Source organism: Panthera onca, chromosome B2, assembly GCF_046562875.1.
Source record: "Panthera onca isolate mPanOnc1 chromosome B2, mPanOnc1 haplotype 2, whole genome shotgun sequence".
Lineage (NCBI taxonomy): Eukaryota > Metazoa > Chordata > Mammalia > Carnivora > Felidae > Panthera > Panthera onca.
In genome coordinates this window covers 25,322,130-25,383,526 of record NC_138343.1, presented here as the reverse complement: position 1 = coordinate 25,383,526, position 61,397 = coordinate 25,322,130, and the positions used below count along the sequence as shown (strand labels likewise).

Here is a 61,397-nt window from a genome sequence, read left to right as displayed (position 1 = left end):
CTGCCCCTCCCCTGTTTATGCTCTCTCTCTCTCTCTCTCTCAAAAATGAATAAACATGAAAAAAAAAAAAGTGGGCTGTGACACTACAGTGGAAAACAAGCTCAAGCTGACTTTATGAATGGTAAAAATTTCCTTGCCACAATGTGCAAAAGTAGATGATATTAATTCTAATTTCTCTCGATACAAGGGTAACCATGTCAATGAGATCAATTCTTTTTTGTCACATCTGTTGTAGGATAAAAAATATCTACTAACCGCCAAAACTGAATTTAATACAAAATCATGGTTTAATTTTTAAATTTACTTTATTTAGCCCATTGGGTTTTAATTTTTTAGGAGGAGTAAGAAGTGAAATATTGATGGTTTTTGCCCATTGCAATCAGCCAGGGTTAATGTGCAGTTTCACTAAAAAGGACTAAAGTGAAACAAAACTAAACAAAACAGAACAAAATGAGGAGTAAGAAGTGAAATACTGATGGTTTTGCCCATTGCAATCAGCTAGGGTTAAAGTGCAATTTCACTGAAAAGGACTGAAGTGAAACAAAACAAAACAAAACACTAGGTATTTATATGTTCAAGATCTTAGAAGCATCTGAAAATGTTTTTATATTTTATTTTTCCTTTTTGTATTATTATTTTTAAAGTAATCCAACCTGGGTCTTGAACTCCTGACTCCTAGATCAAGAGACCAAGAGTCTCAGGCTCTACCCACTGAGCTAGCCAGGCACCCCCAAAGAAGCATCTGGTTACAAAGAAATCATTGAAGTCCTAATGCTGTTACAGTGAATTCCACAACACATAACAATCCAAATACAGGTTCTGAAACCAAGCAGGCTTAAATTCTCCTCTGTACTGTAGCTATGTACTCAGGGCCTGCTTTCTAACCTCTCTTAATCTCAGTTTCCTCATTTTATAAATAGGCCAATAAGGTTGATGTGAGGATTAAAATAATGCATCATAAGGTGCCTGGCACAAAGTTACTCTTTAATCAAAACTGCACAATAGTGTTATACATAAAGGACTAGTTCTCAAGTGTACACTTAAAAACAAATTGTAACCAATAACTTAAATCTACCATTTTTCACAGTGCTACCATTTTTGCTGATTTATCAGTGGGATAACGTATTAAAAATTGTACAGACAACTATTTTTAACTCTCATGATCTCTGATAAATCCCAGTCAACCTCTCAGGAAAAAATAAGGAAACGTTGACCCACCAAAGATTTCTGAAAGTCAGATGATAACAGCTGAACTGTATTTCTCGTTCCTTCTATGCAGGAAATTGATGTAGTAGATTTATGTTGAGAGAAAATTTTTGCCCAAGAAACTCAAATGGGCCAGTGAGGATACTGCAGGTATCCGAACCCCCATGGCTGTAACATGTTACATAATGGTCTCAAAGTTCATATTATGGCATGTGTCAGAATTTTCATCTTTTTTTTTTTTAATCTTTGAACGTTTATTTTTGAAAGGGGGAGGGGAGGGCAGAGAGGGAAGGAGACAGAATCTGAAGCAGGCTCCAGGTTCTGACGTAACAGCACAGAGCCCATGTGGGGCTGGAACTCACAAACCCTGAGATCGGGACCTGAGCCACAGTTGGTGGCTTACCCAACTGAGCCACCCAGGCGTCCCTCCATCTTCTTTAAAGAACAACATTCCATTACATGTATACACAGGTATAATAAACCTTCATCCCTCCATTGACATATGGGTTGCTTTCCAATTTTCCACTTTGGCTATTGTGAATAATGCTATGACCATAAATAGCTTTGAGACACTTATCAATTCTTTGGGGGTATATACCCACAGGTGGAATTGCTAGATCATATAATTGTACCTTTAATTTTTTTGAGCACCCGCCACGCTATTTTCCACCACCACTGCACTATTTTGTATTCCCACCAGCAGCACACAGGGTTCCAATTTCTCCACATACTCACCAACACTATTTTTTTTTTTTTTACAATAGCCATACCAAACAATGAGTATGAGGTAATATGAAGGAAAAAAAAAATAATGCCATCATTCCTAGAAGCAAAGGCATTTCACTCCACCGACGGCAGCCAGTCTTGAAGCCTCCTTCTCCGTCCACAGGTCCGTCCACAGGTCCGTCCACAGGTCCCTCCTCACCACCCACTCCCTGAGAAGGGCGGGATGGGGGAGGGGTGCAGCCTCGCCTCTCTGGAGGGACTGGTCACCGCGGCGGTGGGAGGGCAAAGCCGACTGGGACGTACCCCTCGTGAGCCAGAGCTGGCAGCAGACGATCTGTGTTGCGGTACCACTGGGACTTCGAGCCCCGTTTCTGAAAAGGGTCACAAAGAGCCCGGCGGGCTCTTAGCGGGTCCTAGCATCCCGGCGTGACAAGCCGAAGCGGGCAAGGCTGTGGCCGGAAGTTCAGGAGCAGCGGGGTTCTGTCGGGGCAAGGCGGAGGGTGTTGAGGGCGGCCGCTAGACCTAGGCTCTTGCATGTTTCCTGGCGACGGGGCTTAGCGGGACGTAGTGGGGCGGGGCGCAGTCTTGTTCTCAGACGGTGCTGGCGGTGGGGTGTGCGGGGAGGGGGGGGGCGCGGGGTGGACGCGGGGCGGTCGGTGGAGCCGGCGCATGCGCGCTCCGGGGCTCAGCGGAGCCTGTGACCATGGCGGAAGTGCTGGGCGGCCGCGCAGTGCGGCAGGTGCGGCTACTCCTGTCGGTGCTGAAGCCAGGGAACCACGTCCCGTATGCTGGGCCTGCAGCCGCATTCGGGTAATGATGTCCTCTTCCCTCCGGGGGCCCCTGCGGCCAGGGTTGCGTGCTGGGGGGCAGTGGGAGGGCAACGCGCCAGCCAGGAGGCGGGCGGGCAGGGCGGTGCGGGCTGCTGCCGTGGGCGCAGCCTCGCTGCCCTCTCGCCCTTTGCTCCAAGACCCGAGCCTGTCCCACGTGGGTGCGCGGGAGGCGGTGGAAGTAACCACTTATGCTGCTCCTGGCCTTGGCACTGCAGCCGTGCGTCAGCTTCAGTTCTGTGACTCGAGAGCCCTAAAGGACTTGGGTGATGGAGTCCAAGCCCCTCGTTGTGTGGACGAGAGACCCAGGGAGGTAACGTAATTTGCCCATAGTCACAGACACACTCATGACCGAGATTAGAATCTCAAACCCTTCATTCTTGGCTGCTCTGCCCTGTGTCTTCACACCCTCAGGGCTCCAGTGTCTCCTGCTTCTTATATCAAAAACCAGCCTGAGAATCTCCTTAAGCTATGAGCTGTTGTAGTCAGGCCCAAGCCCCTGAGTCATCGTTATCACCTTCTTGTTCTTCTTTTTTCTTTTTCTTTTTTTCTTTTTTCCCCCTTATTTTGAACTGTAATGTGCAAAAAAACCACCTTGGGAACCTGGGAAAATTCACAATCCTTGGCCTGACTCTCAGAGCTTATGGTGTAGGTGGAGAAAGCCAAGAATCTGCCTTTTTCTTTTCTGACCCTCCCTATCCCTCATGCATATTTCGAGATAAAACAACAAAAACAACTAGATTAAGCTCTGACCTACCGTCTTTTTTAAAAATGTTTATTTATTTATTTTATTTATTTATTTTAAGGGAGAGAGGGAATCCCAAGCAGGCTCCACGCTCAGTGCAGAGCCCCACTTGGGGCTGGACCCCACAACCATGAGATCATGACCTGAGCCAAAACCAAGAGCCCCAGGCTTAATGAACTGAGCTATCCAGGCGCCCTCCCCCTTTTTTAAATGTCTGACCTACTGTCTTAAAAATGGGTGCCCTTGGCCCCAAGAGATACTAAGAAGAAAATGTAGTTAGAGCAGCATGAAACTTGCTTTACTTTATTCTCTCTACCTGTACACAAATGTACACAGGATATGTATGCAATTAACTGCTGATGGATCAGTTCCATTTATAGGAAAAGTCAAATGCTAGATGGGTACCTGGCATTCAGAATTTGAGTTGATCTGGGGCGCCTGGGTGGTTCAGACGGTTAAGCAACTGACTTAGGCTCAGGTTATGATCTCACGGTTTGTGAGTTCGAGCCCCACATTGGGCTCTGTGCTGACAGCTCAGAGCCTGGAGCCTGCTTTGGATTCTGTGTCTCCATCTGTCTCTGCCCCACCCCTGCTTGCACCCTGTCTCTCAAAAATGAATAAACGTTAAAAAAAAATTTAGAATTTGAGTTGATCTAATGTGGAAACTTCTCATTTGAAAGTTTGATTTGGAAGGAGAAGGGAAAAATCTGACCAGCTTTAAATTTTTATGTTGTGATTAACTAGTTCTTGAATTTCATATTTGATTTATTTAAATTCTTTTTAAATATTTTAGAACTTTTAGAAGACTTTTGGGACTATTTTAATACAGATGGAAAAATATGTCAATGTTCACAGCTGTATAAATCTACATGGAAAAATGGAAATTTATCCAGTTTCCAATTTGCAGAAAGAGATTGAAATAAGGTTACTATGTGCCAGTACCCAAGTTAAGATAGGTTATTTCATGGTTGCAGGAAGGCCCCATCCATTTAATGTTAATCGTTCTTCCTAAAACATCTCTGAAAAACCGGTTTCTCTGGATTTCAAACTGCCATTTCATAAATGCACTTGCAAGTTGATATTACATGTAATCAGAGAAAACCAGCAGTGGTATTCGTTAATCCTGAAATGAGGCTGCAGCCCAATGTAAGCAGGTGAAAGCTCTGCTTTTAAAACCTTTGCCTCAGAACAGCCGGTGCCCAACCTACACTTGAGTTGTGTTCCAAAAGCTTGTTTTTGTAAGTCTGTTGTTTGGAACTCTCTTTTTTATTTTGTAGTCTGTAAAGTGGTTTGTTCCAGGACTGGGTAAGAAGGCTTTTCTACCTGCAGTTGTATGTTACGTACAGTTACAGTATTAGTAATTTATAGAACCTAATAACCTGTCGGAAGAAAACTGTTTTCTGAGTTCAACCTTGGGATGATCTGCCTGAGAATCAAAGACCCTCCTTTCCCTGGCACTGCCTTGTTCCTTCTGTCTGGCAGTCCGGGTGAGTGGCCCCAGGGCTAGAGCCCTGTTGGGGACTTTGTTCAGCTTCCAGGTCACAGAAAAAACAAGGCCTCTGGTGTTTACAAGGCTGCATTGCTACTTCCTAGCTGCACAAATGTAAGCAAGTTACTTAACCTCTCTGAGCCAAGTGCCTTGCACTTCTGAGGATTTGAGACAATAAATGTAAAAGTCCTGGGATATAATAATAATTCACTAATTAGTTGCTACAATTAATAATGATACAGATAAGAATATCTAATAATGCAGTGTGTAAAAGATGCAAAATAAGTCCTCAAAATTCATTTAATTCCAAGCCCTAGGGGGTAGCTAATTATTAGAGTTAATAGTTACTTTGGAAAAAATATACAACAGAAATAGCCGAACATAAGAGATACAGAGAACGTGTAGGACTTTCAAAGTGAGGATGTGTTTTATTAATTGACCCCATTTTTCTTTTTTTTTTTTTTAAATTTTTATAACATTTATTTATTTTTTTTGAGAGACGGAAGGCGGGGGCAGAGAGAGAGGGAGACACAGAATCCGAAGTAAGCTCCAGGCTCCAAGCTGTCAGCACAGAGCCTGATGTGGGGCTCAGACTCACAAACTGTGAGATCATGACTTGAGCTGAAGTCAGATGTTTAGCCGATTGAGCCACCCATGTCTCCCTACCCCATTTTTGTTTCTAAGCAAAGGGCAAAATGCCAAAGGCTCTGATGTCATACACTCAGGTATAAATAACTAGTAATGTGACTGGGGCAAGTTGCCTAAACACTCCAATCTTCAGGTTCCTCAAAGGTAAAATTAGGGTAAATATAATGTAAGCTCTTAGTAGAGTTCATTATTTAGCTTAATAATGAAACTAAATGTGAGTTTTAGTTTATTTTCCGCAAGCTGTTAAATTCTTGCTTTCCACCACAGTAAACTTTCCTTCTTTGAAGGGAGCAGCTCAAGCCCCCTCAGTCCAGAAGATATTGTGTTGTATTGCTCCTGACCTCCTTCTAACCCTTTCACAAAATTGCCTATCCAGCCACCCAGAAAAAGAGAGTCAAGGACAAATATGAGGTAAGATATAGGCTATTCTAGGTGAGCGTGCCTTCCTATATAGGCTGTTTTCAATAGGGAGATAGGATTTTTTTTTTTCCTTCTACAAGAAATTAACTCAGTATAGTTGTTCTCAACCTTGGTTGCTTATTGGAATCTCTTGGGAAATTAAAAAAAAACACAGATGCTTGTATCCCACCACAGAGATTTTGATTTAGTACAGTCTGGGCATCTGGAGATTTAAATTTGCCAGATGATGCAAATCTAAGTTTGACCCTCACTGATGTAGTGGGAAGTTGGAAATATTCTCATAAAAAGGGGCTGATTAGCAGCTGTGTAGATGTTGGTTAAGGTGTGGGGAACTTAGTGTCTGATGTCTGCACCCTCAGAATCTCCTGTATCCCCCAACTTCTCTGTCATAATACTAGGCAAACTGCATAGTACCTGCTAGTTGCAGATTTAATTATCTGTCTTTCCTGCCAGCCTCTAAACTACATGGAGGGCCCAGAGCAATAGGAGTTTAGGAAGTACATGAATGAATGAATAAATAGTACAGTAGAGTTTTGGTGTTATTGACAGCACATGTCAGTGTGCTCACTGCAGCAGCACACATACTAAAATTGGACTGATACACAGAAGATTAGCATGGCCCCTGTGCAATGATGACACGCAAATTTGTGAAACCTCTCATATTTAAAAAAATAATAGAGGGGCACCTGGGTGGCTCAGTCGGTTAAGCGTCCGATGTCGGCTCAGGTCATGATCTCACGGTCCGTGAGTTCGAGCCCCGCGTCGGGCTCTGTGCTGACAGCTCAGAGCCTGGAGCCTGCTTTGGATTCTGTGTCTCCCTCTCTCTCTGACCTTCCCCCGTTCATGCTCTGTCTCTCTCTGTCTCAAAAATAAATAAACATTAAAAAAAAAATAAAAAAATAATAGAAAAAGGAAGCACCTGTCAGGGTTCTGCCCCAGTCATTGAGTGATAGTCTCTCCCAGGATTGTCCTAGGCAGTTTATATATATATATATTTTAAATGTTTTATTTATTTTTTTGAGAGAGTGCAAGCAGGCGAGGGGCAGAGAGGATCCAGAGTGGGCTCTGCATTGACAGCAGCGAGCCTGATGTGCGGCTTGAATTCCTGAACTGTGAGACCATGACCTGAGCCTAAGTCAGAGGTTCAGCCGACTGAGCCACCCAAGACACCCACTAGACAGTTAATGGTTTTAACTCTCCACAGGTGATTCCAATGAGCACACCTGCTTAAGAACACCTGGGTTAGAGAAGCAACGTGATTATTAGGGAGAAAGTGGTGGTAAAGATGGATTGACACCTGAAAGATTCATTTTTGGTCTTTATAAATTTTCTGAAGTTTTGTATCCTTTTTCCTATGTGAGAGTTTGATTGTGGTTCAAGTAATAAGCACATTTCAGGGCCATCAAAGGCCTGGTCTCTGCAGCCTGATTTTTCTTTTAACACACATAACGTGAGGCCTGAATTACTGTCCAAGAGCCCCTTGATAAGCTGGAGAAAAAATGCTTTACTCATTTCATTGGTCTTATATTTATGTGAAAATAAATCATTCAATAATTCTGTTTTTTAATAAAATGCTTTTTCTTGTATTTGTAATTGATTTGCTTTGATTTACTTTCATTCATAAACAGTTCTCTGCCCTGTTTCCTCCACCTGGAGATTGATAAAAGGTTTTTGGCAACCTCCATTAACCCCAGTGGGTGGGCTGATGTGATAGTGGCATGTACCTCTGGTGTGGTGACATACAGGATGTTGATGACAAGGCACTAGGGGCATTTTCTTTCCCCTCAGCCTAGCTTCAAGCCCCCTTGGCATTTGGCCCCAACCTTTGCTCACTCTTTGCCCCCGTACCCCTGCCAGACTGAACACTGCCTTTCCCCCGACATATGTCCCTTGCTTCCGGGCCTTTGATCATGCTATTTCTTCTTCTAGGAGCACCCTCCCCACCACATTCTTTTTTTCAAAATTTTACTCCTCTTGGAAGTTAATTCAAATGCTACTTTTTCACTCCTCTTCAGATACCTCTATTCAACCCTGATAATGGTCTCTGTCTCCCTTCTTTTTTTTTTTAATTTTTTTTTAATGTTTGTTTATTTTTGAGAGAGAGACAGAGCCTGAGCAGGGGAGAGGCAGAGAGAGAGGAGAGACAGAATCTGAAACAGGCTGCAGGCTCTGAGCTGTCAGCACAGAGCCCGACACGGGGCTTGAACCCATGAACAGCGAGATCATGACCTGAGCCGAAGTCAGACGCTCAACCAACTGAGCCACCCAGATGCCCCTGTCTCCCTTCTAAAACCATCTTCTGCCTTAGTAAACCCTTCCCTGACATTGAGTTCCATTATGCCAAATCTAGACTACGTGGTTTTTACATTCATCTTAGGCAACCAAAAGATGGGATGGGGTTAATTGAGAGGAAAAGTTTGGAACAGGGAATCCAAACACAGGTATAGCAAAATGCAAAGGGAATTTAGAGGTTTTTTGCAGAAGAGACTTCAGAATGATCATGAAAGCTGAAGGAAAGGAAGCCCCTGGAAGGTAGTGCCCTTGTGGGGGCCCCTGAACAGATGCACCTAGTGAGAGCACACCCAGCCATGAAAACTTGGACATTGAGAAAGATATTGTGCATAACCTCCTCACGGCACAAGATGATTCTTACAAGCATTCTTGAATACCACCAAGGAAGGGAGACCCTCAAAGATCTTTAGGGCATGAGGTGTAATAAAGGTACATGTTATCACTAACATGAGCCATGCAAATGCTAGTCACCTCTAGTTAGGGAGCTGCATCATTCCTGTGTGGTGAATATAGGAAACACTAATAACTTGTTCCAACCGGGCTCCTCATGCTTCTTGTCTCAGTCATAACCTACGCCTCTCTGACAGATTGCAGAGCAAATCTCTTGTGCCTTTTATCTTCTCTCCTACTAGATTGTGGGCAAAACAGATGTGTCAATAAATGTTTGTGTAAATGAATCATTCTTACTACAGTGTTATTTGCTTTTATCTGGATCCTAGAGCCATCTGAACAGTACAAATGAATGACTCAGAAGAATAGGACATTGATAAGTAACATGGCAGTGTCAGTATGACAACACGCTTGTTCAGTGGCTTTGTTACTGCTCCTCATAATTTTCCTATAGGTAATGAGCTTATGGTTATGTCCCGGCTTTATTACCACCCAATTCTGTCCTATTTGCAGAAGTTGTGTTAAGACTTGGTGTACCTGCATTCAGCACATCCGTTTCTGCATGCTCATTTTAAATGGGCGATGACATGAAACCCAAAGAGGAAAGAGCACCTCATTTTGTAAAAAGTGCTTCATTTCAATAAGCATTTTAACTAACTGCAGAAATAGGAGTAAAGAGTATGTAAAAGAAAAAGAGAGGCAGCGGTTAATTTAAATTCCTTAATATTCTGTGTGGAGAAGAGGAGCACCTCCTTCTCGCATCTGTCTTGGCATACCAAAATGTCCCTTCCATGTGTCACTCAGCTGTCTGGGAAATTGGTGGGGAGGCTGTTAGGGCCTGATGCAGGAGCCATGTATGTGTTCCATTGCTATATATCCCTGCATAGTTGTTCTAGAGCTTCTGGAAGAGCAGGAGAGGACAGTTTCTTCAGAGAAGGACCCTTGGTAAGGTACACATGTGAGTCAGAACAGACCCTGGCCTTGATTCTGGCCCAAGGTGCACTCCTGTGCCAACATGTCCAGTTAGATCCTGTGTCGGAGGTTTTGGGCCAAGGAGGGTCCACGGTACAGGGGAGGGCTCTTGGGATGGAAGCTTATGGACCTGGCTATTTAACAACACAAATATTTCAACATGTTAAAAACCGGTCTGGCCATAGCAGTGCAGACAGGCATTCCTGCTAAGAATGCTTATGTGGCTGGCTAGAGAACATGAGAGGCCATACTCCTAAAGGACTGCCTGGAGACCCCTGAGACCATCTCACCTTTAGGAACTCTGTCGATGCAGCTGAAGTTCAGGTAATCCCTTTAGATCTGTTCTAAGGTCTTCCCTGTTGTTGCTGACCCTAATGTTCCATTGTGTGGAGCTCCTGTGTCAGCCTGCACACTGGCCCCCTGGCTTCCAGCTCACCAGGCCTGTGCCCATGGGACCTGTGTGGCCACTGGTTGCAGCAACATGTCAGTACTTTTGTAGGGTAAGTCCTGGGCTGGTGTTGTAGGATATTCACATATGAAGGCACAGTTCAGATCTGCAGTCTAGAAAGGTCCCTTTTCAGGTTGGAAAAACTTAAGCACACATCAGAGTAATCCAAGAAGCCTGAGGAGGGTCCTGGAACTGACGTGGGTATGTAAAAGGACAATTTTGTCATATTAACATTTGTGCTAAGTAATTTTTCTTTGGGGATGGGATTTTTCTCTTCCAGCACCTCAGTAACCTCTGCCAAAGTGGCTGTGAATGGTGTCCACTTGCATTATCAGCGGACTGGAGAGGGAGAGCATGCGGTCCTGCTGCTTCCTGGAATGTTGGGTCTGGAAGTTTTTTCATGGAATTTGCATGCTGTGTAGTCTAGGATGCATTCACAATAGTAGATGCCAAATGTTGATTATTAACTTTAGTGCTTTGCTGAAATGCTTTAAGCGTTTTATTTATTTGTGAGAGAGGGAGGGAGACGCAGAATCTGAAGCAGGCTCCAGGCTCTGAGCTGTTGGCACAGAGCCCGACACGGGGTTTGAACCCATGAACCATGAGATCATGACCCGAACCAAAGCCAAACGCTCAACTGATGAGCACCCCAGGCACCCCTTAAATGCTTTAATATTTGCTACAAATTTAAGTGACTCAGAAAAGAAAGGCAACATTCTACTCTATGTAGTCTTTATTCCTTTAAATACCCGGGTTTTTTTCTCCTACAGACATACTGTGTAGTTGCCTACAATTTGGGAAGATGATAGGAGTTGAGGAAAGGGGTGTGGGAAGAAGGGATAGATGAAGGTAGAAGATGAGCTAGTGACCAACCATCCCAGTGTGCCTGGAATTGAGGGGTTCCAGGATACAAGACTTTCAGTGCTAAAACATGGATTGCCCTGTTGCAGTTGATTATGTGCTCAATTAAAATAAGAGCTAAGAACAAGCTTAGTTTAAAGCCTTTTTGTAAATCAAAATTTAATTGGCATGAATGGAGCATGGTGAAGCCAACTGAATCTGTCTCATTTTCCAGATAAGTAATTTACATGTAGACAGTTTAGGGGGATAATTTCCAGCAATCCCAGGACATCTCAGATTTGGTTTTAAGGGCTTTAATATTGTTTTGACTTAAATAATCCCAATATATACTATTTCCTTATGACTTTTTTCTTCTAAAATAAAATGCTAAAATTTTCAATTACTTGATGGTTCCACTTGACTGAGCCTTAGCTGATTGTGGTACTATTGTAGCTATTGAAGCATCTTTGTCTAGATAGTATTTAGTATTTTTTTTTCCTCCTAAATTTTTGTAACAAAGGAGGAGATTTACTCTATTGACTGGTGTAGGTCTAAAGGTATCTATAAAGTAGTGAACAAGTTACTGACTTAAATTTCCATTATTTCAGTATTGTGATCGTGATCCAGGTATAAAACACTTTTCATAACTTAATTTCTTTATGTAAAACGTTAACCTGATCCCCAAATTAAAAACAGTGAGATTCTCTCTTCCAGTCCTCTGTCACCTAGCACCCAGTACCCTTCCCCACAGGCAACCAGTATTGTGTTTCCTTCTCAGGTATCATATACTGGTAACTATTCCTTAAAATAACTTTTTAAAGGTTTTAGTATTCTTTAGTATTTAGTATTTGGTATTCAGATGTATACCTGTGTGCCAGAAAAGAAGCGTCTCATCATTTCTGAAATTGGTCTTGAGATAAACTGTTCCCTTTTCCCACCTTCTCACCTCCTGCACCTCCTTCAGGGTGGTTCCCATGTGGAAGTCTCTTCAGTCCAGGGACCACAAGAGATGCTTTGTGTGTCAGAATAGTAGACATGCGCTTGAAATCCATTTATATTTTTGCCTTAGGTTTCCTGAATGATTTATTTACCTGATGGTGAGAAAGATAGATCTTTCCAGGAAGAATGGTAGTCCTATAATAATTAACATTATCCTGTAACAGAATCCTGTAACATCTTGAAAGACATTTTCTAATAGTAGCTTGTTTATCAAGCAAGATGTTCAGTATCCATGTGTGGCCTGAGCTACAAGTTCTTAGAAAGTAAGCAGACTTTAAAAATGAAATGCTGGGGCGCCTGGGTGGCTCAGTCGGTTAAGCGTCCGACTTCTGCTCAGGTCATGATCTCACCGCCGGTGAGTTCGAGCCCAACGGGGCTCTGTGCTGACGGCTCAGAGCCTGGAGCCTGCTTCGGATTCTGTGTCTCCCTCGCTCTCTGACCCTCCCCCATTCATGCTCTGTCTCTCTCTGTCTCAAAAATAAATAAACATTAAAAAAAATTTTAAATAAATAAATAAATAAATAAATAAATAAATAAATAAAAATAAAAATGAAATGCTGACTCGTCCCTAGACTGGGCTCCTTGAGAGTCTGGCCTTCTGGGCCACATGCAGTAGGTGTGTGCACACAGTGGCCGTGACCTCGCAGGTGGGCTGGGAATTGCCAGTCAGGTCCACCACAGGCTCAAGAACATAGTTCTGCTGGTTAACGTTTGCTGCTGTTTTTTTGGTTTTTGTTTGTTTGTTTGTTTTGTTTTTAAATTTTTTTTTAACTTTTTTTAATTAATTAATTTATTTTTTATTTTTGAGACAGGGAGAGACAGAGCATGAACAGGGGAGGGTCAGAGAGAGGGAGACACAGAATCCGAAGCAGGCTCCAGGCTCTGAGCGGTCAGCACAGAGCCCAACGCGGGGCTCGAACTCACGGACCGCGAGATCATGACCTGAGCCGAAGTCGGCCGCTTAACCCACTGAGCCACCGAGGCGCCCCGCGTTTGCTGGTGTTTTAATGAAATAATTAATTTGATTTCCTCCCTCCACATCCTGCCCTCCCCCTGATTTCAGTGTCTTCGTTGAGTTTTCTGGTATTTATTTATAACCAGAAAATAAAATCTTCAGGGCTGTTCACATTTGCTTAGTAAAAAACACCTGGAAATTTAGAATTGTCCTTTGAATAACTTGTACCAAATCTCATACATTTGTTGACAGATAATATTGGGATCTCTCTCATTTATAAGTCATTTTTTTTAATGTTTATTTTTTTGAGAGAGAGAGAGCGAGCGTACGCGCACACAAGTGGGGGAGGGGCAGAGAGCGAGGAAGACGCAGAATCTGAAGCAAGCTCTGAGCTGTCATCACAGAACCTGATACAGGGCTCGAACCCATATATCGTGAGATCATGACCTGAGCCGAAGTTGGATGCTTAACTGCCTGAGCCACCCAGGTGCCCCTATAACAGCCAGTTTTTTAAAAGGAAAGAAAAAATAACCCAGAAACATATCATATCAATAAGTCAATTTCTATGCAATTTCATGAATTCCCTTTTTTTTTTTTTTTTAAGGAAGATTAATTGAAAAAGTATCAAAAATGCTGAAATAATACAGGGCCAAGTGTATTGGAGCCTCTGTCCTCAAAGTAGCCACTGGGAGGAGACAAAAGGCAGGTCTGAACTCTACCAGGAAAGGAAGTCAGCCTTCCAGTAAATGGATTTCATCATCACAAGACTATTTTGCTGACTGCATCCCACTGTCTAACTTTGAGTAGAAACTAGTTACTTTGTTTTAAGATTGTAGTTGTTTCTGCTTTTACTGTAATGTGTTTGAAATAATGAAATCCTTCACCTGAGGGTAACCAAATGGCTGTTTTTAGGAAGTGGAGAGACTGATTTTGGACCTCAGATTAAGAACCTCAATAAAAAGCTCTTCACCGTGGTTGCCTGGGATCCTCGAGGATATGGACATTCCAGACCCCCAGATCGAGATTTCCCATTGGACTTTTTTGAAAGGGATGCAAAAGATGCAGTTGATTTGATGAAGGTGGGTCTCTCAGGGAAGAGCCCAGAGGAGGGAGGATGACTGGGCCTGTCTTCATCTATTTTGTTTTTGTTTTTATTTCTACAAGGGTGATGCCATGTGATTCTTATAGAAAATTCAAGTTCAATCAAATAGGTGTGAATGAGGAAGTAGAAATATCCCACAATCCAATTAGAGATATCATTGTTATGACTTTGAGACTCCCTTTCCAGCCAATCTTCTGACACATATAAATACACAGGATTGTATTGATGGCATCATACTATATCTAATGTTTTTCCAACTTACTCTTAGAACAGTTTGTCGAGGAAATACTTTCAGTTAATAAATATAAATTTACATAAATATTATAATAGTCATATAGTAGTCCATTGTAGGGATGTACTGTCTTATTTCATATATCTCTAATGGTAGATAAATAACTTAATTTTTAAGTTCCTTTTTTTTTTGTGGTTATGAGCAGCAGGGCAGTGAACATTGTTTTGTCCATGGACATTTTAGTTCCTTTATAAACACCGTTGGTGTGGACACCCTACACCTGTCTCCTGGTACACATGTGCAAAAGTTCCATACATATCTAGGGGATGATGCCGGGTTATAGAAGATGCAAATGTTCGTTGGACAAGATAGTGCCAAATTATTATCCATGCGACTTCTAGCAATTTATAGTCCCATCAGTATCTTGGACTGATATTTGTTAAATCTTTAATTTTCCAAGTCATTCTAGTTTTACTCCTAGGCAACATCTGTCAGATGTAATCTTTGTTCAGTTTCCTTGTCAAACACATTTTCAGAGCCTGGTTGATATAAGGACTAGCATAACCTCCTGTGACACCATTCTCCTCCAGCCTGTCTCCAGACACTTCTTCCCGCAGTTGCCCTCAGTGGTTTTATCAGATGCAGTGACTTCATTTCATCCAGTAAATATCAAGTTCCCCTGTCTAATCTACATTACTAGTCTCAAAATCTTTGCTCAGGTGTGGGTGTGCATGCACATGTGATTTGTCATTTCTAAGGACAGCTGATCTCCACTGTTTCCAGAGATTTTATCCAAACAGAAGATGTCATTCTCTCATAATTCAAAACAATACTGTGTACTTAGATTTTTATGATACTTACATTTACACCAGAACTAAATGAGAAAAAAACATTTCTGTCATCAAATGCTGGCCTCTAGGACTTTTCTTTAATTATCAAGTGATGCTCCAAACCCCACACTGTACTCATTTGGATGATTGTTAATGATCAGATGCTTCTAGCAGAGAGGAGCAATCACCTGTGCTGTGCATTTCTCTGTATTTATCACAGACATTGAAGTTTAAGAAGGTGTCCTTGTTGGGGTGGAGCGATGGTGGTATTACAGCACTCATAGCAGCTGCAAGATATCCATCTTACATCAATAAGATGGTGATCTGGGGAGCCAATGCCTATGTGACTGAGGAAGATGAAACCATTTATCAGGGTAGGTTTCACAAGCGGGCGATGTCGTGACAAGTAACATCTTTGCCCTCCCCCTCTCATGTCTTACTATGACGTGTACTAACAAGGCCTATGTCATCTGCTTCCACTTCTCAGCTCTGCAGTAGGAAGAGTAACAAATTCTTGGAAGTAATATGGTTTAACCAGTCTGTGTTTTGAATTTTTTTTTAAGGTTGTTTATTTTTGAGAGACAGAGTGTGAGCAGGGGAGGGCAGAGAGAGAGGGAGACACAGAATCCAAAGCAGGCTCCAGGCTCTGAGCTGTCAGCACAAAGGCTGTCGTGGGGCTCGAACTCACAAACTGTGAGATCATGACTTGAGCCGAAGTTGGACACTTAACCAACTGAGCCACCCAGGCACCCCTAACCAGTCTGTCTTTCAATGCTTTCTATTTCCAAAAGTAACACTTTCATGACTCTGGAAAAGGTTTTATAAAACTCAGTGTTCACATTTCCTGCACCTGATAGTGAACTTCAAGGAGGGAGGGGTTGATGTAAAGTCTCATTTAAAATAATGTGAGTGTAAAAATGCACATTGTATTCAAATATGAAACCTTATATTTTGATAAAGAAATTTTTTGCGATTCACATTTCATTAGGTTGTCCTTCAAGCTTATCTTTGAAGTTTTTAGAGGCAGAAGAACGGGGGCCAGCAAACCTGGCAGCCTGTGGGCCAAATCCGGCCCACCATCTGTTTTTGTAAGGCTGGGCACTGATCGAGAAGGCTAGCGCTTTAAGACCTGGAGATCAATCTGGGGTGTCCCCTGCATCCCTGTTTCCTCCTCCGCTCCCAGTGTTGCTACCCAGGGCCTGTGCTGGTGGCCATTTACACACTGGTGACTGTTGGCTATTACCAGGCACTCCGTGGTGGAATCTCAGTCAGCGACTCAGGAGCCTAGCCTCCAGCAAGCTGACCAAACTGAAACTGCTTAGCTCTCAGGAGAAGGGCACACTGGGATCTGGGGGTATCTGAGGCAAAAAGCAAAAGTGACCTGGTCCCCACCAACGTCTGCCTGACCCACCAGGACCCTCTTCAGTCTGGTAGCTTTTTATCCTGGGTGTGTTTCCATTGGATCCCAGATGGCCCACCCCAGGCAGTCAGGGTCAAGCAGGTCAGAGGTTTCTCACCTTTAACCTACCTACCTGGTAACTGTGATTTTACCTCTTAGCTTGCAAAGCTAAAATAAGTTACTCTCTGGCCCTTGACAGAAAGCATTTGCAGACACAAGCCCTGGAATATCACAAGTCTGCTTTTATTCAGCTGTTCTGCAATTCACATGATTTAAGGAAGCTACTTCATGGCAGTGCTCTGTTGTAGAATCTTAGCCCTTACACTGTTTGGTAATGAACTATGAAACTTTTTTTTTAATGTTTACTTATTTTTGAGAGAGAGAGAGAGAGAGAGAAAGAGAGAGAGAGAGAGAACGTGCGAACACCAGCAGGGGAGGAGCAGAGAGAGAGGGGAACAGAGGATCCAAAGCAGGCTCTGTGCTGACAGCAGACAGCCTGATGCGGGTCTCTAAAACTCACGAACCTGACCTGAGCCAAAGTTGGACACTTAACCAACTGAGCCACCCAGGTGCCCCAGAACTATGAAACTCTTAAGTGATGAGTCTGATCTAGTGACCCATCCTAATTGACACTCTTGCCTGTCCTTGTTTTACCCCTACTGGGTTCAGAGGAGCAAAAATATTTTAAACTGAATGAAATGCATGTGATAATGCCTGCCCTGAGGTGTTTGTGTGATAATTCCAATATCTGGGTCATTTGGGGGGTCGGCATTTGTTGGCTGTCTTTTCGGTATCATCCTGTTAGAACTCTGAGAAATATTGTTTGTTTGTTTTGCTCGTTTTGTTTTTCCTTGGCATGCAGTCAACCTGGTTAGGTTCATACTACAAATTCTGTTTAGCCTTCTGCGGGTGGTAGTTCCAGCATCAGATCAGTTCTCAAAGCTTCTTCATGTCTGCCCCACACAAGCCCCACTCAGGCTATGCTGGGACTTAGACGGCAGTTTATATGGTAGTTTAGTTCTTGAAGTTTATGCTGTATGCTTTTTTTTTTGCATCTACCCCATGCATGCAGAGCCTAGGGGTGAATCACTTCATCGGTTCATATGCAGACTTAGAAACCCCCTTCAAAGCTCCTATGACCAGAAAGACAGATTTCTCTCATAAAGACAGGTTTTAGTAACCCCCTCCTCTGTTGTACAGTTCTGTGCATCTGGAACCGTCTTTAGGGCAAAGCGGCCAGAAAAAAGAGATGGACAAAATAATAGGGATTTCACCTACAGTCTTCAGATACAAGGGGTCCCTTTTTCTGGTACCTTTGGTCAAAGAGCCAGCCTTGTCTTGGGGTTTTAGGTAGCTGCCCCGACACTGTACTAGGAGTGCAGGCCCCTGGCTGTGTACTTTCACAGCTTGGACTAGGGTGAGAAGAAAGAGAGAAAGAAAAAGCAGTCTCCCTCATGCAGGGCAACCTGGTCCTTGTCCTCTGGCTACCTCTAAGGGTCTTCTTCAGTTTCTGTTTTTAATGCCTGCCATGCAGTTGTGTGATTCACCCCGTACCCCATATTTCAAAATTGGGACTCAAAGGAAGAAAAGGAAAATGAAACTCATCCCTTTTATGGGTCATTATTCAAGTTTTGGCTCCGTTCAATCTCTTACTCTTACACCTTGGCACAGTCCTCAGGTAGTTGCTTGTGGTGTATTCTACCTGGGGTCTAGTTGTAATCAGTGAGAGAGGAGCTGCTCCAGCTGAGCCAGCACCAAAGCCCAAGAGATCGGTACTCGAGCAGATGTCTTAGGGCTTCTGCTATGACTAGGGGGTGATATGTTCTAGACTCCTATTCAGCCAGACTCCCCCTGAGGCCTAGAGCCATATTTCTATCTACTTGCTGAGCACCTTCCTCTTGATAGCCTGGAAGTTAGTCATAACTAGTGTGTCTACATTGAACTCATTGCCTCATGACTCTTCCCACACCCCAGCTCACAATCTCTGTCTCATGCAGTGGTCCACGGTCTACCAGGTCATCCCTGGAGCACTAAGCCCTCCTCTCTGCCCTCTTCATTTAGCTGTGAGTGGACTCTGATAATACCACATTCCTAAGACCTTTAAAGGTAACCCCTCCTCCTCTCTTCTTGCCCACTCTTTTCCTGCTTCAGACCCTTGGCCTCCTAGGACAGTTTGTCTTCCATATGAGTTTCCTTGCTAAGGCAAGAACCTGGTCATTTAATTCTGCTACTTAAAACCCGTCAGTAACCTCACAGTGATGTTCAAGCACCTGGGCTGGCCCGGGCAGCCTGGCCCTAGCCAGTCCTTGTAGCCAGCCCCTCCTTTCCCCTCAGCCTTTCTGTGTGTCCCCCACATTGAATAGCTGCCATTCCTGAAGCAAGCTTCCTCCTTTGTGCCTCTCTGCCTTGGCATCTGCTGATGTGCTCACCTGCACTGGCCCCCCTTCTAGCCCAGTGTCCTCACCAAACTCATCTTCATCTGCCATTCCCAGCTCCCACAGCACTGCCTTTGTCGGAGGTCCCTGAGTCCTTGGGGCTGGGGTTTGGTGCTAGAACACTTTGCACACACTTTCACGATGGCCGTGTGTCCTGGGCAATGCCACCTTTCACAGCTCACCTCAGTCAATACTGTGTGAACTCACCATGTTTGGTGACTCTGACTTCCCTTCCTTTTGTAGACACACCAAAAAGTCTCCCTCTTAACCCCATACTCCCCTTTACTTACTGTCTGCTATGTCTCGGCTCCGTTTCCCAGCCATCAGTCCCACCTCCTCATGCCCCACTCTCTCCCTAACTTGTGTCAAGGTGGCTTCCAACCCATCAACCCCATGAAAGCAGTGTCTTGTTGCTGTCAAGCCTGTTGGATGCTTTATTGCCCTTTGTATTCCTTGGTCATGCTGCAGCATGTGAAAATACACACGTGGGGCACCTGGGTGGCTCAGCCTCTTGATTTCGGCTCAGGTCATGATCTCCCAATTCGTGGGATCAAGCCCCACGTGGGGCTCTGCACAGACAGTGTGGAGCCTGCTTGGAATTCTCTCTTTCCCTCTCTGTGCCCCTCACCTGTTCTTTCTCTCAAAAACAAACAAACAAACAAAAAACAAATAAACTGAAATAAATAAGCTTAAAAAAAGATATTTGAAGGGATGCCTGCGTGGCTCAGTTGGTTAAATGTCGGACTCTAGATTTCTGCTCAGGTCATGGTCTCACGGTTCATGAGTTGAGCCCTGCTGTCCGGTTCTGTGCTGATAACGTGGAGCCTGCTTGGGATTGTCTCTCTCCATCTGTCTCTGACCTTCCCACATGCATGCTCTCTCTCAAAATAAATAAGTAAACTTAAAAAAAATTTTTTTTTGTAATTTTAAATAAATAAGTAAACATAAAAAGAAAGAAAATGTACACATGATGTAAGATCAATCACACCCCTCTTCTTGAAGCTTTCTCTGCCTTGAAGTTCTTGCCCCCATGTTCTCATCTTGCCCTCCTATCTCTGCTTGTTCTGTGGCTTAGACACATCCCCACTCTGCTGGGCCCTGTGATGTTGGGCTCCTCCGGACGCTATCCTTAGCTCTCTGTTCCTCTTCTCTTTCTTACACTTGAGGAACTTCTCACATGCCTTGGCTTCACCAGACTCCCAAATTCCAGATATTCAGCTTCTTACCTGGTTGCCCCACGTGCACCTTATGTTTACTATGCCTAAAGTCTAGCTCATAATCTTTCCTCTACACCCCTTCTTCCTGCTACATTTCTCATTTTGGTAACTGATGCTCAGAAATATGCTATTTCTTCCACAAAATAATTTGTGATAAATGAATCGATAGTTATGATTTATTGAACGCCTACTGTGAGCTAACACTGACATAGCCCTGTATGACTTCAACCCAGGGCACAGAGAAGTGAAGGAACCTGTCCTGATGGTACAGACGTGTGGTGGCTGTTCCCCTCTGCAGTCTAGTGATCCAGCCCCATGTTCTGCCTGCGCTCTGCCTTTGCTGTGCCTGGAATCCCTCCCAGCTTTTCCATTCCTCCTGCCAGGCCTCCATCTGTCCCCACTTAGATTGACCAGCACTTTCCAACCTGTCCTCTGTCTCAGCCTCCTTTCAGTGTGCTTTCCAGACTGCTTAGATTGGAGTTTGCTAAGATGTAAATCTCATTGTATCTTACTTTGAAGCCCTTCAAGGTCTCCCATAGCTTTCTAGGTAAGTAGAGTTCAAACTCCTCTGCTTTGCCTACAAAGTTTGAGGAAACCAGGACCCCGGGCCTTTCTGGGTCCATCTCCTGCCACTTTTGTCTCCTCTACCCCCACACACCCATCATTTTCTTCAGGTACCTGAAAACCCCTGAAGTTCCAGCAGTAGGGGGCACGGCTTACTGTCTCTGCCAGTGTACTGCTCCCATACTTGCTTGCTGGCTTGTGTTCTCACGGACTCAGATCCTGCAGTGCATCCTCCGGGAAGCCCCCCACCACTGCCACTCCCGCTCATTGACCCCACCCCCTCCCCATCCTCCCCCAACTTCTCTAGGGACATTTATTCTATTCCACTCCTCTACAGAGGTCAGAGGTCGGTTACAACTCTCTAGACCATAAGGCCCTTGAGGGCAGAGACCTTATCTCATTCAGGTTTGTATCTGCTGTGACTGGCACTCAACAGGCTTCAGATAATGTTTACCAGAATAATTCACTAATTAGTGGTGAGCGAATGAGTTTTCTTCTGGTGCTTAGCACAAATTATATGCTCAGAAAGAGAAATGTATCAGTTTTGGGGGGAATACAAATCATATCTGTTTTGCATCAACAAACAGTTTGGTTCAAATGGTTTTTTTAGGAACTAAAACATAATTACTGCTTTTAAATTTTTTTTTGGTGGAAATTATGCTTTGGGGAAAAACTGGCTTCCTCTTGGAAAAAAATTAACAGAAGTAAGTAAATATACAGAATATTTTTGAATGTTTGTTACATGCTGGGTACTGTTGCTAGCACATTCCATGTCTGACTTATTTACTCTTTATCTCGGAGTGTTATTATAATTCTCATTTTTCAGATGAGGAAACCAGCACAGAGGTTAAGGAACTTGCTCAGGGTGACATGGCTAGCAGGTTCAAGTGCTGGCATTCAGACCCAGCCAGCTTGACTTCTGAGCTGTGTGTTTAACCACAGTGTTTGATGTGAACATCTGGCTTGCCCCAGCTCAGCTGGATACCCCTGTCCCTCGATATTTCGGTAATATTTCCCATTAGAGTCTAAAGCCTTGCCCCAGATTTTACATGCTCATAGATGCCTCTTCAAATGCCTGGTTTTACTGAGTTAACTCACTTTGAGAATCTCTCACTATCCCAAGAGGAGGAATTTACATTTTAGCAAGAAAAACATCTACACATTAAACATTAGCCAACTTGGTTCTTAAAAGATCTTGTCCTTCCTGTCACAGAGGAATTTTTTTTTATTTTATAAAAATATAGATAATTTTATAAAATATATAACTTTAAAACATTACATTTAGATTATGTATTAATAACATAGTAAAAATATAGTAATAATAAAGTAATAATAATATATCACATCTTCAAATTAAACATTAAATATTTAAATATATTTATATCTTATAAATATGTAACATAAATATCATGAATAATATATACTATATATTAAAGTATATGATATATATTTAAATTTTATTCTGTAATTATATATTTAAATTTTTAATTCAAATTTATTTAATTGTATAATATTTGGTACATATAATGCAATACATGTGGCACTGTGAATTATAGACACCCATGAGCCCACCATGGAACATAAGACTGATCACTGTTTGTACCCTCACTGTATGCATATGCTTCCTCCCCAGGCCTCCCCTACCTCTAGCCTGAGTCCTACAATCATCCTTATGCCTTTTTGAAAACACGCCTGTCACATATGTTTATATTCCTAAACAGTATATAATTTAATTCTATTTGGTTTTGAGCTGTACAAAGTGACTTCATACTATATACATCATCTTCTATGACTCACTTTTTTTCAGTGAACGTTGAATTTCTAAGATTCATTCATGATATTTCTGTATTATATTCCATTGGGCAAATGTATTTTATTTTTCCTCTCTTTTATCAATAAACTGTAGGTCTGTTTTCACTGTTGCCGTGAACATTCTTATAAATGTCTCCTGGGGCATCTGGGCAACAGTGTCTGTCTAGGGGTATATGCCCAAATGTGAAATTTGCTAAACATTGTGGTATGCAAATACACCATGTGACAGGTGACCAATTATTTTCCAACTAAATAAATTTGCGTTTCCACCACCAGTGTATAAGATTCCTTAACTTGCATCCTCAAAAAATACTTGAAATCATCAGATTTCTTAATCTTTCACCAGTCAAATGGGCAAGAAATGGTATCTTACTGAGGGACTTAATTTTCCTTTTCCTATTACTAGTAAGATTGAGAATCTTTTTTTATGTACTTATGCATCATTGGGGTTTCTTTTTTTGTATTGTACCTATTCATGTCTTTTCATTTCTTTTTGTTTTAAAACTTTTATGTAATATTTGATAAATATAAAACCTTGTGTTTAACAGGGATACCTTATGAAGTCTAGCAACAAAGCAAACACCCAAGGACTCTCCACCCGCTCAAGACTAGAACACTTCAGTGTTATTATGACGTTATTGATTTGCAGGGTTTTTGTTGTTTAATAATATGATGACTATCCCCTTGTGGTTAGTAATTGTGTCAGTCGTGGTACACAGCTTGTTGCTTGTCCTTTTGCTTTCTCTATAGACAGAACTAAATTTAATGTAAGAAAATGTTACAGTGTTTTATTTTCTCACTTGGAAAGTTTTGTTGGTTTTTGCATTTACAAACACATTCCTCAGTTTCTTTACTCACCTTTCCTTCTTTCGTCTCAGATATTCCTTCTAGGATCACTTCTCTTTCTCCTCAAGTTATTTTTTACGAGTTCTTTTTTTTTTTTTTTAAGTTTATTTATTTATTTTGAGAGAGAAAGCGTGAGCAGGAGGGGCAGAGAGAGAGATAGGGAGAGAGAGAATCCCAATCAGGCTCCATGCAGTGAGCACAGAGCCGGATGCAGGGCTGGAATCTCACCAACCGTGAGATCATGACCTGAGCTGAAATCAAGAGTCAGACACTTGACCGACTGAACCGCCCAGATGCTCCTGGAAGTTCTTTAAGGGGAGATCTGTTAAGAGTCAACTCAGTTTTTATTTCACTCTCATTCTTGAAAGATTGTTTGGCTAAGTACAGAAATATAAATGGGAAATTCTTTTCTCCACTGCACACTGTCTGCATTCCTTAACCACTGCTGTGAAGTTTTGCCAGCGAGCTTTCCTCCCTTTGGAGAGATGTGTCTTACCTCTGGCTGCTTTTCAGGTTTTTGCTTTCTCTTTGATTTACTGCTATTTTGCTCTTCTGTGTCTAGATGCAAATTCCTTTTTATTTATCCAGTTTGGGTTACACTTGAGTTTTGTCTGTGGACTTTTCTCCGATCAGTTCTGAAAACCTTTCTCAGCGGTTTCCTTCTTCCCATATTTCTTCTTCTCCATTCTCCTCCTCCTCCTCTCCTTCTTCGGGGACTGATTGGACTTTGTGGGCCTTGTCTTTCCTTCTGCTCTGTCTCTTGTTCATCTTCTTGTCTCTCTGTGTGGTGGTCTGCATCATATCTTAAGCTTTCTCTTCCAATGTTCTAGCTTTTTCATTAGCTTTATAAAGATTCTGGTCGTTTTGTGATCTTTGATTAGGAGTGAAATTTGCTTACTCTCAATCTGAAAACCCACAAAAAAGACCATGAACACAAATTGATAATGTTTTCCTTCAGAGAGGATTTACATTTGCTATTCTTAGGAGCCTGGGAGCCATGGGATAATCACAGCCTGGGGCCATTTTAATCTCAGTTTAATCTAGGAATGTCAGGTTCAGCTCTACCCACTGCCCCCAGCTAGTAGTTACATTTCCCCCAAAAGCAACCCTGCCTTTTGAGTAGTCTTACCACCCTTTGCTCTGTTTTCTGGTTCTCTTCCATCTTACACACACACACCCTAGTGTGCATTAATCACTGCAGCTCCAGCAATGCAACAAATCATGTTTTATGAAAGGTCTAGTCCTTCCACTGCAAGGGCACTTCGCAGAGGGTGCTGTCTACAATAGTGCCCAAAGTAGAAATATCTACAGGGGATTTTTTTACTGACCATCTTCATGACATCTTACTGGCTCCTCTCTCCTTTCCTCTCTTCCAACTCTTTTTCTTCTTCCCAGATCTCCCCTACCCTCTTAATTTCCAGACTTCTCTGCACCCCTCTGTGAAGTCTTTTCACTCCTATGCAGAGCAGGTCAGCTCTCCTCAGCTTCCATATGCACCTCTGGGCTTACCTATGCAGATTTGAACCAGTCCGGCAGTCTGCCATCCTTGGAAGGCAGTTGTAGTTGTAAATAGCAATTTTTCCTTCACTCTGTTATTTCTGTTCCCTGAGTACACACTGGGTGCCTGGCACTGTCCAGAGCACTGTGGAGGGGTTATTGTGCAATATGAGTTCATGTCATTAGTAATGTGTTGTCTTTGAGGTATATTGTGTACCAGAAGCACTGTGTTAAAAGCTGTCCATAAGCCATATGTAATATGCTCAGAAACATTAGAATTATCAGTGTGTTTAAAGAAATATGGACACAACTGGGCTAAGTAATTGAATTTGTTCATGCATTTTATAAGTGGTTTTTAGCTATTATTTCCTAAGAGTGAATCATCTGTACTTGTTTCAAGTTCATAGTTAGCCTTTTACAGTCATATTTCATCAGTAACAGAAACTAGAATGAATAATTTGTATGTTTTTCAGTGTACCTGAATGCAATTCAGAAAATACCTTCTCTCTTTTTTTAAATTTTTTTTTAAATGTTTATTTATTTTTGAGACAATGTGAGAGACAGAGTGCAAGCAGTGGAGGGGCCGACAGAGGGAGGCACAGAATCTGAAGCGGGCTCCAGGCTCTGAGCTGTCAGCCCAGAGCCTGACACGGGGCTCAAACTCACAAACTGTGAGATCATGACCTGAGCTGAAGTCAGACGCTTAACCGACTGAGCCACCCAGGCGCCCGTAGAAGATACCTTCTCTTTAATAAATCATGTCAGTTTTACTCAGACAACCCTAATTGCAGGAATATCTTCTTATATCTTATACTTTTAACAGAAAGCATTAAATGCAGATCTAATTTCACTTAGTAAAAATTTATGTTGTGCCTCTTTTGTGCCAGGCTCTGGCCGAGGCTCTGGGCATAAGTGGGAGACAAAACAAAGCCAAGTCCCTTATCTGGAGCTTTCATCTTCCTGGGGAGACAGGCACTCAGCCATGGACACAGAAAATGCTACAAAGCACTGAAAGATGCAAAACAGAATAGATGGAGGGGAGGGTGCTCTAAGAGGATGGTCGGGGAAGGCCTCACTGCCCTGGACAAAGTGAGGAGTAAGCCAGGTGGAAAGCTGGAGAAACATTTCAGGCAGACAGAAGAGCAAACAGGATGACTCTGGGGTGGACTATGTTTGCAGTATTTAAAGATAAGCCTTAACATTAGACTAGACTTATTCTTGTCACTACTTCTGTTTTTCAGGTATCAGAGATGTTTCTAAATGGAGTGAGAGAACAAGAAAACCTCTAGAAACCTTATATGGGTATGACTACTTTACCAAAACCTGTGAGAAGTGGGTGGATGGCATAAAACAATTTAAACATCTTTCAGATGGTAGGTTGTGTGAACTGTTTTAGCTGTTCCTTTGCTGATCAGAGAGGCTGCTTGAGTTCCTCCCCTGGTGTTCCAGAATTCCCTGGTGATTAGCACATTCACCCACTGTTTTCATGCTGATGTGTGAACAGAGGATGCTAGTGACTGTACACAGTACAAGCCCTTGTATAATACATCTGCCTTAAACTGTACTAAATATATAGTTGTATCAAGGTTCACATAGTTAAATCTTTAATAGAAGACTGTTCCTTTCTCCTTCTAATCCTTGTGTGTATGATGACAAAATAATTCTCTAGAAGCCTCAGATAGTGTATATGTTCTAATTCTGGAATGGATAATCAGAAAACAAGCCACCACACAGAGCATATTTTTTTTTTCATGTGTTACCCGCTACATACTCTGTTACTAAGACAAACAAGAAAGAAGGACCTTTTTGTCATGACCTTCAGCCCCAGCGAGCATGAGGAAGAGTGTTCAGTTCACTTCCCACCTTCAGAACTTAGTTAAATGACTATAGCTCCGTCTTTATCTGAAAATTTAACACGATTTCCAATAACAGTAAGAATTGATCTCTTTAAGAAAATTCTGAGTTAAAGTCTGTTTTTAAGTAGCTATTTACATTTATACTCTCTCACTCTTCTATTTTAACTGTAAAAGAATAGAGGGTAGCTAAGATCTAATCTGGGAGCACAATTCAGTTACAGAATGGCTGCAGTTGAAGGGCCAGTTTGATCTACTAGGTAATCATTTCCAGAGTGAGTCACCTATCAAAACTTTCACAATGAAAAGGGCATTTGAAAATGTTACTTTTTTGGTTTAAGTTCAAAACAGTAAATATATCCTGTTCAAATGAAGTACCCACCCATAGAAATAGGTCTTGGAAATGTGTTTCCCTCAGCTCTTAAAAATGCCATAAAAGATGTCTAAGACAGTTCTCCACTAAAGAAGGCAAACTTTTGAAATGTAAACTTTTTTGCTTTCCTGACAAGAGAGCTGAAGGGGTAGGAAGATTCGAAGGTAGAAGCAGAATTAAATCAGCAGTTCAAAACTATGCCCTGTGTTTGTTAAAATTTAAACCTTCCAGGGGCGCCTGGGTGGCGCAGTCGGTTAAGCGTCCGACTTCAGCCAGGTCACGATCTCACGGTCCATGAGTTCGAGCCCCGCGTCAGGCTCTGGGCTGATGGCTCAGAGCCTGGAGCCTGTTTCTGATTCTGTGTCTCCCTCTCTCTCTGCCCCTCCCCCGTTCATGCTATGTCTCTCTCTGTCCCAAAAATAAATAAAAAACGTTGAAAAAAAAAATTAAAAAAAAAAAAAAAATTTAAACCTTCCACTCTGCGAAAAACACCATCAAGAGAATGAAAAGACAAGCCACAGACCTGGAGAAAACATTTGCAAAAGACACATGTGATCAAGCACTGTTATCCAAATGTGCCAAGAACTCTTACAACTGAGCAATAAGAAAACAAACAACCTGATTAAAAAGATGAGCCAAATAACAGGATCCCACTGCTCACCTATTAGAATGGCCAGAACAGGATGTTGAGGGCAGTGAAAATACTCTGTGACACCATAACGATGGATGCATGTCGTTATACATTTGTTCAGACCCACAGAATGTACAACAACAGGAGTGGCCCCTAATGTAAACTCTGGACTCTATGGTGGGGGATGTTGATAGTAGGGGAAGCTGTGCATGTTGGGGGGGGTGGGCAGGGGGACAAGGGAAATCCCTGTACCTTCCACTCAATTTCGCTGTAAACCTAAAACTAAAAAAAATTAAATACAGTTTTTAAAAAAAATGAAAGAGAAGGGAGGGGAAATGCCAAAATATAGAGGAGCTAGCAGTATGTAAATGATCTTATAGCAAGACCGTTAACAAACCACGTATCTCCCTTCCACACTCACTAATTTGACAGGAGCCCTTTTCTTCCTACTTGTATCCTCATGTTTATGGACGCTCAGTTTAGCAGAGGAGTTAACTGCACAGATTTGGAGTCAGATGGTGGCCTTGCCACTTGGCTTGCTGTTAGAATGAATTGGGCAGATTCATTCATTTGAGCTTCTCTCAAAGCTGCAGTTTCCGGGGCACCTGGGTGGCTCAGTCGGTTAAGCGGCCGACTTCGGCTCAGGTCATGATCTCGCGGTTCGTGAGTTCGAGCCCCGCGTCAGGCTCTGTGCTGACCGCTCAGAGCCTGGAGCCTGTTTCCGATTCTGTGTCTCCCTCTCTCTGACCCTCCCCTGTTCATGCTCTGTCTCTCCCTGTCTCAAAAATAAAAAAATAAAAAAAAAAAAATTAAAGCTGCAGTTTCCTATCTGGGAACTGGAGATACTAACAACTACCTCATAAGGTTGTTGTGAGGATCCAACCAGGTTCTGTACGTTCAGCTTTGGTGCGGTACCAAATACAGAGTAAGTGCTTAATAAAAGGTTATTATTACTATCGTTAGAAAAGTGCTTGGTTTACAAATAATTGTATGTACTAAATGAGTTAAAACACGTGACGAAGTGTTCCATGGGCATCAAACCACTTGAACAGTTTCTGACACATAGTGCTCAGTAATAAGTGATTATACTATTGGTGGGTGTGTGTCATTTCAGGGGTAGGAGAGGGAAGCTTCTGAGACCTAGGGAAATACTTCCCTGGCCAACCCACCACCTTCTCATTTAGCAGGCAGTGACCCCCAAGTGAGGGGGAGGGACAGGCCAGGTGCCTGGACAGCTTTCTCAGAGCCCCAGCACTTTCTTCTCAACGCAGGCAGAGGCAGGGAGGAGGCAGGAGAGGAGGGAGCTCCCTTTATGGAGTACCTGCTGGGTGCCTAGAACCTTCAATATGACATCTCTTTTTAACCTCATGGTTAACCCCAGAGAACTATAACTATCCCTGTTTGACCAAGGAGGAGGCTAAAACTCATAACTAAGGAACCACCAAGATTTCATAGGCAGGCAACAGCAGGACAGGACCAGAACCAGGTTGTTCCACATTCACCTTAGAAATGTTGTTACAAATGGGGGTGAGGACCTCATAATCTCCGAAGTATGTCAGTCAGGAATGTCATGGAAGCAGGAGGGATGAAGAGAAACTGGTTTGCCATGTGTAAACTTTAACCTCACAGTAAGGTATGTAAGCTTTAAGGGCTAGCTGGAAGCCCAAGAACCATTTAAGACATTATTTCAAGGGAAAAGCTTTCACATGCCAAGCATCTACCATCACTTTGCAAATTGGAGACTGCTCTATATAATATAAAGAATTGTGGGGTTTTTTGTTTATTTTTCCTATTTTACATGAATTATGACTATAAATCAAGTGAACTTCTTGTTTACTAATAGAGGTTCCAAAGCAGAGGGGAAAAAAATAGAGAAACAGGAAGACACCTCAGACCCATCTTTTTTTTTAATGTTTATTTTTTTTTTTTTTTGAGAGAGAGAAACAGAGTGGGAGCAGGAGAGGGAGACACAGAAACCAAAGAAGGCTCCAGGCTCTGAGCTCTCAGCACAGAGCCCGATGTGGGGCTCAAACCCATGAACAGTGAAATCATGACCTGAGCTAAAATCTGAGGCTTAACTGACTGGGCCATCCAGGGCCCCCACCTCAGACCCCATCTAAGGCAAACCACCTCTTCTACAGACAGGGACACTGAGGTCCAGAGAGAGGCATGATTTGTCTCAGTTCTCTGCTTTTCTGACTCACCTCCTGGGATGGTCCCGTTGAAGCAGATTATCCTTGCTATTTGTCTTTCAGGGAATATCTGTCGGCACTTGCTGCCCCTGGTTCAGTGCCCCACCTTAATCGTGCATGGGGAGAAGGATCCTCTGGTCCCACGTTTCCATGCCGACTTCATACACAAACATGTGAGAGGGTCACGGTAAGTCCAGTCTCTGCTTCAGCGCTCTGCCTCACCGCCTTAGGAAATGCGTGGAAGAAGCCTTGTAAGGAAAGGAAGCATGAAGATTGGGGTTTTTTAAGGTATTACCCGCCCCCTTATTTTGCCCATGTCAATAAATAGTACTGCTCTATTTAGGGTTCCAGGGAAACATGGCGCACACAGAGCCCTGATTTGTGGGTAACCAGTATCCGGAGGGAAAGAAATTCTTGGGTGGATTATTTTAATGTTGCCGCAAAGACATATCTGCTAATAGGTAGTAAGCCCTGTAACACTGCAGACAGTTTAGATTTATAGCAATCATTGTTAATTAAAACACTTTTATATATTTGGGAATTTTTAGGTTAGTTTATCATTATAAAGGTACTATCGACCCTAGGGAAACTATATTAATTCCAGAGATGCTGTCATTACTCTGGACTTCTTTGGAATTCTTTTGGAATTGGCTTTAGTAATGAGAAAATCCTCCCTCCCTTCCTCTTTGCCTCCCTCCCTCTTTGCCTCCCTCCCTCCCTCTTTGCCTCCCTCCTCTTCTTTCCCTCCATGAGCCTTGTTTGTTTGTTTTTTTTTTTTTTTTTAATTTATTTATTTTTGAGAGAGAGACAGCATGAGCAGGGGAGGGGCAGAGACAGAGAAGGAGACACAGAATCTGAACAGGCTCCAGGCTCTGAGCTGTCAGCACAGAGCTGAACACGGGGCTCGAACTCAGGAATGGAGAGAATATGACCTGAACTGAAGTCAGACGCCCAACCAGCTGAGCCACCGAGGCTCCCCATCCATGAGCCGATTTCTGATGTCTACTGTGGACCAGCGCTGCTTGGCATGGTCCTTGCTGACCCCTGCCCTGGGTGCACACAACAGCCCATCAGGGAAAGCAGACTCAGAAACAGTTCCACAACTTCTTTTTTTAATTATTAATTTTTTTTGAATTCCAGGATAGTTAAATATTAGTCTCAGATGTACTGATTTAACTGTGCTAAATATTAGTTACAGGTGTACAATGTTGTGATTCAACAATTCTACACATTACTCAGTGCTCATTATGACAAGTGTACTCTTAAACCCGTTCACCTATTTCACCCATTCCCTACCCACCTCCCCTCTGGAACCATCAGTCTGTTCTCTGTACTTAAGAGTCTGTTTCTTGATTTCTCTCTCTGTCTCTCTTTTTCCACTACTCGTTTCTTAAAAATCACATATGACTGAAACCATATGGTATTTGTTTTTCTCTGACTGGCTTATTTCACTTGGCATTATACTCTCTAGATCCATCTTGCAAATGACAAGATTTTGTTCTTTTTACAACTGAACAATACTCCATTGTGTATATATACCACCTCTTCTTTATCTGTTCACCAGTCGATGGACTCGTGGGTTGCTTCTATAATTTGGCTATTATAAATAATGCTACTATAAACATAAAATGCATGTATCTCTTTGAATGAGTGTTTTTGTATTCTTTGGGATAAATACCCTGTAGTGTGAATCCTAGGGTGGGGTAGTTCCATTTTTAACTTTTTGAGGAAACTCCATACTGTTTTCCAGAGTAGCTGTATCAGTTTGCATTTCCACCAACAGAGCAAGAGAACTCCCCTTTCTCTACATCCTCGCCAACACCTGTTGTTTCTTGAGTTGTTGATTTTAGCCATTCTGACAGGTGTGAAGTGATATCTCCCTGTAATTTTTTGATTTGCATTTCCCTGATGGTGAGTGATGCATCTTTGCATGTCTGTTGGCCATCTGGATATCTTCTTTGGAGAAATGTCTGTTCATGTCTTCTGCCTTATTTTTTAATTGGATTATTTGTTTTTTGGATGCTGAGTTTATAAGTTCTTTACATATTTTGGATACTAACCCTTTATCAGATATATCACTTGCAAATGTCTTCTCTCATTCAGTAGATTGTCTTTTTGTTTTGTTGATCATTTCCTTTGCCGTACAGAAGCTTTTTAATTTTTTTTTTTTAACATTTATTATTATTGAGAGGCAGAGAGACACAGAGTGTGAGCAGGGGAGAGGTAGAGAGAGGGGGAGACACAGAATACGAAGTAGGTTTCAGGTTCTGAGCTGTCAGCACAGAGCCCGACATGGGGCTCGAACTCATGATCTGTGAGATCATGACCTGAGCCGAAGTCAGTCGCCCAACCAACTGAGCCACCCAGGTGCCCCTGTGCAGAAGCTTTTTATCTAGATGTAGTCCCAATAGTTTATTTTTGCTTTTGTTCCCTTGCCTCAGGAGAAATATTAGTAAGAAGTTGCTATGTCCATGTCAGAGAAATTACTGCCTGTGTTTTCTGCTAGGATTTTATAGTTTTAGGCCTCACATTTAGGTCCTTAATCCATTTTGAATTTATCTTTGTGTGTGGTGTAAGCCATCCACTACTTCTTTTTTTTTTTTTTTTAATGTTTATTTATTTTTGAAAGAGTGAACGTGGGGTAGGGGCAGAGGGAGGGGAACATAGGATCTGAAGTGGGCTCTGCCCTGACAGCAGAGAGCCCAATGTGGGGCTTGAACTCACAAACTGCAAGACCATGACCTGAGCCGAAGTCAGACACTCAGGTGGCTGAGCCACCCAGGTGCAACAGCCATCCACTGCTTCTTAATCATATTATTCCATGATACATTTCAACAAACAGATTTCTTAAAGAATATTTAAATGTAGGGGACATGCTTCTTATTCTAAAATAACATATAATTATTATAAAACTGTATAATTTTTACATCCATATAGCATATATTTTAAAGGGCATTTTACATACAATATCTAATAACTCTTCATAACAAACTTATGAAAAAATATTGTCCCCATTTACAGATGAGAAAAATCAAGGCTAAGAGATGTTAAGCAATCTTCTAAGGTTGCATAGCTAGTAAATGACAAATCCTAGATTTTTTTTCCCCCTCCTAATATAGCACTTTTCCCCCACAGCACAGCTGCCTCTCATAAACATACTCTTATTTTAATATGATGGTAAGATGCCTGGATTATATACTTGCTGACCTGGTTAATTATCTTTTAGCTTCAGAAATGACAGGTTTTGCACACTGACGCTCATGGTAAATGCAGTGTGTTCCCTCAGAAAACCAGGTTCAATAAAAGTCTGCAAGAAAGTTTAATTTAGGAATTCTGTTCTAAACCCATCTCCTAGCAACAGAATACATCAATATGGGAAAAAATTTTTCCCTTCCCGTTCAGATGTTAATTATTTCAGTGGACTATTTTGTGAAAGATCATTTTTTTTAGAGCAGTATTCTTTGGAACAAGTGAGTTGAAGGTGAAGTGTTATTGGCAATGATTGTCTTCAACTGGTTTGCATTTTATACCTCTTACCTTCGTCTGCTAAAAGACCCCTTTATGTTGGACATGAATATGAACCCACCTGGAACACAGGTGGTTTATTTTGGACCCCACAAAAGGAAAATGGGTTCTTTGAGCACCAGAGTCCTTTGAGATTCAGCCATTTGACAACAGGGAAGCAGGTTAGAGTGGCAGGTTTCCAGTGAACTTAATATTTCATTATCTTGCTATGTACATTTATAATTAAATTTAAGGATACAGTCTATCCCTTCAGAGATTATATCAACAGGTATTACATATGAAACAAATGCCTTTCTCTCAGAAGGAGGCCAAATGGAGGGCGCTAGGTGGCTCAGTAGGTTAAGGGTCTGACTTCAGCTCAGGTAATGATCTCACAGTTTGTGAGTTCGAGCTCCGCATTGGGCTCTCTGCTTTCAGCAAAGAGCCTGCTTCAGATACTCTGTCCCCCCCTCTCTCTCTCTCTGCTTCCCCCCCAACCCTGCTCTCTTTCTCTCTCTCTCTCAAACATAAATAAACATTTAAAAAAAAAAAGGAGGCCAAAGGAAGGGCAGGATTGTTCAGCAGGCCCGCTTCCTATGTCAATTTGTCTCTCTTTTTGTGTATGTGTATGTGAGGAACAATGGTAGACTCTCTTGGAAGCGAAAAGGCCTTAAAGATCATTCAGGTTCAGTGGTTTTAAAATTTGTTTTTAGCTGAACCGTTCCTCCTAATAAACTCTGGTGCAGGAGTCCAAGATACAAAACATAAATAAGAGCTATTCTGATAATAGCAGCTATGGGGAGCAGACCTGCCCCTTTGATTCTTCTTGTTCTGCCTCAGCCCCTGTGCATTCCCTGCTCATCCAGCCCTCCCTCCTAGACTGAAAAGCCCTGATGTCGCTCACCACCTCCCTGGCTAGCTAGCTTCTTCTTGGGCATCACCCTCAAGGTCAGCCCTGGCTCACTTTCGGAGGATTTGTGTTGAGCAGAGGTTGGCGCCCATCAGACCCTTTGGGGTTGCAGTGGATGGGCCCCAGGAGGCAGTGGGGCTGAGCCAGCTCAGAAGAGGATGTGACTACACAGCTGAGTGAGCTACATGTGTGCTTACAGTGTATACTGGTCAGCTGGGGCCGCTGTAACAAGTATCACACTGGGCGGCGTAAACAGTAGAAATCTATTCCGTCAGAGTTCTGGAGGCTGGAAATCTGAGATCAGGGTATCAGCAGGGTTGATTTCTTCTTATGCTTCTTTCCTTGGCTTATAGATAGTCCTTCTCCCTGTATCCTTACATGGTCTTCCCTCTGTGTATGTGCCTTCATCTCCTCTTACAAGGATACCAGTCACATTGGATTGGGGCCCACTCATGTGATCTCATTAATCGCTCTTTAAAGATCTTCTATCCAAATAGGTCACACTTTGAGGTCATGGGGGTTAGGACTTCAGCATATGGATTCGTAGAGGGTGCAGTTCAGGGCATAATCCTATGTTTCTGTGGAGGTGCTCCGATCTTGGGAATGAGAGGACCAGCGGAGATGAGGGTCTGGGTTTCAGACCCAGCTGCAGATGACCAGCACCTTGCCTGGAATCCCCTTCCAGCCCTCAGCCCCTTCTGTGGCCTGGCCAAGTGTGCTCATCCCTCAGGTAGCAACTCAGATGTATCCTCCTCCAATTACTTATCTTTTTGGGATCACCTGGTCCTTTTTTACTGCTGTTAGCGTGTAAATTTAATATTCCTCCTGCTGAGCATGTCAGCACCAGTCCCAGGATGTGGTCTAGTGCATTTTAAAGTGCTTAGTACACTTTGAAAGAAAGAGACCATGAGAGGCACACAAGGGCCATTGACTGGTGACTCAGTCCCAAAAAGTGTGGTGCAGAGTCCCAACTGCATGTTCTGAGACCAGGGCCAGAGAGCCAGGTCAGGTGGGAAAGAATGATGGGTAAAGTGTGCAAAGAGCTGGGGTTCAATGTCAACGAAAGGGGAGAGGTGGAAAATGGAGTCTTGCCTGGAGAGCAGAACTGGTGTGTGGGAGTCCTGGAACCCTTCATAGCAGTGGTTACATGCCCTGGCAGGGAAGGAGATGGACCCAGGTCTGAGTGCTGGCTCTGTCACTAAGTGTGTGCCCTTCAGCAGTGTGCATCTGTTTCTATACCTCTGTTTCCCTGTGTGTAAGATGGTGATGATACCTGTCATTTGTTTGTACATTTAAGATTTAATAGGAGCTCAGTATGCAGTAGCTGCCACTTCTGTGGGTGGAATGCTACTGTGGGTTCAGGTGATCAGGGGCCCGAGGAGACAGCTGGGGTGTGGCTTGTGAGTAGGTCAGTGGCAAGCTGCCCTTGACCCGATTTTCAGCACCATTGTCAGTACAGGTGTGTGGGTGTATTAGCGTTCTCCAGAGAAACAGAACCAATAGGATACACATAACACACACACACACAGGGGCTCCTGGGTGGCTCGGTTGGGTGTCTGACTTCAGTTCAGCTCATGATCTCACAGTCCGTGAGTTCGGGCCCCGTGTCAGGCTCTGTGCTGACAGCTCAGAGCCAGGAGCCTGCTTCGGGTTCTGTGTCTCCCTCTCTCTTTCTCTGCCCCTCCCCTGCTCATGCTCTGTCTCTCTCTCAAAAATAAATAAAAACATTTAAAAAAATTAAAAAAAATAACACACAGGTTGATTTACTGTATGGGATAGGAATTGGCTCGTGAAATTATGGAAGCTGAGAAGTCCAAGATCTTCAGTGGGCAAGCTGGAACATCTAGCAAACTGGAGACCTGAGAGAGCTAATGGTGTGTTTCCAGTGTGACCGAAGGCCTGAGAACCAGAAAGAGTCAGTGTTTCAGTTTGAGTCCAAAAGCAAGAAAAAGTTGATGTCTCAGTTTGAAGGCAGTCAGGCAGGAAGCATTTCCTCTTAACTGGGGGAGGATCAGCCTTTTTCTTCTATTCAGACCTTCAGCTGATTGGATGTGGCCCACCTATATCAGGGAGGACAATCTACTTCACTGAATTCTAATGATTTAAATGTTAATCTCATCCAAAAACACCCTCACAAAAACACCTGGAACAATGTTTGATCAAATATCTGGGCATCCACAGCTCAGTCAAGTTTACACATAAAACCAACCATCACAGTGGGGAGGGCAAAGGTACAGGCATTCTCCACAGAGGTCTTGGCCTGTGGTAGGTTCGCTGGAGGATGTGTCAGCAGGCTGGCAGTGAGGGTACACGTGATTAGGTTGTCTAGGCAGTGGGCCAGGTTCTGTCCTCTGACTCATGGAAGGGAAGAAGAGAGGAAGGGACTTCTCTCTGTAGCTTCCTGGGCTCTTCAAGTCTGGCCATCAGAGGTCAGATGGCCCCAGACCTCCAGTGCAGGCCAGGAGGAGATGCACATGAGCGGGGGTGAGATGAATTGACCTAGGTGACAGAGATTCATGCTGAGGACAAAGGTTTGTTTTTAGCTCTGTGGTAAAGTGAGCCAGGTTACTGGGAGTAGGTGGACAGTAAGCAGGGATGGCTGCCTTGGCTTCCACTTCTAGGCCAACCCCAAATTTGTGACAGGGGAGGGGAGATGTGCCCTCCCCTCTAACTGCCCCGGATGACTTTCTCTCTAGCTCTCCCCATCCCTTCCTCCTGCAGGTGCTCCCTCTAGTGCCTCATCTCTAACTGCTTGCTGCTGGGGTTGAAGGGAAAGCAATCAGCTCAAGATCCCACTTAGGGTCAGGTTACAAGATTAACTCCAAACAGGATTAGGCTCATCCTTACAAAGCTGAATCCTTTGCATTGTAGCGAGAGTGGGGTCTCATCCTTTCTAGACAAGACTTACCATGACATGTTGTAAAATCTCTCCAACTGGAGTGGATTGTGTTAGCCAAATGTAAATAAATTATGCTCCCAAGTCAGAGCATTTCATTAATATGCCATACATAATTAGAACCTTTGTAAGGACTTTTGCACATTGTAAAGTACAATTCAATAAGAATAAGAAAATAATAGCAAACATTTATTGGTCACTGTGTGCCTAGAGATCCCGTACTATGAGCCTCATATGCATTTTGTCATCAGAATAATCCTATGGGGGTAGATGCTGTTACTCATCCCCCTTTTCCAGATGAGGAATTGTGGTTTCAGGAGATGAAGTAACTTGCTAGTATAGATCCCATTTTGATTAGACTGGACATGTCCTGACCCCATACTGCCCATACCTTTAACCCTGTGGTATCACCTCCAATAACATGCAGCTGTGACCCAAAGAAAGCTCTCAGTCCAGTCAGAAGGCCCCTACTTGGCCCTTGTAATCCCAATCCCCCAGGTTTGGCAAGGCTTGTGTCTCCACACACGAGTTACAAGCATCCATCTGGTAGACCCTGATAGCCCAGAGGGGTCTGTTCCTAGCTGTGGCATTACTAGAAAAACAGCCTCTGAGGAAGTTTTGTTTCTTTCTAATGCTTGAGACAAGGTTGCATTTGAGAGAAGAAACTTCTCAGCAAGACCTCTACTTCCACCTTTCCCAAACATCTACTTGGGCCTGGCCGCCCTCCGGCTGAGAGGAGAGAGCCTGCTGGGGAAGATGCAGGCTGGGAGGCCATGCTCTACACCCCTGCTTTACCAGCTTGAAGGGAATTATGGCCCATCCATTATCACCCTTTTCTTAGATGGGGTCTCTAAAAGGAACAGAGAGGGCGCCTGGGTGGCTCAGTCGGTTGAGCCTCTGACTTCGGCTCAGGTCATGATCTCATAGTTTGTGAGTTGGAGACCTGCATCAGGTTCACTGCTGTCAGCACAGAGCCTGCTTCGGATCCTTTGTTCTTCTCTCCCTGTGTCCCCCCCCCCATGCTCATGCTGTCTCTCTCAAAATAAAGAACATAATAAATAGATGGATGGATAGATCGATAGCAAGCAGAGAATAAAGAATTGAAAGGGGATGTTGTTGGCAGCCAGGTTTGGATGGCCTGGGGAGGAATGCCTGAAAGAGAGAAGGCCTCCCTGTGAGTCACATTGCTCTCCAGTTTTCATAGGGGAAGAGCTCCAGGTACAAAGAACGACTACTTTGGTTTTTGGTTAAAACAGAAATGCTCAGACTTAACTAACAACTTTATGGGTTCATATATAATGTAGAGGTTTATCATATCCAAAGTGAAGGAAAAAACTATAGTGCATTACTTATTGCCTGTTCCTGTCTGTAGCTCTCCGAGCTTAACTTGAAAGCTGTAGAAGGTTAGACTGAGGAAGGAGAGGTAATATAGTGGGGCCAGCATGTTTCTCCTTCGTCACCTCATCTGTGAAGAGCATCCTGGAAGGAGTGTTCTCAAGCAGAGGTAAAACCACCACTGAATTTACACTGTGGGATTAGACACATTTCTGTTGCTGAGAAGATCTAGAGTCACATCTCTTTTTCTAAAGGAGCCAAATGCAGGCAGGAGCCGGCCCCAGCAAGCAGGAGGCCCCTTCATTTCCAGCTGAGCCATGTGTTTGATTGTGGGGGACTTGCTACTGATTTTCCTGGAAAATGTGGTTGTTTGAAAACACAGAGCATGGGATTCGTTCCTTTTGTTATTTGGGTGAGAAGCTCCCTCAGCAGTACACTGCTACATTGCCTTGACATCTACATATTTATGCCTGTCCAGGTGACTGTTCCCAAAGAGGTACACTTGGTAAGTGTTAAGTGTAGTGAATCCTATGTCAGACCTAAAGGCCAAGGATATACTAAGGATCTTGAAATGACCTCCAAAATGTATCAAGGAGAAGAGCAATTTTCTTCATAACCCCATCCATCCACCCACCTATCCACAGTCCAGTGCAGTTCTGAATGTAGATGCCTCAAAACAGGCCTCCACTATTTTTAATGAAGGGGACCTAGTTTTTCTTTACCTGAGACCTATAGAGATTACCAATGAATAGTGCAGGAGCACTGAGGCTAAAAAAAAGAAGAGATTCACAGTAGGTGTCTCTCCTTCCTTGGGAATCCTGAGAAAATTGTAGCAACAGGGCAGAGCATATGATAACCAGCTTGACTACCCACGAAGGAAAATGTCCAGCTTTGGCAGGTCGGGGTCCCTCTGCTTCAGAGTTCAGTTAGCATACATTCAGTTTAGCCTAGACATGTCCTTCTATGACCTTTCAGTATCCTTGCAGTTTGTTATTTTCTGCCTTCTAAAAATGGAGACCCTGAGCATCCCTGCAAGCCCTTGTTCCTTGTGTAGCACAACTGGGGTCCTGTCTTTGTGGTTGGTGCAGCTTATCCTTTATTTCCTGAACCACATTAAAATTGAATTTGGAGTGTTCTGGCTATTAATGGCATTATTAGCTTTCCCCATGGCCTCAGAAAGATGCCAACAATATATCCTTTTTCGAGTAGATTATCATGTGTATCTACATACACCTACCTCACACCCAGTGTGGTGGAGTTGCAGGGGGCCCAACATTGTCCAAGGACAGCTCTATTCCCCAGCTCCTTTTCCCTGCAAATCCTCCTTAGTGCTCACTGAAGTTCTTAGAGCTCTCAAACCCCAGTTGTTGAAAGGTCAGAGAATTAGGCAATGTAGTAACTGGCATTTTGCCCCAGTATGACCCTTTTAATGTCCCTATTGTTACTGTATATAAAATAGCTTGAACTTTTGCTTATATCCTAAAAGCTTTGTTTAAAACTTTTATTATTTCTGCGCTTTTATAGCCAATAAATGCAGAACTCAGAGAAGACTGCTTTTATTAAAGAAATTGCAACCAGCCACATTTGACCAAAAGCTTATTGAAAGAAGTCTCATGAGCACAGTGAGGTTTGCCACAAGACATGTTGTGACAGCTGCAGAACAAAGTGTTGCTGATGCCGCCTCCAGCTGCCCTCACAATCCTAAGGAACACTTAACTTGCCCTTTGTCTGGTGGCTTGTATCCAGACTTAGTCAATCCTCCAAAAATGACTGGGTGATTTTGAGCCTTAAACAACAGGCTGGTGGGGGCTGTGATTTCTGATTTGGGCTTTCACTGTAGGAAACCCCAAGAAGCTCACCTGTTCCAATCCAGTGGAGTCTGGACATTTCGTATTTTTATCATCTCCTCAACCTTCTCTCTTAAAGTCAACCTTATTAAAATGGATTTTTTTTCTCCCTAGGTAACGACCAAATCACATCCCCCACTCTCATCAGATTTAAAGTCAAACTCTTTGTTACAGGATACAGTTCCAAATTCCAGTTGCCATGTGTGTGCTCTGTTAAGTCAACGCCCAAGAAGCTTTCACCCTTAAGTCTATATTCGGAGAAAGTTTGTATTACGTATCTTATGTTTTCTCCCCAATAGTAGTCACGAAAAGAAGGGGCGGTTTTCCACTTCAGATTTTCATGAAATGTTAGAAAGGGTAAGAGTTTGACTAAATTGTGTGCCATTAATCATAAGTGCTTTTTTTTTTTTTTTAGGTTTCATTTGATGCCAGAAGGCAAACACAACCTGCATCTACGTTTTGCAAATGAATTCAATAAGTTAGCAGAAGACTTCTTACAATAAAAATGCCCACTGCTGGGAGCTGGGCATTCCTTAGTGTGGGGCTTCAGCCTGTTGCCACCTGTGAAACACACCCGTCACACCTCACCTCCATGCTTTCTACTCCCTGCAAAGTACTCTCAGACATACACAAATAATGACCTATTAAAACGTCTTCTAGGGGCATCTGGGTGGCTCAGTGGATTAAGTGTCTGCTTCTGGATTTCAGCTCAGGTCACGATCTTGTGGTTCATGAGTTCGAGCCCTGCATCCTGCTCTGTGCTGACAGCTCAGAGCCTGCTTGGGATACTTTCTCTCTGCCCCTCCTCCCCTCATACTCCCTCTAAATAAATGAATAAACACAAACAAACTTAAAGTCTTGTAGCTATAAAGCCTACAAAAATTAGATCTGATTTTTTAAACATTAAGTTGTGAATTCTACCATTAGTTAAAATAAATTCTGGTTGTGATTTACTTTCTCTCATATCTTAGGTGAAGCATTTGGAGTATTTATCACTGTTATTTCAGGGTACATTGAATCTTGAATTTATGCTGTACTTTTTATCTGAGAGGTACAAGTTTTCACTGGTCTTTTTACTTATGTTTATCACATTGTTCAAAGCAGAGAAACACGACCCTCCATACTACGTTTTCACAAGGGTTGCTGGAACTACAGCAAGTAAGGTAGGAAGGTTTGCTTTGTCCTTAAATCTCAATTCACTCCTGGACATGTTTACTGGATTCATTTACTTTAATACTTGGGGTCAGTGAAAATGAAAAATATGTCTTTATATCTGTCTTTATTAAAAGAGCAGAGAAGCCATTAACTTAAAAATACTTAACAAAAATCCAATTTTGTTAAGATGACTAAACCCAGAAGCATTTACTGGAAGGGCACCTGGTGGCTCAGTCATGAGCTCACTGTTCTGGGTGTTGAGCCTGGTATCCAGTTCTGCATTAACAGTGCAGAGCCTGCTTGGAATCCTCTCTCCCTCTCCCTCTGCCCCTCCACCACTTGTGCGCACGCTCTCTCTCAAATAAATATTAAAAAAGAAAAAAAAAAAAGATAAGATATAGTGAGTTAAAAACCAAAAAAAGCATTTAGTGGAATAAAAATTACCTGAAAGGAAAAAAGAGACCACAAAGTTTTAGACACATGCTTTTTTATTAGTATAGATATCTTAGACAATACTGTAATTTTTAGGAGTTCCACATTATTACATCAACAGTGTGAATTTCTGACAGAGGCAAAACTGAGCACCATAGTATACAAATAGAAAGACCATGCTTGATTGAGGACAACAGAAGTTCACTAAAGATGCACGATGTATTTGAGAAGTCCTTAAGCCTCGTCCTCGCCCTCCTCCTCCTCGAACTCGCCCTGCTCGTCGGCCGTGGCGTCCTGGTACTGCTGGTACTCGGACACCAGGTCGTTCATGTTGCTCTCGGCCTCGGTGAACTCCATCTCATCCATGCCCTCGCCCGTGTACCAGTGCAGGAAGGCCTTGCGCCGGAACATGGCCGTGAACTGCTCCGAGATGCGCTTGAACAGCTCCTGGATGGCCGTGCTGTTGCCGATGAAGGTGGCCGACATCTTGAGGCCGCGCGGCGGGATGTCGCACACGGCCGTCTTCACGTTGTTGGGGATCCACTCGACGAAGTAGCTGCTGTTCTTGTTCTGCACGTTGAGCATCTGCTCGTCCACCTCCTTCATGGACATGCGGCCGCGGAAGATGGCAGCCACGGTCAGGTAGCGGCCGTGGCGCGGGTCGCACGCGGCCATCATGTTCTTGGAGTCGAACATCTGCTGGGTCAGCTCGGGCACCGTGAGCGCGCGGTACTGCTGGCTGCCCCGGCTGGTGAGCGGCGCGAAGCCGGGCATGAAGAAGTGCAGGCGCGGGAAGGGCACCATGTTCACGGCCAGCTTGCGCAGGTCGGCGTTCAGCTGGCCCGGGAAGCGCAGGCAGGTGGTGACCCCGCTCATGGTGGCCGACACCAGGTGGTTGAGGTCGCCGTACGTGGGGGTGGTCAGTTTCAGGGTGCGGAAGCAGATGTCGTACAGCGCCTCGTTGTCAATGGAGTAGGTTTCATCTGTGTTCTCCACCAGCTGGTGCACCGACAGGGTGGCGTTGTAGGGCTCGACCACCGTATCTGACACCTTGGGCGAGGGCATGACGCTGAAGGTGTTCATGATGCGGTCGGGGTACTCCTCCCGGATCTTGCTGATGAGCAGGGTGCCCATCCCAGACCCTGTGCCGCCCCCCAGCGAGTGGGTCAGCTGGAAGCCCTGCAGACAGTCACAGCTTTCTGATTCCTTCCTCACCACGTCCAGGACCGAGTCGACCAGCTCAGCTCCCTCTGTGTAGTGGCCCTTTGCCCAGTTGTTTCCAGCACCGCTCTGGCCTGCCAGAGGGAAAGGAGAATATTAGACACTAAAACATAAGGATATCTGAATTCTTTCATTTTGACTATAGACTAATCTTGGAATTGCAGATTCTTCTCTTTTAGATATGCTTTCTTACAGAAAATTTTCTATACATCCATGATCTTCAAAAACACTGGAGATCATAAGCAAGTTTATTCATATGGAGTTATTAACTGATCAAGAAGACGGTTTAACAAAACCCAACTGGTTTTAAAATTAGGAACAGGAAGCTTCTGTGAATAGGTTTAATAAACAGGCAAGGGCAAGGGTACAATATGATCCAAAAAGAAGATGGGCTCCAAGCTGCTGTCTCCACTTCTGGTCACAACCTGTGCCTTTGGCCTTTGGCTTCCTGAAGTGGTTACCTGCTGTCTCAGGCCCTCTGACATTACCGGCAGCCTGTTAACCTTCCCGTTGGAAGGTTCATCACTGTTCAGTATTCTTTACTGCCACGGGCTGCTCTGTAGTAGGAGCACCATAGAAGCCCTCTGCAGGCTGACAGCTCTTTGAGCTGCCCAGAGAGGGGCCAGAGAAGTGGCCAGGACCCAAGGCTGTCCATGGACACACAATCTCCACCTTAGCATTCAGCACCAAGAACGATGATTTCCACAGTGTTGAGAAAGGAGACTCACTGAGCCATTTGCCATGGATCAGGACTACATACCGAACACGAAGTTGTCTGGCCTGAAGATCTGGCCAAATGGTCCAGACCTGACCGAGTCCATGGTGCCTGGCTCCAGATCCACCAGGATGGCCCGAGGTACGTATTTGTTACCTGTGGGGAACAGAGCCAGACTTAGACCTGCAGTGGGCAAGGGAATCACAGGCAAGACTGTGCTCTATGTGCCTTTCACGGCAGAATCATTAGAGAAAATTCTAGCATCTGAGGCAAAAGTGAGCAGAGGTGCTTTTCTGCTTTAAAAGAGATGATGGCATGCTTAGTCATGGCAAACATGCAGGAGTCGTAAGGAACCATAAAGTGTATTTTTGCCAGTTGACATTTAAAATGAATGCAAGAAGCATGTCTTTGGCATTTGTATGTTCCTAGCACATTCCGTCTGCCACGGTATGCAAAGCAAGGTTGACTGGGCAAAAAAACAAAACCAAACAAAAAACACTGAAATAATCACCAGCAGCTTCGTTGTAGTACACATTGATTCTCTCCAGCTGCAAGTCACTGTCTCCATGGTAACTGCCAGTGGGGTCGATCCCATGCTCATCACTGATGACCTCCCAAAACTGGGGAGAAAAAAAAAAAACCACATGATGGCCTAGCATCCTAAACATCAAGAAGGATGGCCCTTTTCTCCCTGTCGTGTCCTTGGAACAGTGGCCATTGTGGTCAGACAGTGGAGGAGTCCTATGGCCGCAAGCCCCTGTTCCTCCAGCAGCTGCTGCAGAGGGGCTTGGAAATCTGCAGAGCATCGGCCATATTATGGCGACAGACTGCAAAGCTGGGAAGGGCACTGAACCAGGAGGGTGAGCCCAGCAGATCCCCTTCTAGGGAAAGCTATGGATGCTGGGGAGGCCATCACCCCCAGGCAGGGCTGAATGTCACAGCATCCCAGCTGATGGACGGGTCCTGCCAGCCAGGACCAAGGACCTCTTGGACCCCGCCCTGAGAGACTGCCTCCAGGGATCAATGTCTCCTGGCGCAAACCCCACCCAGCCCTCCAGGCAGCACAGTTTTCTACCACTGACATCCTGTGGCCTGTCGCCCCTGCCCCCAGCAGGGGATGGTTGGGGAAGGGCAGGCAGGAGGAATCTGGGAGCCCGACTGGGGACAGTGGCCAGAGCAGGGCACGCTGAGGGCACAGGCTCCATTGTGAATTTGCAGCAGGAAAGGGGGCGGGGAGGTTGGGGTGGGCAATATGGCGGTTCTGAAAGAGACCACGTCCTTGTCCAGGCGCCCGCCCACACCCTTGCACCACGCTGGCTCCTGCCTCGCCCACTGCGGTGGGAAGTCCCTGCCCCAGGACGGTCACCTGCCGCCTTCCAGACAGGAAGTCAGACTCTGACATTATGTATCATCACGTCCAGATGGTGCTCATATTAGGGAAATTATCTAACATCCTCGTCTTTGTAACCCGACAAGAAGTCTCTCTAGCTTGTCACCCCAATGACATTGCATTTTTTTCATTCAAACTATAGAGGAAAATAAACAAATTGAATTCCACATGAGGCCACTGGATTAATAAGACCTCTGCCCCTGCCCAAATTTCGGAGAGTAATACATCCAGGGTAATGTCGACAACGTCTGGCAGAAAGGCCGTGTCCGAGGAAATTTCAAAAGGCCTTGATTAAAGGCACACACAACTGCGTCGCCGCGCGCATCGTGGCAGGTTGTGTGGCTTCCTGGGCCCCACCCGGCGGCCGCGCCGAGAATGTGCCACCCGGCCGGCGGGCTACCGCCGCCTCCCCCCGGCCCCTGCCCTGCACCCTGGGGTCCCGCCGCGCCTGACCCGGGTCCGCACCCTCGGGGCCTGCCGCCCCCTGCCCAGCCCCTGCCGGGCGGTGCGCCCACCTTGGCGCCGATCTGGTTGCCGCACTGGCCCGCCTGGATGTGCACGATCTCGCGCATGGTGCCGGCTGCGGAGAGGGTGGAGGCGCTGGCCCTCGGAGCTGGTGCACCGCGCGACCGGCGGACTCCGCAGCAGAGACCAGTCGCCGCCCCCCAGGCCAGCCTTTTATATGGGGGGACTGGTCCCCTCCCCGGTCTGGCCTGCGATGACGTAATGGAGGGCGGGGCTGGGGGCGGCGCCGCGGGGACTGCGGCACCGCGAGGGGGAGCTGGGGCGCGGTGCGAGGTGCGGGGGCGCTCCGGCCTGACTGCTGACTGCAGGGAGGGCGCCCGGCACCTTCGTCTGGCGGCCAAGGGCGGTGTCGCGGCATCGGGCCCAGCCAGCCGCGGTCGGCTCGATCCACGGACGCTGCCCCACCCTTGAACTGGGTCCTTCAGTAAACTGCATCCACACCCACCTTTCCACTCTGGATACCCGAGAGGGGCTGGAAACCTGGGTCGCGGAACCAGGGGGAGGGGCTGCCTCCAAAAGGGGTCCTCGCCTCCTCGGAAGGGTGAGAGGCAACGAGTACCCTTTGGAGTAGGGAGACTAGAAGTGATAGTGGGCTCTCGGTCTGTTCGCTAAGCTTTCCTGCCTGCCTCTCTAGGCAGGGTCCCCGAGTCCCGGCCGCGTTCTCTTTCTATTTAGGGTGGAATTCGCAGCTAGTCTAAACGAGGGGAGGGGGCGCAGGGTGGGGAAGAGTGAGGGGTTTCTCGGTGAGAGCAGATGGGAACTGTGTTCAAGGAAACCAAGGATGGCAGGGTGGCATTTTCCTTCTACTTGTGAGGAAGGTGGTTGGTTTGGGAGGGTGCTGGATTTGCCTCAGTCTGCTTTGGGTCTTCTTCATAAAAACCACTTAAATGTGGAAAATTCTGCGTGTGAGAGTGCGTGTCAGAGAGGGTATTCTAGCCACACATCAGCCCAGGTATGTGTGCCTTGCATTCAGTATGTCACCTGGAGCTCACCGCAGCCTTATAGAGCTGCCCAGTCTGGTTCAAAGGCCACCAGCCACGTGTGACTACTAAACACTTGAAATGTAGGTAGTTTAAATTGAGATGTGCTTTAAGTGTAAGTATTCACTGGATTTCGTGGACTGGGCACGTTAAAAGGCTGTAAAATATTCCATTACTACTTTTGTATATTGATTACATATCAAAATATTGTGGATCTATTTTTAAAATTAATTTCACTCATTTTTCTTTACCTTTTTAAATGACTGCTGCACTAGTAGTGACTACTGGAAAAATTTGTTACCTTTGTGACTCATGTGGTATTTCTATTGAACAGCCCTGTTCTAGAGTAAATGTAATGACTCTCCCAATTTCGCAGCTTGGAAAAGGAGGCTCAAAGAGCTGACTAGCTACAAAGCTAATAAGTGAGGACATCTAGATTCCTTCTACAAAGACAAAGCCCAGGTGAGTTTTAAAGGCTTGGTCAGGTTGACGTAACACCCAATCTTAATTATTCTCAAAGATGATCCTGAACATTGGGCTAGGTGAGCAGGGACCTGGGGACTGTTTTTGTTTCCCTGCACATACTCCTTTTCCTCTCTGGGGCCAGTTTCTCCAACTATAAAATGATGATAATTATAGGTGCCCTGCAGCCAGCTTTGTGAGTAGGAAATGAGAAGCTCTATATGAAAGCAGGTCAAGTTTATGGAGCAAAACTGCCCCCCATAAAACCAAGCTGATGCTGTCGTTATAAGTAGGAAGCCTGCTTGCCATGTTAATAGTGGGCATATATCAGAGGCGGGCAGTGCCATGGCTTCATCATGCCTGCTTTAAGAAGCCAGTCCTTTGGGGTCCTCTCAGAACCAGTCAGGTGCCTGATGCCCTGTCTCAGAAGGGGATGGGTTTCCTAGGCTCTCTCCTCCCCTCCCTCCCCTTGCAGATGGGCCCCCAGTACACAGTCCATCCCACTGATGCTGTTGCCAGGTTCCTAAGGCCTGGCCTCCTACCTTCTCCCCATGTCTGCCTCCAGCTAGGACATCTTGGACTCTTCATGACCAGCCAAGCTTGGTCCCCTCCAGAGAATGGCCCTGCCCCAGGTAACTTCACCAATAGCACAGTGCCACAAAGATTTTCAGGAGATAATTGCCTCTGGCCTTGTTGTTGCCTTCAAGATGGGGACTTGGGGCCAAATAGCAGAAGATGTGACCTGATAGGACCTTACTGGGGACATGGGACCCTGACAGGGGTGCTTTTCCCTACCTGTGGAGGGCTAGATCACCCTCACGGATGGTGCCCCCTCTGCTTTGTTTTGGTTGGGTCCTTAAGCACATCACCTACCTTCTCTGAGCCTCTGTTACCATATCTGAAACATGGAAATCTGTTTTTGTTATGTTGTGTATGTGAGACACAATGTGAGCTGGACGTTTAGTGAACATGCAGTCAATAAATAAATGACAACATTGATTACAGCAGGCCCAGGCACATGAGGACTGCCCGTGGATTACTGGCAACAAATGTCCTTGGCCGAGGCTCCCTCCTCCCGCCACCCAGTCTGCACCCAGCCTGCTTTCTCCTCTGCTCACTCCTCCCCCAGTCCCCGCCCCTGTTGTCTGTTGGAATATAATCAAAGAAGCACACAGGCAGATTTTTAAATAATGCCTGCCCAGCCTCAGGTGACTCATCCGATGGCTGTGAGCTCCAACTCTCCTCCATGTGGGCGTCGCCAGCACCACCACATTGGCACACAGCAAAGCTATGCTGCACAGCACCCATGTAGATGATAACAGGGGGAAACGAGGCCCACTGATCCTCCCTTTCCCTGGAATAGGCTTTTGGCAAGCTTTGGGGAAAGGTGGTTTTCTCCCCTACGCTCCTGTATAAAAAGGAGCAGATCTTCTGGCTGTTGGGCAGGGTGGTGGGGGAGGAGAGCCAACATCCTCCTGCCACCTGTCATTTCCTGCTTTGGACTTGATGTCACTGTCGAGTGTTTGAGCCATCCCTGCCCTGAAGGCACTTTGGGGTGATGATGACAAAATTCAGACTGGAAAGGAAAGGAATGAATTCCCAGTAGAAGGCCGGGCCGGGCCTGCATTTTACAGAGGGACTCAGGATCTCACGTTTTGCTCTGCTGGGCTGTTCTTATTTCCTGCCTTCCATGAGAGGAGTCTTGTGAAAGCACCCTGGAGATGTGGGATGATGATGAACATTGCTCTCAGTGGATGCCATTTCTAACGCGACACATGTGATCTGGTTGAGAGAGATTTAATTGGGATTCTGAAATTTTGAACATCAGTAGAATAATGAAAACCCAAGAGCCATTCCAGCAGTAAAGTTGTATGAATTATTCTGGAACAGCCTCACAGTGTATTTGTTTGTGTCCTCAGAGGAGGTCCAGGGGACAAAGCACTTCCACTTCTCTTTCCTGTGAAACTCGTCTAAAATAGCCTTGCCTGCTATATGTGTGCTGTGAGCACACATCTTCAAGCTTTTGAATAAAAGCATTTCTTTATGAAGATGGAGGAAATTTACTTAAAGCACCTAAAGTGCTTCCTCTTTATAAAGACCACCTAGGTGTCAGTTGATCATCCTACTCTTGATTTTAGCTCAGGACATGATCCCAGGGTTGTGGGGTCCAGCTCTGCACCTAGTGTGGAGCCCACTTAAGATTCTCTCTCTCCCCCTGCCCCTCTCCCCTGCTCGTGCTCTCTCTCTCTAAAATAAAAATAAATAGGGGCACCTGGGTGTCTCAGTCGGTTAAGCATCTGACTCTTGGTTTCCTCTCAGGTTATAATCTCACGGTTTGTGAGTTTGAGCCCCGTGTCAGGCACCGCTCTGATAGCATGGAGCCTGCTTGGGATTCTCTCTCTCTCCCTCTCTCTCATCCCTCCCCTGGTCACTCTCTCTCTCAAAATAAATAAATTTTTTAAAATTAGTAAAATAAAAATAAATAAAATAAATAAAAATAAAAAATTAAAAGACTGCTTAAAGTATAAATAGTCTGAGCCCCAATTTAACTTACTTTGAAAATGTCATTTCCACCACATTATAGTTTATAAATGTTTGCGCCAGATAATAATAATTTGGAGTAAATATATGGCAATGTTTTTTAGCCCCTCCTAGAATGTTTCATTCCCAGTATGTGTTACTTTTACTAGAATTGTCAATCTGGACCTTTCAAAATAGAAAACAACAAATATGTGTGTGTGTATGTATGTGTGTGTGTGTGTATAATATACACATACATTATATACACATATAGATTTTATTATGGTAAGAAAACTTATTTTACATATTCATATTTTCTGACTACAAAATTAGAAATTTTAGAAAATACTAAAGAACATTGAGTGTCTTTCTACCCTTCTCTGTATGTGCTTTTCTTCTTCCTTTTCCTGGTCATTCGGGTGTTTCTGTTTGTTCTTTTTTAACATCATTTCAGTTACGTTCCCCTTGGACATTAGAAATGAAGAAATACTATATTTTCTTATGCCACGACCTAAATCACAGTCTTACAAATTCTCAAACATATGTAACCTTCTCCCAACTGTTACCATTTTCCCCATAATCTAGAGCATCTGGAACATACCAGATTCTCCAAACAAACTCTGCTTCACACACCCAGGGCTGTTCACATGACTGGAATGAATTTCCCCCCATTCAGCCCACTCCCACATTGCCTGGATGGAATTAAGAGCACAGGCCCTGGATGGAGTGGGTGCAAATCCTTACTCTAACACTCATTAGCTGTGTGACTGAAAGTTACTTAACCTCTCTGTGCTTCAATTGCTTCATCAGTAAAGTGGTAATCATAATAGCACCTACTTCTTAGAGTTGCTACAAGGACCAAATGAATTAATATGTGAAAGCAATTAGAATACACCTGCCCCATAGTGTTATATAAATATTAGCTATTATAATTGGTATTATTTCCTTCCTTCCCTCTTTCCTTCCTTCCAGGGAGCTCCTGTCCATAAATCAGGGCTCACCTCCAAAGTCACTTTTTCTGTGATGCTCCTTCTTTTGTACCTCATAATATTGTGTACACACCTTCATGTTATCATCTTGACCATTAGTCCCTGAGATGAATTACAGCAAGGAAAAGTACTATTGCAGAAATAAACACACAGAAGGACTGGGCAAGCAGTGAGCTGAGGCACCATTCGAATGCTGTTTCCCTTCCCAAACCCCAAGAGCCTACAGGTCAATGGGTGTTACCACACCGTGCAGGAAGCTCTGAGCCTGAGCACCCCCACAGGACACTACCAGCTCCTAGAGGAGGCGTGGAACACAAGAGAACCTATTCTCATCATTTCCAACTTTCTGGCTCCCTCGCCACCTGTTTTCTGTATACAGACTTTTTTTCACACCAAAATCTGAGTTGCAAAGAATCTGGGCGAGGCCAGCCATGCTGACTCCCATGGGGCCAAGCCGGGTGCACAAAAGGTGCTGGTCATTTTCTTGGAAGCTCCAGGGCTCAAGTTGTGCTCTGTTTCACCATCAAGGCAAATGGTGATTACGGAAAGGTTGACATCAGCATTTTCCTCCCTGTGGTGAGAAAGCCATTAAGTTGTGCAGAGCCTAATAATTCTGCCTTCTGCTGAAAGCGTGCTAGGGAGAGGCTTCCAGAGCTCATAGGCGGGGAGTGCCAGGAGCTGTTGCCCTGGTGTCCTTGGCCCAGTGGCTGCAGCTCTGGCCGGGCTTTGCCGTCCTGGAAGGTGTTCCAGGCCTTCTCAGTGCCTGAACGCAAACTGCCAGTGTTTTAGCCCATAATGTAGGAATCACCCCCTCTCTGCCCACCACCAACATGGGCTGTACAGCTGTCTCAAGAATGGTCTCTGGGGGTGCTTGGGTGGTTCAGTCGGTTGAGCGTCTGACTCTTGATTTTGGCTCAGGGTATGATCCCAGGGTCATGAGATCGAATCCCACACAGGGCTCTGTGCTGGGCATGGAGCCTGCTTGGGATTCTCTCTCTCCCTTTCTCTGCCCCTCCCCCACTGTCTCTCAAAAAGATAAATAAATAAAACATTTATATATAAAATAAAACACTTCTAAAGAATGGTCTTGGGGCGCCTGGGTGGCGCAGTCGGTTAGGCGTCCGACTTCAGCCAGGTCACGATCTCGCGGTCCGTGAGTTCGAGCCCCGCGTCAGGCTCTGGGCTGATGGCTCGGAGCCTGGAGCCTGTTTCCGATTCTGTGTCTCCCTCTCTCTCTGCCCCTCCCCCGTTCATGCTCTGTCTCTCTCTGTCCCAAAAATAAAAAAAAAAAAAAAAAAAAAAAAAAAAAAAAAAAAAAGAATGGTCTTTGCAAGCAACCGCCACCACTCAGAAAACACCTAGGGGGAGAATGCACTCAAAATACAAAGTGCCTTTTGTTTTTAACTATAATATTGAGGTACATTTTTTAAAAGCTTTATTGGACCTAGCGCATTTAAGTTACAGAATAGTATAGTCGCGCGGGGCCTCCTCCATCGTACAGCCAGGAGTCTTCAGAGAAAACTCTAAACTGTCTCTCATCATGATTTCCCAACTAATTCCCAGAAATACTTGCTATGACTGAGTAGAAATACTACTACTTTTTTGTAATCAGTTTTGTTTTGTTTTATTTTTACTGGAAGCCTGTATGTCCCACTCCCCATCTACCCTCTGACAACCATCAGTTTGTTCTCTGTATTTATAGGTCTGATTCCGTTTTTAATTTATTTGTCTTTTAGATTCTCCATATGAGTGAAATCATGTGGTATTTGTCTTTTTAGTCTGACTTATTTCACTTAGCACAATACCATCTAGGTCCATCCATATTGTCACAAATTACATGAACTCATCCTTTTTATGGCTGCATAATATTCGTGTGTGTGTGTGTGTGTGTGTGTGTGTGTGTGTATGTATGTGTGTGTGTGTACCACACCTTCCTTATTCATTCACCTATGGATGGACACGGGGTTACTTCCATATCTTGGCTATTGTAAATAATACTGCAATAAACATAGGGGTGCATATATCTTTTAGAATCAGTATTTTCATTTTCTTTGAGTAAATACCTGGTAGTGGAATTATTGAATCATACAGTATTTCTATTTTTAATTTTTTGAGTATCCTTCATACTGTTTTCCACAGTGGCTGCCCCAATTTACATTCCCACCAACAACGCACAAGGGTTCCTTTTTCTCCACATATTTGCAAACATTTATTATTTCTTATCTTGTTGATTTTAGCCATTCTGACAGGTATAAGGTGATATCTCATTGTGGTTTTGATTCGCATTTCCCTGATGATGAGTGATGCTCATCTTTTCATGTACCTGTTGTCCATTTGTATGTCTTCTTTAGGAAAATGTCTATTCAAGTCCTCTGTCCATATTTTAATTGGATTGTTTGTTTGTTTGTGGTTTTTTTTTTTTTTTTTTGGTGTTGAGTTGTGTCAGTTCTTTATACATTGTGGATATTAACCCCTTATCAGATATATAATTTGCAAATATCTTCTGCCATTGAGTAGGTTGTCTTTTAGTTGATTTCCTTCACTGTGTAGAAGCTTTTCATTTTGATGAAGTCCCAATAATTTACTTTTGCTTTTGTTTCCCTTGCTTTAGGAGACAGTTCTAGAAAAACGTTGCTACAGCTGATGTCAGAGAAATTACTGCCTGTGCTCTCTTCTAGGAATTCTATGGTTTCAGGCCTCACATTTAGGTCTTTAATCCATTTTGAATTTATTTTTGTGTATGAAAGAAAATGGTCCAGTTTCATTCTTTTGCATGTAGCTGACCAATTTTCCCAATACCATTTATTGTCATGCTACAGGACTATACTGTCTTCGCCACTGTATACTCCTGTAATCAGTTATTCTTTATGCCTAATTGTCATGTAGTACAAAAATAGTAATAGGCAACATTTCAAATATGTGGTAGATGAAATTTGTTAAATTTATTATTTAACTATACCAAATTTTGTTGAACACTCATAGTCTGATGCTTGTGTAACATGCTACCAATAGTCTTTTGTTTTTCTTAATTATGAGGAATATTTGTTATTTCCACTCTTTTAATATTACCAGTAAAGCCAATTTTGCCCATTTTACAAGTTTACCACAATAAGTATAGCACTTACTAGTTTTCAAGACCTAAGAAAATGTTTGAGATGGGGTGGGGAGGAAAACTCCAAAATATAAAAAGAATACTACAATAGTAATATTCATAAATGTTTAATTGCATACCTACCAAACATAGCAGTCAATTAGTCAAATGTAACTTAACTTTTATATCATAACATAAAAATATTACAATTAGTGTAAACATGAAATAATTAGATTCTTTTGATAACCAGAAGAAAGAAGGAGGTATGGGGACAAATATGTTGGGAAAGGCATCCTCTGAGAGAGATTTAACAGAGCTGAGAATGTTGAAAGAGGAAAGGGAGGGGCACATTGTGTGCACAACTACCTTGGTGAAAATGAAAGGGGAGGAGAGGTCTTGGACCAGTCATTTCCCCTCACTGGCCAGCAGGGGGTGCACTGGCCAAGCACAGCTTTGTTGCTCTGTGTGTGTTGGGGGACTAGGGGAGGGTTAGGCCTTTGGGTGAGTTTTAGGATAGAGGAGCAATGTGCAACCAGACATAACTATGTACTGGGTGTTTAAGAGTCAAATTTCTGTTAACTCAGGGAATACTGTGTTGATTCACAGATGACTTTTAAGGTTGGATAGTTTTGCAGTGAATGAGGCATTTGGATCCTGTTGAGATGCCAATACTGATATTGGAGAAATGAAGCTGAACATAGTGCACAGGCTGAGGCTTTCCATAGTGGGGAGAGCCCACTATACACAGAGTACAGGAATAGTAAGAGAGGGAAAAGGCCCAGCAAGATTAGGAGCTGAATCAATAAATGAACTGTCAAGTCTGATGAGATATTAACGCTGGGACCAGAACCTGCTGTCCAATCTTATTTTGGAGTTGAAAGGAAGTGATGGAAGAGCAAGACAAGGAAAACAGGAAGTACATGTAGAAGGAAACTTAGAACGGGCCCTCAACCCTGCAGGGCTCCCTCAAAAAATCTTATGTTGCTACTCAGAGCCCAGCCTAAGCTAGCAATTTCCACTATAGCCACCTGTAGTTGCAAATTTAACTTACTGAATTGGGACCAGTCCTAAGTAAAATTGTAATGGTGGTTAAATTTCCCTTTTAATTCTTTTTATCACCTCTTGCTACTCTTCCTGAAATTTGAGCACACAAGCTCTATCCCCTTATGAAAATCTGTACCAAAAAAACAATATCAGTCAATTAAGGTCTTATTTTTTTTTTAATTTTTTTTTAACGTTTATTTATTTTTTTGAGACAGAGAGAGACAGAGCATGAACAGGGGAGGGGCAGAGAGAGAGGGAGACACAGAATCTGAAACAGGCTCCAGGCTCTGAGCTGTCAGCACAGAGCCTGACGCGGGGCTCGAACTCACGGACCGTGAGATCATGACCTGAGCTGAAGTCGGATGCTTAACCGACCAAGCCACCCAGGCGCCCCAATTAAGGTCTTATTTTGATAAGTATATTAGCTTTTCCAAGAACATTCACATTGATCCATAGACTTCTGTGGCCAAAGGGGATCTGAAAATCATATTTTCTAAAATTAAAAGAAATTCCAAAATAAATCTATCTTGGTCCCTGCCCCCTCTTTGCAGAATTCCTAGCAAGAAGTCATATAGCCTGTCCTTGAACACCTACCTGCCTTAGTAGGATGCTCACTGCAGCACCAACTGTTGCACTATTGTGTGACAAGTACTATACATATGTCATTTCATTTAATCCTTGCAATAACCCTCTGAAGTACATACTGTTATGATCACTTTCTGGAAAAAGAAGCTAAGGCTCAGAGAGAATGAATACTTGCCCAAGGCCATACAACTAGTAAGTAGAAACATCATTTACTCTGTGAACATAGATTCAAATGTCAGAACCAGACGTTTCAAAGACCATGTGCTTTCCATTCCCCAAACTGTCCATTTGGAGAGGGCAGAATTCTAACACAGCCCTGAGAGCCACCTGGCCCTGGGGTGTACACAACCTTTTCCCAGTTACTCAAACACTAATCTAGGTACTACTGTGAAGGGATTTTGCACATATAATTAAGATTCCAGTCAGCTGACCTTAAAATAGGGAGATTATGTGGGTGGGCCTCCTCTAATCACATGAACTCCTTTAAAGCAAAGAATTTTTTCCAGCTGGTAGTAGAAGAAGACATCAGAATTTTGAAGCAGTAGAGACACTCTCCTGCTGGCCTTGAAGGAGCTGCTACCACATTGTGGAGATGTCCAGGTGGCAGGCAACATCAGGCAGCTTCTAAGATCAGAGAACGGTCTCTGATCAACAGCCAGCAAGCAAACAGGAACCTCAGACCTATGAGTGCGAGGAACTGGCTTTTGCCAATCACCCAAGGCCATGGAAGAGGGCCGTGGGTTCTAGATGGAGCTGCCCAGGATGGTCAGTTGAGGACATGAGCAGAGACCCATGACTCTTGCCCCCAGAAACTATAAGATGATTATGATGCTTTAAGCCACTGAGTTTGTGGTAACCTATCCCACACAATAAAAAACGACAGGATCTCCGCTTTGGTGAGTGTCTTAGGTCAGTCCCCCATAAGCCAACCTGAGACAAGGTTCTGAGTGAAGTTTACTAGGGAGGTGGTCCCAGGAAGCAGCAAGAGGGTAGTGAGGAACTGAACCAGGAAAGGGAAGTCCCCAAGCTGCATTTGCAAGCAGGTTACTGGGGTGGGCACAGGGCTCCATACTGGGGGATCTGTAAGGGACCAGAATTGTCACACCAAGAGCCAGGAAAGCTGGCCTATTTTGCCTCTGGTCTGTCCTTTAACAGTCCTCCTTCCAAAGGGGCATTGTGGGCAGGACATGCAGTAGGGGTTCTGGGAAGAATGAGGGTCACAGGAACATGGTCTGGTACCAACAGTGTCTGCTACAAAGTTCCTTAGAAAGTTCCTTCCTATCTATTGACACATACCATTTAGCCATTGGTTCAGGTTTGGTTCGTCAGCTAAAGATGTGTATCTTCTCCACACTTTTCAGATACGCGCAGTTTTCATACTCCTAAGGTATTGCCTCACTGGCTAAACATTTCAAGTTCCTTCCTGGACTCCCTCCCCACAGCCCCATGAAACAGGATTTTGAGTTCAGAACTAGTTCGATTGTTCTTGACTATGAGCTATGAATGCAGCTCGGACCACATCAGCTTCTGGGCAGCCTCATCATACTGGTGACTCATATGAAGCTGTCCTGATTCTTTGCGGAGTTGCTAAGATCTCACTCTTCCTGTTCCTCTGCTGTTAGTATTTGGATTGCAGGGAAGGACATTTCATCTGCGGGTGATCTTGGGCACCATTAGGGGCTGATAAAGGCACCATGTTCATGACCAGTTTGTACAGGTCTGCATTCAGTATTTAATGTACTTAATGTAGGTACAATCAATAAACAAGCAAGGGCAAGGGTACAATATGATCCAAAAAGAAGATGGGCTCCAAGCTGCTGTCTCCACTTCTGGTCACAACCTGTGCCTTTGGCCTTTGGCTTCCTGAAGTGGTTACCTGCTGTCTCAGGCCCTCTGACATTACCGGCAGCCTGTTAACCTTCCCGTTGGAAGGTTCATCACTGTTCAGTATTCTTTACTGCCACGGGCTGCTCTGTAGTAGGAGCACCATAGAAGCCCTCTGCAGGCTGACAGCTCTTTGAGCTGCCCAGAGAGGGGCCAGAGAAGTGGCCAGGACCCAAGGCTGTCCATGGACACACAATCTCCACCTTAGCATTCAGCACCAAGAACGATGATTTCCACAGTGTTGAGAAAGGAGACTCACTGAGCCATTTGCCATGGATCAGGACTACATACCGAACACGAAGTTGTCTGGCCTGAAGATCTGGCCAAATGGTCCAGACCTGACCGAGTCCATGGTGCCTGGCTCCAGATCCACCAGGATGGCCCGAGGTACGTATTTGTTACCTGTGGGGAACAGAGCCAGACTTAGACCTGCAGTGGGCAAGGGAATCACAGGCAAGACTGTGCTCTATGTGCCTTTCACGGCAGAATCATTAGAGAAAATTCTAGCATCTGAGGCAAAAGTGAGCAGAGGTGCTTTTCTGCTTTAAAAGAGATGATGGCATGCTTAGTCATGGCAAACATGCAGGAGTCGTAAGGAACCATAAAGTGTATTTTTGCCAGTTGACATTTAAAATGAATGCAAGAAGCATGTCTTTGGCATTTGTATGTTCCTAGCACATTCCGTCTGCCACGGTATGCAAAGCAAGGTTGACTGGGCAAAAAAACAAAACCAAACAAAAAACACTGAAATAATCACCAGCAGCTTCGTTGTAGTACACATTGATTCTCTCCAGCTGCAAGTCACTGTCTCCATGGTAACTGCCAGTGGGGTCGATCCCATGCTCATCACTGATGACCTCCCAAAACTGGGGAGAAAAAAAAAAACCACATGATGGCCTAGCATCCTAAACATCAAGAAGGATGGCCCTTTTCTCCCTGTCGTGTCCTTGGAACAGTGGCCATTGTGGTCAGACAGTGGAGGAGTCCTATGGCCGCAAGCCCCTGTTCCTCCAGCAGCTGCTGCAGAGGGGCTTGGAAATCTGCAGAGCATCGGCCATATTATGGCGACAGACTGCAAAGCTGGGAAGGGCACTGAACCAGGAGGGTGAGCCCAGCAGATCCCCTTCTAGGGAAAGCTATGGATGCTGGGGAGGCCATCACCCCCAGGCAGGGCTGAATGTCACAGCATCCCAGCTGATGGACGGGTCCTGCCAGCCAGGACCAAGGACCTCTTGGACCCCGCCCTGAGAGACTGCCTCCAGGGATCAATGTCTCCTGGCGCAAACCCCACCCAGCCCTCCAGGCAGCACAGTTTTCTACCACTGACATCCTGTGGCCTGTCGCCCCTGCCCCCAGCAGGGGATGGTTGGGGAAGGGCAGGCAGGAGGAATCTGGGAGCCCGACTGGGGACAGTGGCCAGAGCAGGGCACGCTGAGGGCACAGGCTCCATTGTGAATTTGCAGCAGGAAAGGGGGCGGGGAGGTTGGGGTGGGCAATATGGCGGTTCTGAAAGAGACCACGTCCTTGTCCAGGCGCCCGCCCACACCCTTGCACCACGCTGGCTCCTGCCTCGCCCACTGCGGTGGGAAGTCCCTGCCCCAGGACGGTCACCTGCCGCCTTCCAGACAGGAAGTCAGACTCTGACATTATGTATCATCACGTCCAGATGGTGCTCACATTAGGGAAATTATCTAACATTCTGATCTCAGAAAGTTGCAAGCATCCAATGTCCATCAGAACAGACTTGTCTTTTATAGGGGGGAGGTGGGCAGGATCAGCAGGGACTATGTAGGTGAGGAGGGAAGATGGTGGGGCTGCAGGTGTAAAATCAGGTTGTGCAGTGGGGAATATTTTTCTCCAAAGTCAGCAGATTCTCACACTGAACTGTTCGGGAGGTCGGTGTTCACCGGTGTGCTTGTTTAAACTTGGGGCAAGCCAAATTTATGGGTTGTAGGTAGGGGAAAGCCTGCATAAGTTTGGGTGAAGCAAAGTAGAGGGTAAGAAGTGGAAAATTGTGAACACTTGGTCATTTACTCCTTTTATTCATGCATACAATCTGCTCTGGGGGATGGAATAACAGTCATTGTGAGGTTGGTGTTGGTTCAGTTGGTTGTCAGAGGTGGGCTGGCTTCCATGTTCTTGCTGGCTCAGAAAGACTAGTTGTTATCATCTGCTGGGCATGTCCTTAGACTGACAGGTGTCAGAGGGTCTTTGAGATCAGGGGTGTCACAGAGGTATACTTTGGAATACACTAAAAGAATAATTATTAAGGATTAATTTAGGGAGTACAACCACAATTTGAAATTTGAAGGGAGTTAGCTGAGAAGGCTCTGAGATGTTGGACTTGAAGCATACTTAATGGCAGAAGGAAGATGACAGTGGCAATTTGATGGATTTCTGGGTGTGCAGTGAATATTTCTGGTGGTGGCATAGACGTTATGGGAATACATGCCCAGTAGTACTTCTGACCACTGCCCAGGCACCCTTTTGGCAAGCCAGAATCCTGTCCAATGCCAGACAATTGTTAAGGACTATTCACTGGAGTTTCCCCTGGTTCTCTGGTGATGATGTTGGTGTCTTTGGTAAGATTGTCCATAGTTCTGGTCATTTCCTGTAGCAGAACATGGAACATGTAGGAGTTCTGGCACACTTGTCATTGGCCCACACAGCTGCAGCTCCAGGTGCAAAAATCTTCCCTGTGTGATCTGCTGTGACAGTCAAACCTTCTGAGAGTCCTTCAATCCCCTAGACTCTTGTTCTAAGGCTTCTTCATAACCTGGCAAGGAAGGAAGGTAAAGCCTCTTTGTCTGGGACTGGGATTCCACATCTAGGCTTGTAGATATAACATGCTTTTGTAAACCTTTTTGATCAATTAGTGCCTAAAGAACTGAAATCAAAATTTTATGGTGATGAAAGGCAGTCTAGCTAAAGATTTGATATGGGTTAATAAGATTAGCTCAATAACAGGATCTATTCCAATTATGGGCATTCTTTTCTTCCTTCCTCCCTCCTTTCTTTCTTCCTTTTTCTTTCTTTCTTTCTTTCTTTCTTTCTTTCTCTCTCTCTTTCATTCTTCCTTTCTTTCTTTCATTCTTCATTTCTTCCTTTCTGCCATGCACCTCCCCATGGGAGACACTTGTAGAACCAAGAGGTCATATCCACCCAAAGCTTGCACCCCTCTTTTGGATCATGTTCCAAATCCCAGAATGTCTGAAATTCCTGCCCAAATTGCTCTGAGCCCACTTGTAGTACATGTATAAGTCTCTCTCCCTTTGTCTCCCTGAGGGCAGGCCATGCCTTCAGTGTGCACCCTTAGGACCAAGGGGAGACTGCATGTAAAAAGGGGATGATGGGGTTTGGATGTGTGGGCTGGGACATCCACATGCACATGAGGCACAATAAAAACTCTGAACACTGAGGCTCAGGTGAGCTTCCCTAGTGGGAAGTACCCCTTGCATATTGTTGCACATCAATGCAGTGAGAGTGACATGTCCTCATTCCATAGAAGGACAACAGAAACTCTGTGTATAGTTCTCCTCTGGACTCTTCCCTTTGTGCTCTTCTCTTGCTTAATTTTAATCTGTATCTTTTATAGACTCCCTTTAAAAACAAATCTCTAACTGTGCGTATAACAGCTTTCAGTGAATTCTGTGAGTCCTCCTAGTGAATAATCAAACCTAAGGGTAATCTTGGAGACTGTTGACCTTGCAGCTTGTGTCAGAAGGAAGGATGTTTTTGGAGACTGTTCCCTCTGACTTCACAGTTGGCCCAAATGATTCCCTGTTTGTGTCAGAAGTGGGATTCACTAGCCTGACCCTGACTCATGGAAACATTGTTCAAGAAAGAAGAATGAATGGGTGGGGGGTGGTGAGGCTTTGATTCCTGGGTAGCCACGGGGTCACCTAGGATACAGAACTGGAGCTGTGCCACAATTTGTTACTGGAGGTAAAAGTTACCAAAAGAATTTAGAAA

General features: G+C 44.4%; 2 protein-coding genes, 1 long non-coding RNA gene and 1 other non-coding gene across 6 annotated transcripts; 3 read left to right on the top strand and 1 right to left on the bottom strand.

Moving 5' to 3' along the window:
• Nucleotides 1-2,590: 2,590 nt before the first annotated feature.
• BPHL (biphenyl hydrolase like) lies at nt 2,591-41,385 on the top strand. 3 transcript variants are annotated; one of them, XM_078446680.2, is made up of 7 exons: nt 2,591-2,742; nt 10,444-10,547; nt 13,870-14,036; nt 15,342-15,495; nt 26,133-26,193; nt 30,004-30,127; nt 40,848-41,385. In XM_078446680.2, the coding sequence occupies exons 1-7, from the start codon at nt 2,636-2,638 to the stop codon at nt 40,899-40,901; spliced, it is 771 nt and encodes a 256-aa protein (XP_078302806.1). In that variant the 5' UTR covers nt 2,591-2,635; the 3' UTR covers nt 40,902-41,385. The 3 variants fall into 3 exon arrangements, with proteins under 3 accessions (XP_078302806.1, XP_078302803.1, XP_078302805.1); XM_078446677.2 differs by having other exon boundaries at nt 2,592-2,742; nt 26,133-26,264; XM_078446679.2 differs by lacking the exon at nt 2,591-2,742 and adding an exon at nt 2,818-3,072 and having other exon boundaries at nt 26,133-26,264.
• LOC132668072 (U6 spliceosomal RNA) lies at nt 6,622-6,728 on the top strand. Its single transcript, XR_009605444.1, has one exon. It is a non-coding gene; the product is annotated as a U6 spliceosomal RNA (small nuclear RNA).
• Nucleotides 41,386-42,057: 672 nt separating the features above from the next.
• TUBB2A (tubulin beta 2A class IIa) lies at nt 42,058-46,017 on the bottom strand. Its single transcript, XM_078446676.2, has 4 exons — nt 45,861-46,017; nt 44,467-44,575; nt 44,001-44,111; nt 42,058-43,314 (listed from the first exon to the last, which is right to left on the bottom strand). The coding sequence occupies exons 1-4, from the start codon at nt 45,915-45,917 to the stop codon at nt 42,254-42,256; spliced, it is 1,338 nt and encodes a 445-aa protein (XP_078302802.1). The 5' UTR covers nt 45,918-46,017; the 3' UTR covers nt 42,058-42,253.
• Nucleotides 46,018-46,217: 200 nt separating this feature from the next.
• On the top strand, nt 46,218-49,703 carry LOC145715488 (uncharacterized). The gene is made up of 3 exons (XR_014137695.1): nt 46,218-46,411; nt 47,227-47,312; nt 47,882-49,703. It is a non-coding gene; the product is annotated as an uncharacterized LOC145715488 (long non-coding RNA).
• The last annotated feature ends 11,694 nt before the right edge of the window (nt 49,704-61,397 follow it).

Excerpts from the sequence above, each read along its gene's own strand:
- BPHL (XM_078446677.2), top strand. The coding sequence starts at position 2,636 with ATGGCGGAAGTGCTGGGCGGCCGCGCAGTGCGGCAGGTGCGGCTACTC. Across the intron at positions 2,743-10,443 it reads GGGCCTGCAGCCGCATTCGG|CACCTCAGTAACCTCTGCCA; the intron begins GTAATGATGTCC and ends TTTCTCTTCCAG. Across the intron at positions 30,128-40,847 it reads AAACATGTGAGAGGGTCACG|GTTTCATTTGATGCCAGAAG; the intron begins GTAAGTCCAGTC and ends TTTTTTTTTTAG.
- TUBB2A (XM_078446676.2), bottom strand. The coding sequence starts at position 45,917 with ATGCGCGAGATCGTGCACATCCAGGCGGGCCAGTGCGGCAACCAGATC. Across the intron at positions 44,576-45,860 it reads GCAACCAGATCGGCGCCAAG|TTTTGGGAGGTCATCAGTGA; the intron begins GTGGGCGCACCG and ends TTTTCTCCCCAG. Across the intron at positions 43,315-44,000 it reads GCCAGACAACTTCGTGTTCG|GCCAGAGCGGTGCTGGAAAC; the intron begins GTATGTAGTCCT and ends TCCCTCTGGCAG.